The following is a 61,332-nucleotide window of genomic DNA, read 5'->3' on the forward strand; positions in this document are numbered from 1 at the left end:
TTTATATTATTTTCATGTTATTCATGGGATCTATCCCTGCCCTCCCGATTTTCTAAAATTGTCTCAAGAAAATGCCAGGGGTACTATAGAAAGTGAAACACACACGCACACATGCACACATGCACACGCACACACACACACACACTCACACACAGAGAAAATTATAAAGAAAGAAAAGAACACCTTTGAACTGGACCGAATAGGGACATTGCTTATAGTGATAATTCTGAGCTCTAACTCAGAGCACTCATTTTACAACCATGATTATGAAACAGAGCAAAGGTCAAAAAAAGTCCCTCCTGCCTCACACCCAGACCCCACTCACTGCTGGCCCATTGGGCACAGTGCGATCACCAGAGCTGCCTTTGCTGTTACAGTATTTCAGTGAATCCGTGGGGTCCCAGCCTGATTTCCCAACCCTGGGACTTCACTCCCCAGGGAAAGAAGCTGCTAGAAAGAGATGGCATACTAAGACCTTTGAAAGCAAGAGATCTCTTTGCACTTTTGCAATTAAGCTCACTGCTCAGGAGTGCATTTATTATAAAAATTGAGCCTTGAGGTGGATTTATCCTAGAAAAAAAGGTCAGGGGGGTAAAGGCAGGTGTGTGGGCACTAGGCAAAAGCATGCCGTTTGCCAATTAGGATAGAAAGCTGAAAACCTGGCCAGGCGACATTGTCATTTCACTTCAGCCCCCGTGCTTCTCTGTGTGTCTTGGGTCATCATGGGTTAGTGCCTTGGTCTACCCACCAGGAAGAATGGATATCAATTTCTCTTCTTGGAGTTACAATACCGTTTCTTAGTTCTCCTACTAGGGGCTGTGGCCCTTTTCTGAATTTCTAGAGCCCGACAGATTGGATGAAGTGAAGCCTGTTTCTTATGATAAAACAATTGATACAACCAAGCACCGGGGACTTCTCAGAAACTCCAGAACCAGGGTAGGATCATGGCTATTTTGACCTATTCTGTGCCTGATGTCGTGCTAAGTGCATCACGGGACATAGAGTAACTCTCCCGATCCTCTCGACAGGCCTGAGAGAGAGAAATTGTAATTAATTCCATTTCACAGCGGACAAAACTGAGGCTTGCCGAGGCAAGATAATGCATGCACTCTGAGCCGTCTGACTTGACGGGAGTTTCAAAGAGCATGGCACGGTGAACCTGTCCAACATTTTAGTGCAGGTCATGAAACATATTAAAATATGAAAGCCGGCTAGTTTCAATAACAAAAGACAGAATCCACTTGACAAATATTGAAGAGAAATTGTAATAACCAAAGCACGGTTCACAGAATCCATTTTTAGAGAATAGGTTATTATCTCTTTTTATTATTTTTATTGTTTTTTTATTTTTTTACGATTTTATTTATTTATTTGAGATTGAGAAAGAGAGAGCACGAGCAGGGGGAGGGGCAGAGGGAGAGGGAGAAGCAGGCTCCCTGCTGAGCAGGGAGCCCCATGTGGGGCTCGATCCCAGAACCCTGGGATCACGACCTGAGCTGAAGGCAGACCCTTAATCAACTGAGCCACCCAGGCCCCCCTGTTTTCTCTTTTTAGCCAATTTAAGAATTATTGTTGTAAAAAAAAATCACTGGAACCTAAAGCTCTCGAGTTAAGTTTGATTTTATTCAAGTTGTGTTAACTTTTCCAGGACAGGCCTTCCTTCTAAATGAAGGCTCTTCGCCAGGAATGCTGAGCCCCCTGTAAGGCTGCACGCCTGGCGGCTGGGAATATGGGGCCCTGGGGTAGGCTTAGCCCAAACCGAATACCACAAGCACATGGCCAGATAGTGTTGGGCGCCCCTTCGCCCCTCCCCAGGCTTGTGGAGACCTGGCTGGGCCTTGGTCTATCTTCCCCAATTGTACCTTACCTGGAGAGACATTTCTACTACTCTTCTCAGCACATGCTCTGCGGTCCCAAACCAAGCCACTTGCCATCCCCTTGTCACGCTGCCTATCCACTTTGAGGTTTCCAGACTTGGCTGTATTACTCCTCCCTCCCTCTGCCCCGCCGGCCTCTTGACCAGGACACAGTCCTTCAAGACCCAGCTGAGATCCCATGTCCTCCTCGAGCCTTCCCCAGACCCCAGTGCCCAGGCTCTCTGCCATCTTCTTCGAACTGCTAAAGTAATCTATCTATATCAGCTCCACGTGCACAGGGATTTTGTCTGCTTCATTCATGGTTGTAGCCCCTGTGCCTAGAACAGTGCCTGGCATGTAGTAGGTATTCAAGAAAGACTCGTTAAGTGATTATATTAAAATGTTTATTTCATGGTATCGTAGCCACGTGTTTCCTTGTCTGTTTCCATTAGGGGTTCTCTCTGGCTCCTCTTTACGTTCCTAACACTGAGCACAGAACCTAACACGCAGTGAATGTCCATTGGAGAGAGAAATGAGGGAAGGAAGGAAGGAAGGAAAGAAGGAATGCCATGTGGCATTTGTTCCTTTGGTTATCCATTGGCATGACTGTATTTGGGCTGGATCCAGCCTCTCGCTACCTGGGGACAGTCCTGCAGTACTAAACTGCACGGGGCCTTCCTGACTTGCATCTGTTGTTTGCCTCGCCCCTGGGCTTACAGGGAGGATCTGGAACAGCAGGGCTTCGGAAATCCCATACTACTGTTATGTTGTCCGTGCTAGGGAACTAGAGAGCCAGGGGCTGGGGTTGCATCCCTCCCCAAATCTGTGTAAAAACAGGCCTGAGTCCACATCAGGTGCTCCTACCATCCTGTGAGCACACGCTGCCCATTTGATCATAAGCCCCTGACACAGGGTAAATACTTGAAGGGTATCTGATTGTGATGGTGACAATGCTGAACACCGATTGTCACACAAGATGACTCAGGCCACTCCAGGGGAGAGGAACAGGCATGTTATTGGGGCACCTGAGGACGCTGCCATCAGAGCTGTACCAACGGCACACCCACGTGACCTATTAGGGCTGACTAGACCAGACATACTTCTGTGCCTGGGCCTGATGTTCCCAGCTCCTAAGACAGAGTGCTCATTGAAAGCGGTCAGAACCCTAGAGTGAACGTGACCCTCTTTGACCTGCTCTGAAAGCAGGTGAGTTTGTTCTTTCCCTTCCTCTCTCCCTCCATCTCTGTCTCTGTCTCTCTGTGTCCTCTTTCTCCCTCTCCCTCTCCCTCTCTCTCTCAGGGCGATGGAAAGCCCTTAGGGGGAGCGGGGTCTTGGTCTATTGCTGCTCACCATTCGTCATTTCTGAAGCGTTTTACTATGGGCCAGGCACTCTTTACTTGCGTGTGGATTCTCTCATGCAGTGCTTTCGGCAGCTTTGTGAAGCAAGGGCTATGATGACCATTTCTCAGATGGGAAGACTGAGGCCCCTGGCGAGCCACATAAAGCCCCTGTAGCTGAAAGCAGAGGCCCGGCCTCTCAGAGAGAGCCGGGGAGCCGCGCAGGATAGCGCGATGCCTGGAAAATGACCAGGGAGAGCTGAGGAAGCGGACTGCTTCCGCCTGGGAACCACCGGCCTGTGTGGGGACCGGCCCAACGTCAGCCGTGAGGAGAGGCACTTGGTATCGTGCTTTATTAAGAGCATGACTCTGCCTCTTTCCAGCTGCAAGACCGTGGGCAAGGTCCTAAGCGCTCGGCGCCTCAGCTTGCTCAGCTGTGAAATGGGGTCAAGAGCAGCACCGTAGTGCGGACGGCATCAGTGAGTCAGAACCGGCGAGGTGCACGGGCTAGAGCTTGGCACAACCTGTGAGCTCACGCGGGAAGGCCCCCTCGTCCGTGCAGAGGCCGGCTTTTTCCAGGGAAGCTTTGTAGGGGGCGCTCTCGGCGTGTTGGCGGTACTGTAGTCTTTGCTGTCGACGGGGGAGCGGCCGAGGGAAACGTGCCCACCTGCCACTGGCGGAACTGGGGGCGAGTACCTGGCCGAGCGGAGGGCTGGGCACGCCCTGCGGGGACAACACGGCTGTCGTGGGCCCCGTGGCGATTGAAAGCGGCTGGCGGTGCCAGGCTGGGTGAGAGAGGCGACTGAGAAAGCCCCCCGCGCGGCCGCCGCCGCGCCCCGGGCCGGGCTCCGGGCACCTGCGCGGCGGCCTGCAGAGGGCGNGGGCCGGCTCCCGGTGCGGTGCCCTATGCGCAGGCTGCTCCCCGCCCATATCCGGCCAGCCCACCTCTCCCAAGAAGCCCCCTCAGTCCGCCAAGGCCGCACGCTTCCGCCCGAGAACCCCCAACTGCTCGCTCTCACTTGCGTAATTTGAACTTGACTGTGTGCTTGCTGGTTCCCTAAGAGCCGGCACAACAACAGCAAAGCAGGTGTCCACCCCCCCATCACACACAGCCCCTGGCACCCTGGGAGCGAGTGCCCAGCAAACACTTGACTTGCCTTTATGAGGTCTCGCTGTAGTGACTCCCGAAGGAGAGCCCCCGGGGTGGCAGAAGAGGCGCCGGGCAGGATGCCTGCATGGCCTCAGTTGTCGCCTTGAGCCTCCACTCACCTGGTGGGACTGGTAGGCCAGGCCTTGGTGCGGAGGGTAGCCGTCTGCGGGAGCGCCGGCTAGGTGGAACACTGCAGTAGGAGCCCTGCACTGGCACCCAGGGCACAGGTATGAACAAGCTGCTGGCCCTCGGGGGAGGCAGCGTGGAAAAATGGAAACGAGAGATTTCGAGTTGGGAAATCCCCCCCACACACCCACTAGCTGTGTGACCTTGAGCATACCATGTCACTTGTCTCAGCCTGTTTCCTCGCCTGCGTCTCTGAGGGGGTCTGGAGGGGGGGTGGTGGGATGGGGTGGGGTGCTCAAAGAATACTGGAGCCAGGTCTGTAATGTTTGTGTTTTCACGAGGAGAATGTATTTATCTACTAAGTAATTTAAATTACATTTGATTATCAGTTTTTTATTTATTTTTGTAAGAGTCTGCGTTTTTAAAGTAATCGCTATACCCAACATGGGGCTCCAACCTACAACCCCGAGATCAAGACTTCGTGCTCCACCCACTGAGCCAGCCGGGCGCCCCTAAATGACATTTTATAGTTGAAAAGTAAAATGGCAGGGGTAGCATTTTGTAACAACCAAATGATCAAATATTTATGAAAGCTCTTCGTTCATTCAGGGAGGCTCCACAAAGGTTTAGCGGTTTTTCCATCGCTCAAATACACAGTAGCCACTCGCTAACTGCTTCTGGATGAGAAAGAAAGTGTGTGCTGGGTGATGACGGGAATAGGAGCAAGTCAGGTGACAGGATCCACATACCAGTGTGAAAGTTAAGGATGCGAATGGCTGGCGTGTGCCAAGTGACTTGTGCGGACACCTGAGCTGTCCAGATGGCAAACGCTGGGTGGCCTCAGAGCTGGGAGTAATGACCCATCCCTGGGAGTGGGTGCAGGCTCCCCGGTGGGGGCCAGGCTCAAGACGGGCTTTGAGGATTGGACTGGATTTCAGTAAAGAGGCATGGGGAAGGGCATCTATAAAGAGGGAATGGCATGAGTAAAGGTGCAGAGGCAGGAAGTGTGAAAGGTCAGGCACGGCAAGTGCCAGAGGCCCGGGACCTCCGCCTCAGTTCACTATCATGTCCCAGGGACTAGCACGGTCCTTGGTACATGGTAGGCCCTCAGAAAGTGTTTGTGGAAGGAACCAACAAATGAGCGAATGAATTTGACCAAGTTGAACCAAAGTTTCCCATCCATTGAGAGAGTCGGGACAAGCAGACAAAAAGAAACCAGAAGGACACAGGGGCTTTCCAGAACATTTTCTCCCCCGCCAGATTGGAAGCTCCAAGAATCAGGGACAGAGCCATGCCTGGCTTGTTCCTGCCTGTATCCTCAGCACCAAGAACAGGACCCAGCACACAGAAAGAGCTCTGTAAGAACTCAGTGAAGTGAGTGGGTGGATGTGGCGGTTTGCGGGAAGACATAGACCGTGGAGTCTGAAAGCCCTGAGTCTGAGGGTTGGCCCTACTGGTTATTGCTTCGGTGACCTCCAACAAGTTGCCTAACATCTCGGAGGCTCAGTTTCCCTTCTGATGATAACTCCCACTTCACAGGGTTGTCCTGAAGATTCAGTGACAGAACGTGTATCAAGGGCCTGCTGCCACCTGCAGGGATGGTTCAGAGCCCTCGCGATCACACCCCGTCGGCTGGAACAGATGCGGGAGTCCGAGTGGGCAGCGGGGGAGATGGAGAGAAAGGGATAAGGGGGAAAGGAGGCTCGAGGGCCCTGGTTATTTCTGAAAGGAGACCGCAGGGTCCATGCCTGCAAACTAAAGGGGGAGGTAGGGACGAGCTCAGAAAGAGGCAGACACCTGCCAAGTGGGCTTTACCACCGAAGAGCAGGGCGCTATCTGGAGCCCCCAGGCGACAAGCAGAAGAACCCAGAAGACTCACAAGGGGTTCTGCTGTTCCTGGTCAAGGAAAGCCGCCGTGGCTGATTCCCAGACCCTGCCAGGTTTTCGAGTATTTTCACAGGAATTTTAGAGACTCGCATGTATTTTCTTCTCTTCTCCCAAAATGTCACAAAAGCACAGTCCACAAGGGGGCAGATGCTGTCTGGCGGAGTCCAATCACCCTAGAAACCCGGGGATATCAAAAGACCAGCTTTCCCCATAGATGCTCCAGCAACGGAGTGAGCGATGGCAGGGTCACTGGTGACAGTCCCTCCCCCGCCTCATTAACAGAGGTGTGCGAGTCGTGATGTGGCCACGAGGTAAGCGCTGGGAAGCCGCGGGGCCCTGACTGACGCCAGGGGCATAGGTGATTGCTCAGACTCGGCATGGCTCCCTGCCTCTGGTCTAGCCTTGCTGTTTGTGTCTCCCTCGCAGGGCCGGGGAGAAGCAAAGGGCCTGATGGCCGGCAGGCCTGACGGGGTGAGCAGAACTCCTGCAAAGAGATCTGGCCCATGCCCACTCCACACAGGACCCGGGATTGGGTGTCGGGAGATGGAAATCCAGAAGAAAGCAGAAGAATCTAATGGAAATGAGGAGGCAAGCCCACACTGATTCAGGGAGTGGCTCTGGGAATAGAGAGGCCTGGGTTCAGATCCCAGCTCTACCACTTCTTAGCTGTATGTCCTAGGATAAGCTTCTTAACCTCAGTTTTCCCGTCCAGAAAATGGGGAGAGTAATCACGGCGCCCACCTCATAGGGTGGTTGTGGGGTTTCAGTGAGATAACGTATCAATGAGATAGTGCCTGGGCAAACGACCCTCAATAAACGGCAGCTGGCATCCTTGTTACTGCTTGTATTGAATACAGAAAAACCTGGAAGACACAGTGGCAAGGTATGCGGAGGCGGGTTTTACCCTGAGTTGTTGAAGGTGAAGAGGCAGGAGTTGTGAGCACAGAATGGGGAGGGCGTAAGGGTATAGGGAAAGGGAGGAAGTCTTCAAGGTTGGCAGGTGGCCTCACTGGGGCTGAGGGGCCGCAGGCCCTGGCGGGCCAGGCGAGACAGGCTGCTTGGCTCCCCATCACCAAATTAGGAAGCCGGGGAAGTGATGTGAGGAAAAGAGTGTCTCAGGTGATTGGTAGAGACGTCTCTTGGTTTCCAGCCTCAGCATTTTAGAAGAGGAAGGCGAATCCAAGAGAGCAAGTGCACTTCTCTAGAGAAACGGAACCAATAGGAGGTAGACATAGATCAGTGATAGAAAGGTAGATGATAGATGATAGATAGATAGATAGATAGATAGATAGATAGATAGATAGATGATGGATGATAGATGATAGATGGCTAGATGAGAGATATAGATGATAGATGATAGATAGATAGATGATAGATAGATGATAGATGATATATTTCTTTTCAAGATTTTATTAGAGAGAGAATGTGCACATGCGAGAGAGGGAAAGAGAGAGCAAGAGTGAGCAAACAGGGGCAGAGGGAGAGGGAGAAGCAGACTCCCCACTGAGCAGAGAGCTTGATGCGGGGCTCGATTCCAGGACCCCAGGATCATGATCTGAGCTGAAGACAGATGCTTAACCAACTGAGCCACCCAGGCACCCCTAGAGAGATAATTATTAGAAGAATTAGCTCATGTGATTACAAAGGCCAGGAAATTCCCAAGAACTGCCATCTGCCCCTGGAAACTCAGGAAAACTGTTGGTGTAACCCTGTCTGAGTCCAAAGGCCTGAGAACCATGTGGCCAATGGCATGAGTCCTGGTCCAAGTTCAAAAGCCCAAGACCAGAAGCATCAATGTCTGAGAGGGAAAAAAAAAAAAGCAAAGTTGCCTTTCCTCCATCTTTTTGTTCTATTTGGGCCCTCAATAGATTGGCTAATGCCCACCTGCATTGGTGAGGGCAATCTTTACTCAGTCTCCCAATTCTAATGCTAGTCTCTTCCAGAGACACCCTTGCAGACACACCCAGAAATCATCTTTTACCAGCTAGCTGGGCCTCCCTTAACCTAGTTGACATGTAAAACTAACCAGTACAGCAAGCCGAGGAAGAGAAGAGCCCCAGTGTTCTCTCTGCAGGTGCAGACCCAGGGGGAATAAACTGAGAATACAGGATAAAGGAGTCAGACACGTATCTGGAATTCCACCACGGTGACCCAGTGGTACCTAGAAGTCAGCTTCTACCCACAAAGCCCTCAGCTATCAGCGGCAAACGCTCATCCCCAGGCAGTGCCCTCCCCCAGCCCCCACCCCAGGGCAGTAAGTTGGAAGGGGGTTCCTGGCATTTTGAACCCCAGGCCCTGGTCTAAGGCTTTCATTTCCATGCTGATTTTATAAGCTTAACTTTCCCTGTTAGCAGATCTTTTTAGGGCCTTGACTCAGGGCCAGCGGAGCTGGGCTTATTTCCTGTCTGCCCAAATGGTACATACCCAGAGAACCCTTGGTCCCACAGGTCCCTGGAGGGAGGCCTCAGCCCAAAGAGCCCCAAACAAGCAATAATAGAAGAGCCTTTTATATTTAGCTTTAGGATATCATAAGTGATTTTTTGGCAGCACATTTCCCTTCCTAAATAGGGCCGGATTAGGCGACGATTAAAATTAACTTTATGAGAGGCGGTAGAGCAGAGTGGTTAAGAGCCTATAAGCAAAGCGCCGATGGGCTGGTAACCACATGGACCGATTTCCAATGGGTCCCCACCACTTACTAGCTGTCTTTGCGAGGCTGAGTTTCTTTAACTGTAAAACGAAGACAGCCAGAAGCCCTTCCTCGTGGGATGTCCGTGAGGACTGCTCGAGAGAGAACGCGTGTACGGTGCTGAGCTCCATGCCTGACCACGGAAGCGTGCCCGAAACGGTAGCAGTCATGCTTATTATCACATGGTTACTATTTCCCAGCAGATGGGATGCGCTTCACAGAGAGGGAGCCTGAAGGTAGCCTGGGGGCAGGGGGTGCAGAGGGAAAAGTCAGAGCAGGATTCAAAACGGCCAGCACACGATCCAGAAAAACCACGCCACACCGGAAAACTGACTTGTCCACCTGCCCTCCCCGAAACCACCAGAACCTACTTTGCCAACCCTTGTTCTCAGGCTGGGGCTAGCTCCTTAGCAGGTTTCGGCTGGATCCAGCCGGAGTCATTGGCCCCTGCCCAGCTGGCCAGAGCTGATGGGGGACACACTTCTCTGGGCCAGGGCCAGGCCTGGCTGGGGACAGGGGCGTGTCTGCGAGGTGACGGGCTGTCACCCACGGAGTCACCTTTGTCCATGAAGGGCGGATGACGCAGTCAAAGTCCGTGGAAGGACAAACTCCCTTCTGCCTTGTCACCTGCCTCCGCATTCTTGCCGGGTTATCAGTCTCCTCATGTGATGTGCTTGGAAAAACGACAAGAAAACACCCACCTCTTTCTAGCCAGGACATAGTAAGGAGACCTCTGGGAAATAATCGCCGTGGCGAGGGCCCAAACAAAGTGTGTCCCAGGCCAGGAAGACCAATTGGTCAATTCCGTTGGTATGTCCTGGATCCTTCGTCATTGTCAACAACCCTGGCACTTCAAATCTTTTTTTTTTTTAAGTTTTATTTATTTAAGTAATCTCTACACCCAACATGGGGCTCGAACCCACAACCCCGAGATCAAGAGTCGCACACTCTTCTGACCGAGCCAGCCGGGTGCCCCTCATTTATTGTCTGCATAGGTCATAGGTGCCTCTGATAGCAAATTCACAAGGTGACCGCTTAGTCTCTCTCCCACTGCTGTAGCCAAACCACTCACAGGCAACCCATTACAACGTTCTGCTCTTGCCGTCCCCAGGTGATCAATGCATGGGCGAGCATAGATTATATCAGCACAGATGGTAGCATTTGTACTCATATTCATAGTCTCTGTCCCCAGCGGAGTGCCAAACACGCCTCCCTTTAAAGAAAGTTCAGTGGTTGAAGGTTTTGGCTCCGAAGTGTGTTGCCCTCGTCCCAGCCCCTGTGCGTGCGCTGTCTGCTTGCTATTTCCACAGGCAGAGCGGCACGTTACCTGTTGGGGCTTGCAGCTCTGGTCATACTTTCTCAGGGCTGAGATTTACAAGGAGGCCACTGGGGCCTGGCTCACTGTAAACAACTTGTTATCTACCCCCATGTACTCGTTTTCTTCCCCGTTCTGTTCGGTGGTTTTTGGTGGTGGTTTTTGCCTGAGGCTAGGGTTAGAAAGATTGTGATGCCATGGTCATCTCTGGGGAGTCCCTAGGCACACTCAGCTCAGAATTTGGGCTCGGGAAATAAGCTGCAGGAGTTTCCGAACCCCGGAGGTACGCCTCAGCCCCTGCCCGAGCTGACTTTTCCAGAAGCATCCGAGCATCCAGACAATGTCCTCATTTTCTTTCTCCCTCTCTCTGTCTCTGGTGTGACTAGGGGACAGGCTGGACCCCTGCGCTTCATCCATATAAAAGGGCCTATGGAAGAGAGTCGAAAAGGGGAAATAGGAAGGTTGCTCCTTGTCCTGCTCTGTTCTCACAAGGATGATAAGCCCAGGGAGGCAGCAGGACAGAAAAGTAAAGAGAACAGAGTCTGGGGTTACACTACCTGGGCTGGAGTCACTCTGCCATTTATCAGCTGTGTGACCTTAAGCAAGCTATTTAACCTCTCTGTGCCTCAGTTTCTTCAACTATCAAATGGGGATGATGACTGGACCTACTTTAAAGGGTTGTTATGAGAGTTAATGAGTTAACAGATTGCAAAGCATTTGAAACTGCCTGGCATATGGTCAATGCTATATAAGAGCTTTAGAAATAAAAATGAAAATGATCATGTTAGCAGTTCCTGCGTTAGATCCTTTTCCCCCTAGTCCCTGGCTGTAAGTTTCAGGGCCGCCACTCGTGGATCTGGGGCCCGCTGGTGCATGTTTTTCCTCTTGGGAAAAAGCTGAATGCTGTGGAGTGTGTGGCGCATCTCTGACCCAGAGGGAAGCCTGGAGAATAGCCTCTATCTAGACAAAAACTCCTGTATTAAAGGCAGGACTGTGCTAGCTAAAGTCCTATGATGCCGACCTCTGCCTGGGGCTGCCCTGGGGGCCACACCCCCACCTCTAAGGGGCTGAGAAGAGCTCTCCCGGGAGCTTCCCCAGCCAGTGCCTTCTGGGAGAGGTTGCTCTGGCTGCTGCACTGGGCGAAGCCCTCAGCCTCCCCAAAGGCGCTTGTGCTGCCATGGCAACGCGCAGCGGCCCTGCAGGGCTGCGGAGGGAGACACCAGCCCGGAATCCAGGTCCGGGTCTTGGTGGGCATCCGAGCTCATTCAGTCAGATTGGCAGGCGGGGCTCCAGACGGCGGAGGTGCCCTGCGCTCTTCAGAGGGCTGGGTTATCAGCCCAACTTCAACGCCTCCTCCCCAAGCCTCTTCTGTTCTGTTTTACCCTGACCCAAGCAGTGTGGCTTCCGAGTGACCTAGCCCCAGAAAGACTTCCCGAGTCAGCTTGGCCAGGGCATCCTGGAAAGTTCCATGGGAGAAGCCAGGGACTGTCATCTAGGAAGACTTCAAAACCTCAAGGATGGGTCCTGGACCTCCCTCAGTCACCCTTGGAGACTCACTCAGTTTTTGGCATCCCTCAGTAATGGGAACCCTAATGACCTTGACCACATACACTTACATTTCCTGTGCGCAAGCAGGGCCGGGCCCGACTGTGCCAGAAGAGCGGGGGTTCGAAGGGCAGGGCACCTGCTTCCCAGATGTCACCCAAACAGAGCTTAGTGCGGTTCTGTGGAAAGGTGGGGGAGGGGAGCGTATCCTTATCAACCGATACACATCCGGACTCGGTCAGCAAACCTTTGTTGAGTGCCTGCTATGAACCAGGCCCTGTGCCAAGTATTGAGGGAAGGGGAAGAGGATACAGAGATGAGTTAAGTGTGGTTCTTGTCCTTAAGGACTTTGTCCCCTGCCGGAGAAGCCAGCTACATGTATATATACAGCTAACTAACTAGCTATAACATGAGACCAAACTCATTCACTGATCTGACATTTGCTGAATACATATTCTGGGCAGGGCACAGCAGAGAACAAGAGAGAAAAAGTTTTACCCTTGATGAGCTTGTAGCCCAATGAGGGAGGCAAAGAAGTAAGAAGAAAATTATGATACAGTGTGACGAGGGTGTTGATACAGCTTTGGGAGCAAAGAGCATGAATGCCTGACCAGTGCTTGGGGAATCTGGGAAAGATTCCAGGAGGAAGTTTCATCTAAACCAAGACCCTCAGCTGCCACTTGGCATGGCCGCAATGTGAATGGCACCCCCTGGAGTTGTGCACCATTTGTGGCAGCCCAGGCTGAGGGACAGATAAGAGTTAGCCAAGAGTACCTGGCAGGTGTGGCAAATGGACAGTGGCTCATAATGGCTAGAGCGCAAGGACCAATTGGTGACTGTGGATGGAGGGAGTGTGGGAGTCGGAGACTTGTCATTTTTTTAAAAGACTTTTTGGAGAGCGTGTGTGTGCATGAGAGCAGGGGGAGGGGCGGGGGCAGAGGGAGAGAGAGAATCTCAAGCAGACTCGACGCTGAGTGCAGAGCCCAACATGGGGCTCAATCCCAGGACCCTGAGATCACGACCTGATCAACCGTCGGACATTCAACTAACCGAGCCACCCAAGTGCCCTGGAAACTTGTCATTTTGCAGCTATCATTGTAAGGCCTGGATCGGACAAGAATTGTCAATGGATGCTAAACTCAGTGGAGATTTTATTTTTATTTTTTTATTTAGGGGAGGGCAGAGGGAGAGGGAGAGAGAGAGAATCTTAAGTAGGTCAGGTTCTATACCCAGCGTGGAGCCCCATGTGGGCTTGATCTCAGGAATCTGAAATCAGGACCTGAGCGGAAATCAAGAGTCCCAGGCTTAACCGACCGAGCCTCCCAGGTGCCCCCCAGTGGAGATTTTAATGAGAAGCAGGATATTTGATGGTCTTAAAGTGTCTCCCCACAGACTGTTTATTATATGCAAGGGAGAAAAAAAAGTAGCTATAGGGTCGAGACCTCGGGCACCACCTTGAACTGGTGATCGAAATTCGCATCACCAATCAGAGACAGGTATCAGCTGCGCGCCCCCAGATTGCAGAGCCCCGATCTAACCATGAGGAGCCTTCTGCTGAGAAATGTTGGCAGGAAAGAAAAACGTGAATATTTATATTGGCAGGAGGGGGAAGTGATCTGTCCAAAAGCAGCAAGGTCATAAAGACCCAAATGCATGGGGTGTTCCCGATTAACGCAGGCTACATAGAAAGAACAACGCCATGCAACACCTGACGCTAGAGTAGCTCCTGTACTGGAAGGGAAGAAGTGTTCTAAAGGGCATCAGTGTGTCACCTGACAAAACTGCAGTGTGGACAGTCGATGAAAGTATTGATTGACTCTAGGGGTGCTTGGCTGGCTCAGCCGGTTGAGCGTCTGACTCTTGGTTCTGGTTCAGGTCGTGATCTCAGGGTTCTGAGATCGAGCCCCACGTTGGGGCTTCGTGCTCAGCGGGGAGTCTGCTTCTCCCTCACCTTCCCCCTCTCCCCTTCCCTCCGCGCGCTCACTCTCTCCCCCTCCTAAAAAAAAAGTATTGTAACACTGTTCCATGTAGGAAACTGAAAGCCATTCTCTGGCTGTGGGAGAGGATGTCTCTCTGCTTAGGAAATTCACTGAAGTGTAGGAGTAATGGATCATGATACATACAACCTCCCCTCACATGGCTCAGACAGAAGTGTGTATGTGCGAGTATAAAATGGTATTCAGGATGTATATATGTAATGTGCGCATGTGTGTGTGTATAGATAATGTATACACATGATGTGTGCATGCGGGCGGACAGAGAACCCAAATGATAAAATATTAACAATAGGCTTATACAAGTGCTCCTTGTGCTATTTTCATTCTTCCAGTGTTTTCTAAATTGGGAATTCTTTCCAAATAAAAATTTAAAAATGCTGTCAAATACAAAGGAACAGGGGTTGGGGGAGCGCTGAGAGGTAAAACCAGCAGCCGGACCTTTGTTTTTGCAGCTTTCCTGAGCTGTAATTCGCAGATAACACCATGTGAGTGTAAGACGTACAACGTGGTTTGTATATTGCAAAATGACAAGCATCAGGGTGCTCACTAACACGTCCATCCCGTCATATACCATTTCTTTTTTGTGCTCAGAGCATTTAAGATCGACCCTCCTAGCAACTTTCAAGTATATAATACAGTCTGATTAACTATAACCACCACGCTGTTAGGTCTCTAGAACTTGCTCATAAACACAAGTGTGTACCCTTTGACCGACATCTCCTCATTTAGCCGCCGCCAGATCTGGAAGAGACTTGCAAATTATGATTGGAATCTGGACTTTAATCCTGAGGACAATGAGGTCTACACAACCTGTATCTGTAGGAAAAAAAAAAAAAAGACCTTGCGCCACAATGTTGACTCATGTTTTGTTTTGTAATTTGTAGCTTTGGGTAGTTTGGGGATTTGGAACCCTCCTCACCTCCCGTGCACATTACAGGGCTGCGGGGCTGAGAGAGGTAAAAGGTGGATTCCCAAGGACTGCAGGGAGAGGGGTTGGCCTCAGAGGAAGAGCCAGCACAGAGGGAAGACGGGCCCCTTGCAGGCTAAGCGGGGAGAGGCATCGGGGTAATTATGTTTGGGGGGAAATGTGGGGCTGTCACCTCTTGGAGTCAGAGGTCTCAGAGGGGAGAGTGGGAGCTCCTTCTACAGCCCCACCCCCAATTCCCTCTCCCCGGTTTCTGCCCCCTCTGGAAGGAAGCCCAACCCCCTCCTGGGAGATGTAGCCCTCTCCCTCTGGGAAGTCTCGGATGGCTCCACTCCCGAGAGACCCCAGGAGGAAAGTTTCCGTCCGGTTCCCACCCTCCCTTCCCCAGGTAAAGGCCTTCCTCTGGGCACACTTTCTTCTAGGTGGTCCCTTCAAGACCCAGCCCAGCCCTTTCCGGGAAGCCACTTTTCTGGAATCCTGGGAATCGCCTCTAGCCTTGCAGACCTGCACATGACCCTACTCTGGGCCTTCGCCTGCCTTTCTCATCCGTGTCAACACTTAACTTTTCATGTCACATTCCTTCCTTTCTGCCCAGGAAAACTCGATGCCAGTAGGAAAAGTCAGAGAAGCTGGGTTCTGCTCCAGCTAGCTAATAGGTCAGCCATGTCCCCAGAAACTACCGAAATAAGGGGCATTTCAGGCACCTACAAGTTGGAGAGAAAGATGCGTTTGGGCATGTGGGCCTTGTCCCCACTGCCTCGGGCGCATCTTTCGGGACTGGTTTAGGGACAGGGCTGTGGGACTGGTGTGGGGGGTGCAGCTGGGACGCTGGGAGGATTGGAGGCAAGAAAGCACCTGAAGAGGCTGTCACCGTGCTTCGAGAAGTTGGTGAGCTGACCTGAGGTCTTGTCAGGCTGTACAGGGCCAGCTGGATGAGGCTCGAGTGTGCAGGACAGGACAGGCTTGACTTGGTGGCCAAGGGAAACGGGGCTGTGCGGTGAGGGAGCGCCCAGCTTTCCCGTTTGGCCGCGGAGCTGAGTGGCAGCGCGATTTCTTGAGAAAGGGATCATGGGGCAGGAGCGACTGTGGGTTCGAGGGGGAAAGAGGGGACGAGAAACATAGGGGATGTGAAACAGCAGTTGCCTGTGGGACATCCAAGTGACACCTGGATTGGAGGCTCTGGAGCACAGGAGCAGAGTCTGGTCTGGAAACACAGTTTTAATATTTCCACACACGCACACACATGGACATGGACACTAGAACTTCCAGCCTGGCACCCTTGGAGGGTCACTCAACCCAGGACGTGTTGAGAGGAGGTGGCTGTGCTCCCCGGAGCTGGGCATCCGGCATTGTTAGAAGGATGGCAGCGACCGTGGGCCCAGAGACATCTCGCTACGGGCACTCCAGTGCCATGCCTCTCTGTGGACTTCCTCGGAAGGCCTGCCCTCTCTCTCTCTCCCTCACCCCCGTGAATGGTGTTGTCCAAAGGCGTCTGCCGGAGGACAGTGTGTGGATGCTGGGGTGGGGGTGGGTGGAGTGCGGGGGCTTGGCAGGGAGCGGACCGCTTGTACCTCTGTCCCCTGGGATCCCTCCCGCTTCAGAGGGTCCTGAGCCCGTATCGTCTCCGTCCTCACCCCGGGATGGTGGCTTCCCATCCCGCGGCGTCCAGGGAGGGCCGGCCCAGCCTCTCAGCGGTACAGGATGTTCTCAGGCTTGATGCCAAGAGCAGCCGCTCCCAGTCAGCACTTGGGCCAGCAGCCGGGCAGGGGAGGCGCGGGGTGGGGTGGCGCACGCCGAGAGCTGAGGGGTAAAGGTGACTTTTCTCTTAGGTTGGAAGGAAGATATTGGCGTCCAAACTTCCTGGTTACTGAACAGCTAACTGGTAAAAGCTGTGTATGCGTGGAGGTGGGGACTGGGGAGTTTGCCCCCCCCCCAAGTGTTAGCAATCATAGAGGACACTTCTTGGACAAGATTCCAAAATGAGCGCTTCCACACCGGGCTCCACACTGTGATTCTGCTTCACCAGGAAGCAATCTTGACTGTCCGCCAGGCATGTCCTCATTGATGCATTCAGTCACTGAGGGCTGGTCCTTGCGCTGAGTGTGGGCTGGGGTGGGGCCGGGGACTGGGCGCTTGGAGACCTGCCAGCCGAGGTGCAAGTACAGCCCGCTCATTCATGCGGTGGCATCCAGAGCCCAGCATGGCCCAACCGTAACCGAGCAGCTGGACCTGCTAAGTTGCCTGGGGGTGACCTAGAGAGCAGAGACAAGGGCATGTGGCCTGGAAGGAAACAGGGTTCGTCTGTGACCTGTTCTTGGAGGATGGCCTAGAATGCTGGGCAGACTTTCCACCAGACATAATCAGATTCCAGAACAGACTTGGCCAGTCAGGAAGAGGCCCAACCGAAGACCAAAGTCACTGCCACCCTCTCCTACTGCAAAGGAAATGGGCCCGAAAAGTAGACTCCAAGAACGAACTTCGGACAGCCCTCGGGAGTAGCTTCCAGGGCTCTGGCTAACATCCTAGAGGCAGGAGGGAAGGGTTTGCCCCCCTTCCCTAACCTACAGTCTCCAGGGTCACCAGCCTTTCTGGAAAGCCTTGAATAAGAAATTATAGCCCAGGAGTAGGGCCAAGTGGACAGAGGGCTGTGCCTTCCAGGCTCACTGCGAGTGTCTCTGGCTCTCTTCCACCTGTCCTTTTTTTCTCAGGTAGAAAGAGGCCACCCAGCCGTGGAAAAGCCCCTGGTGTCCCTCTGTCCCCAGGGCCCTCATTCAAGGTGGCAACTAGGGTTAGCTCTGGAATCTAGGCACTCCCCATCCATGGCAGTGGGCTGGGAGGTCCTGACTGAATGGCAAAGCGGTGTGGGAGTAAGGATGTGGGTCATTCAGGACCTGGAAATACAGCCAAGCCCAGGTGTGTCCTGGAGCTGGCTCCTTCTGGCTCATGACGACATTGTCACAAACGTGAGCTGGCTGTTAAAGCTACACTGAAATTAATTCTATTAAAAATTCGGTAAGAAATAGCCCCACACTCATCACTTTCTAATCATTTTACTCTATTTCACGGTCATCTGTGCACTTACGTGCTCATCTCCCGCATCTGTGTGGTTGAAATACCGCAGTGGAGCTGGTGACTTGAGATCGGCCACGGGCTGAGTGCTTACGACTCAGAGATCAGTAAATACTCTTAATCAGGCTTTGCTTTATTTTTTGGTGTTGTTGTTGATTTGCTAGACCTAAGAAAGTGAGGGGGGGGAATGTTAGTAATGCAGATTAAACTCAACTGTGAGCCAAGTCGCTAGCTGCCACACTGTGAATAATACCAAATCATGGGGCAATCATCTCCCAGTGTCTGAAAACCATGATCCTAGTCAAGAGAGAAGTCACTCACAGCATTGAGGAATGAATGAAGTTCCGACGTTCGTCTTTGTTGTTTCACACATAAATGAAAAGGTCAACTAACAGTCATGTCAGAACTACATCTGTTTAGTGATGGCAACCACAAGTTGGTTACAGATACAAGAGTCTGGCAAAAACCCACGAAAGCATTCTGCGAGAATTGGTTAGCTACTGATTAACAAGTAATACTAAAATTATTACTTAATGCCAACAATATTATTAATGATAATGATGTGTGGCTAAGAAACAAGTTGAATACATTTATAAAATTAATTTATTAATAATGAATCTTTTATTAATAATGTTATATGCATTTTATTATATGTGATGTGTGTGGCATGCATACTTAATATCGGTAAAATTTAGAATTATCTTAGGTACCCATACATGTATTCACTTCCCCCCAGAGAGCTGACTGTTAAACATTTACCACACGCCACTGGTTAAGCCCAAGGTTCAGAACTCCTTTGGCACCAGAAACAAGTTTCAAAGGTCTGAGAGCTACTCCAACCCCAACCAAAACTTGGTAGACGGTGGACACGTGACTAAAACTCATGTGTGTGAGTTTTTTAAAGCCAACAAATAAAAACCTTTCTTGGATCTCACAAGGCTAAGTCTACGAAGGGAGGTAGGGACTTTGCCCTTCTCATTCACACTGATAACCTGGACACCCGCTCCGGCGCCTGGCTTGTAGAAGGCGCTCAGTCACGTCTTCTTGAAAACAATGAACGCTTCTAGGTGCCTGGCTGGCTCAGTCGGTAAAGCATGTGACTCTTGAACTCAGGGTTGTGAGTTCGAGCCCCCTGTTGGGTGGAGATTACTTAAAAAAAAATCTTTAAAAAAAATGAATGGTTCTTCTATACCAACTCACTTTGATCTAACTTCCTCACAGTATTACCAGGATGGCCCTGACTGGAAACCCCGGCCTGTAGTCCCTAGCCTAGAAACTCCCCCTCTCCACAGGTCCCTTGCTTCAGCCTCAGTCCAGCCCTGAAAGGACTCTGGCTCTCGTATGTCACATTGGCGCCTGACGGGAAGGTCCACGGCTTTGCTTCCTGGACCCTGGCTCTGCAGAAGTTAGCCTAAGCTAGCTTTGTGTCTCCACTCCCTGACAAACCACTTAGGTCTAGCCACCAGCTGTGCCTGTATGGACAGAATGGAAGGAAATTAGGGCAGGGAGGGAGACTACAGGCAATGAGGGAAGTCCAGAAAAGTACATCCCAGATGGGAAGCCATTTGGCTTGGGGAAAAAACAAACATAGCCCAGTCTCCTGACTAGAAACCTATGGAAATTTCTAGTTCAACCTACCACTTAGTGGCTGGGAGACCTTTGACAACCACTTTACTTCTCTGATCCTCAGTTGGCTGATGTAGAAAATTATCTCGGGGGGCTCCTCTAGATCGCCTTCACCAGCTTTGCCGGCTTTGGGGGCTGCTGCTGGTACGTACCCCTGCAATCTAGGGGGGATTCTGATGCACCAGAAGATGGCATCGCTCGACGCTGGGGAGAAGTGTGTTTTTCGCAAACGAATTTCTCTGTAGGAGGAAGCAAAAGTGTGCAGAAAACATTCCAGTTGGTGAGGCCAACTGAAAAAAATAGGGCTGCAGCATCCGAAAGGCTTGGATAAATGCATGGCTGACCATTTACTAAAGGACTCGAGGGCATTGGGGTCTTTGCAGCCCATGATGTCCTTATCCGAGTCAGAGGAGTCAGGCCTCACCCACAGTGCGGCATATTCACACTCCTGTGTTCTCGTGTCCTTCAAATGCTCTGGCTTAAGTCCCTGCAGCCGCATAGGCATGCCCACACCTTCTCCCCGCAGGAAACCACCGCAGCTAGGCAGGCAAGGTGATCAGCAAAATGAAGCCCAGCAGCTTCCGGGAGAGCAGACAGGAAGCTGCTCCTCGGCTCCGCCCCCCCTCGCCACTTCCTGTCCCCAAAGGCAGTGTGGGCTCAACTCCCTGTGAGTGCAAGTCCTAGGCTTCTCACTCTGCTCTGCCCCGTCTCCTGATGCTGTGGGAAGGGTACGGCTGGCGTTTTGCAATCCTGCCGCCGCACTGCTCATAGCAGTGGAAGCCTTCCCCAGTGGTGCTTTCCTCCTGCTTCTCTGCTGTTCAGGATGTCTCCAGCTGCCTACTGATTTGAGCCCAAATTCATGGCCTGACCTTCAAGAAGTTACCATGAGTCGACACGTGCTCTGTGCCAGGCATATCGAATCCAAGCGTGGTCATAGCCCCTGAACCCAGTAGCTAGTCTAGGTTAGGCTGTCTGCTGTCTGTCACATGAATGAGTGAAGAAGTCTTCAGAACAACCCTGAAAGGCACCTGCCTTTAATTCCCTGTTCTACCAAGCAGGAGACTGAGGCATAGGGGAGTTAAGTTTAAGTTGCCCGAGGTCATGGTTAATAAGAGGAAGAGTCAGGATTCAAGCCCAGGTCTGCCTGACTCTGAATCCTGGAGATGCTTTGTATATATAGTTCTTCAAGTCTCTCCCTCCCTCAGCCTCCCTCCCCCGGGAGGGTTCTGGCCTGGCAGACCCAGCCCTGTGATATTTTGGGTTCCAGTTACACCTGTGGAGCAACTGCCGCCCTTCAGGCGGGGGGGCAGCTATAGCAGGTGCCCCATCTACGGGTACACTGCCCTTCATGGCTTGTCACATCCGAAGGATTGGCCGGATAATAAGGCGCTGCCCCTGGGAACTTCGCCCACCTTCCCGGGATAAGTAGACCATTGGCCAGTCCCAACCCCTGGTACATCAGGGGAAGAGGCACTTCCTAGAAGTTCTGGTGGTAGAAGGATTTCCTTTCACGCAGCTGCTGTGCAGCCGGGAACCAGGTAGGGGAGCAGGGAGGATGGCTCCGCCTTCCATTAGGAGGGATGCCCCCAGATCCCCCACTCTGCTGCTATGGACCCTACTGACCCCTTGTGGGCAGAGTGTAAGTGCACTGTGACCAGACAGCCTTCGAGGGCTCAGCCTCACAGCCACCTGCCTCTCCAGAAGCTGGGCTCCCTCATCTTCCTGTTCTTTGGAAGCTGTTTTACCAGGCTTCCCAGGTTCGATCTGTCTCTGACAGTGCTGTGCGGTAGGTCTCTGGACCTTGCTGCGCTTGCTTTCTTTCCCTGGAAAACGGGGATTAAAAAAAAAAAAGACCCCTGCCATATTTTAAGACACGAGAAAAAGTTTCAACTGGGGAGAAATGTATGGGTAAATTCAAGATGCCAAGGCCCCAAGTGGACATTCAAGAAATTCTTGGAGCCTGATCAGAATGATTAGAGATCATTTGACGATATTAATCAACCTTTTTCATGTCACAGCACACAGAAAATATTTGGCTAGCGCCCTGGGAGAGAAAGGAAGAGGTTTCTGTGGAGCAGAGCTGCCCCAGGCTCGGCCCAGCTAGCCCAAAGGCCAAGGGCGTGGACAACGCTGCGTTCCTGGAGTCCTTCTGTAGCCCCTGAGCTGTCAGCGGCCACTGTAGACAAAAGCCTTGCTGACATTCTCTTTCCCCTCTTTCCTGTGGGTCAGCCAGCAGAGGGCTGGGGTGGGAGGCCCTGCTCTCTGAGACCCCCCCGGGTGGGAGTGGTCACCAGGCTATGGGCAAGGGTCTTCTCTGCCTGGCTGTGGCCAGTGTGGCCGGCTCGCTTGTGCTCCTTTCCTAATCCAGGAAGGTGAGGCGGCCACAGCCAGCCACAGACCTCGGGGCAAGCGAAATCGTGAGAGGGGGCATCTGCCTTCTGTCTCCTCCCAAGCTTCTTGCTCTCTTTTCTCCTCCTGCTACCCCCTCACATCTCATTGAGGCATCCATCCCCAAAGCCCTTAATACGGGGCAACCAACTGCCAAACCCCGTGCCCGGTACTGGGATTACAGGATGGAACAGTTGGCTTCAAGGAACTCGAGTCCGGTAGAAAGAAAGACCTGGAAGGAGAGGCAGTGAAGAAGGTGCCCTAGGTCTTACGGATGTCTGTAAAGAGGAGGGAAAACGCGCAGGCTGGAGACAGCCTCGGAGAGCCTTGGAGAGCCTGGGAAGTTTGCAAGGACACTTGCAGCATAGATGGGGGCTGGGGGAGGGAAGAGGAGCTGGGGAGTCATGAGGCAGCTTTCCAGAGAGAAGGACACGCACAAAGGAGGCATTGAGACATGGGAGAATGAAGCATGTTCAAAGCACTTCAAGCAGTCCAGTTACGCGAGAATATAAAGCACTAGACGGGGTTGGGGGGTGAGGAAGCCAGGCAGGCGGTAGCCAGATCAGAGAGGCACCAATTACAGGCGTCTTTACTTCATCCTAAAGGCAACAGGGGGCCACTGAGGCATTTGGAACAGGGGAGCACCATGATCCAAGTGACTTTGAAGGAACACTGCTCCGGCAGCAGAGGGAAGGGCGGTGTCAAGGCGGAGAGGCTGCTGAGGAAGCTTGTTGCAGTCATTGGGGTTATATGGGTCCAAAGATCAAACTAAGACATTGTCAGTGAGGGCAGGAAAGAGGGATTTGAGAACCTTCGAATGAGCAGAATCAACAGAAGGTGACTGTTGTGGAGAAGTAGGTGACATGGGAGGGGGGTCGTGCCTAGAACAGTGCCGGTTTTCCGGCTTGAGTCACTGGGTACATGGTGGTCCCATTCACTGAGACTGGAACACAGGGAGGACGCAGGCTGCGGAAGGGGTGGAGACGAGCGCCATCGTGGATAGGCTGGCATTGAGGTACTTGTGCGACGTCAAGGGGGAACTGTCTCATAGCCACTTGGATTCAAAAGTGTTATCACTCAGCAGCAGAAGTCTGGGCTGGAGGTAGGAATTTGGACACCTTCGACCTATGGGAGTGGTTGAAGCCATGGTCAAGAATGACTTCCAGAGGGGCGCCTGGGTGGCACAGCGGTTAAGCGTCTGCCTTCGGCTCAGGGCGTGATCCCGGCGTTATGGGAGAGCCCCACATCAGGCTCCTCCGCTATGAGCCTGCTTCTTCCTCTCCCACTCCCCCTGCTTGTGTTCCATCTCTCGCTGGCTGTCTCTATCTCTGTCAAATAAATAAATAAAATCTTTAAAAAAAAAAAAAGAATGACTTCCAGAAGAAGGAAAGGGCTAAGGGTGGGGCTCTGGACATCACAGCATTGAAGGAATGTAAAGAAAGTGGGAGAGAGCCACGTGTCCTGGAAATGAAGAGAGGAGAGATTGACCATCAGAGCCAGATGCCCCAGAGAAGTCAAATGAGACAGGGCCGAAACCAGACGGCAGCGGGGCAGTTCCAGAAGCTTAGACTGTGAAGGGTTAGAAAGAACAGAAGCTTGAAGGGGGCTCTGTGTCAAAGGAGGTTTTTGTCGAAGACAGCTGTTCAAATTTCCATGCTGAGGGGAAGAGATGGAGGGGGTGGGTAGGTTGAAGCTTTGGGAAAGAGAAAGAAAATGAGTGATGGAGCAAGGCCCAAGGGGAGGTGAAGGGGACTGGACCCCAGCACACCAGAGAGGTGGGTCTCAGCCTTGGGCAGGAGGAGGGGGGTGGGGGCAGGAGAAGAGAGTGTGACAGGTTGGGTTTGCTGAAAAGCCAATTCTTTTTATTTTAAGATTTTATTTATTCAAGAGAGAGAACGGGCAGGGAGAGTGGCAGAGGGAGAGGGAGAAGCAGACTCCCCACTGAGCAGGGAGCCCAATGCAGGGCTCGATCCCAGAACCCCGAGATCATGACCTGAGCCGAAGGCAGACGCTTAACCGACTGAGCCCCACAGGTACCCCGAGAAGCCAATTCTGAGATCAAGATCAGCAGGTTTACTAGGGAGGGCTCTTGGGAGGACCTCCACCACCCATGGAAGGGAAGGAATGGGAGCAGGAGGGGAGGAAGGAGATGTTGGGTTGCAACGTGGGTTCCACAAAGCCTCGGGCAGCCCCATGGGAAGCTCTGAAGCTAGGAGTGGGGACGAGGGGGTTGGGCCTTTATACTCAGTCCTTCATGGGGTGCAGGCTGCCCTGGAAAGGGGGCCTGCCGTCGGGCGGAGCTGCTTTCTTCAGCTGAAGTGATCCCCAAAGGGGGCTGAGGGCCACGGGCCACAGGCACCGCTGAGTCCTTCAGTCCTGAAGGGGGTCCCGGAAGCACATCCAGTGCCCACGGCAGAGAGGAAGGGGGCGCTGTTGCATTTGAGTTGAATCTGTGGGCCAGCCAGTGGCACTGAAGAGGAACTGATTAGGGACATGGGGCAGGATTGCCAAGTGGTGTTGCGGTCTTAGTTAAAACTAGAGGACGAATCATTTAGACACACCCAAACAGTGTTCAGATTTCAAGGTCCCTCATCTTTGGCCACTTGGATCTGTCCTCTCTCCCTTGGATTAGTTTGTACCAGGAAACGTGTATATCATTTAGAGAACATTTTACGGCACTGTGTTCCTAAATTCCCCAACTTTTTACCTCAATGACTTCCTTTTTAAAAAAGGCTTATTTATTTTTTGTCGTAACCTACACCCAACATGGGGCTCGAACTGACCGCCCCCGAGATCAAGAGTCACATGCTCTTCTGGCCGAGCCAGCCTACCTCAACTGCTTCCTAAACGCGACTCAGATCCAAGGATTTTGGTAGATAACCATTGTTTCTGTTATGACAGTCGTTACTTATGATAACGCCAACAATCTAACTCATAGGCAAATAAAACTATGTGGATATTGCGTGTTATAAAAACCCTCAGAAAACTATTTCTGAGCAGACAACGAATAAACACTTGTCTCTGAGCAGATGAATGAAAATTACAGGCGTCAGGACTAAACCTAATTAGTAGGCAAATACAATATGTAGAAAATGACAAAGGAAAACTAATTATAAAGCTACAAAGGAACACGCATGGCGGTGTGGCCCGCCACAGAACGGGAGGTGCCTCGGGTACTACAGGGACAAAAGAGAAGTCCGCTGCCTAATTACAGGGGCTTTCTAAACCCATACAGGAATGACATAGATGACCTTTAAAAACAGTGCCGTGCTGTTCTGAGAAGAAAGGGTTCCCGCGTGTGGGGGGGGCAGAATGAGAGCCCCCTGGGCTTACAGCGCGGGCCAGGCCGTCCACTGCGCCTCACTCAAGAAGACAGCTTGCCAGCCCGGAGCAACTCTGAGCAATGTGGTTCCTGGGACAAAATGAAGTGATTCAAGAACAAAGTCAGCCTTGGTCACCGGGCCTCACCCTGAGCCCCCACACAGGTTTGCCGCTGAGCATACATTTTACCGAAGGCTTTGTTGCTCGGGTGATGGGTGACTCTGACTGCAGGAACCTTAGGACACAGAGAGTGGCAGAAGGGGAGGGGAGCTATTTAGGAGGGATCACCTTGGTGTGCCCTAAAAACCATTCTAGATCGAAGGGCAGTCAGTCCTGCTGCCAGCTCAGCCTTAGGGGGTGAGATGGGGCTGCCTACAGCTTCTAGGGGCAGATCCGTCCTAGCAGATACCATCTTCTAGATCCTGCCACCAGCCTGCCAGACAACTGGGCGTAAATTCTGGAGCCAACTCTTGTTCCACATCCCATACTGCCTAACCTCAGAAACACACACACACACACACACACACACACACACACACACACACACACCAGGTGATCTTCTCCTCCAATGCTAATGCCTACCTTATCACGTTCCAGACATTCTACTAGGGGCTTTGCCTTGTCTTTTTCCCTCAAAAACCCTGTAGGGTAGGCACTGCTGTTATCCCCGCTTTATGGAGAAGGACACTGCTGCAGAGAGGTAAAGTGACTTGCCCAAGGTCACAGGCAGGCGTGTGACAGAGCCCCTGAAGGTGAGGTTGTGCCCTTCCCATGGACTATTATGCCTCCCACCGTTTGAGTACCAGACCTGTGATTCCCAAGCATTCTTTCTTTTTCTTTAAGATTTTATTTATTTATTTATTTATTTATTTATTTATTTGAGAGAGAGAGAGAGCGCGCAGAGGGAGAAACAGGGAGCCCCTGAGGCGGGGCTCGATCCCAGGCGGCTGGGCTCATGACCTGAGCCGAAGGCAGACCTTCACCGACTGAACCAGCCAGGCGCCCCTGCCCATTCTCTCTTCACGGGTCCCTCTGGTGAAATCAGTGAATCCCCTTCACAGAAAAATGCCCATCTCTCGCGCGCACACCAAACATGTTTAATGCCAAGGAGAGCGGGCCGCACCCCATGGAACGCGGCCGAAGCGCTGCCGCCGCAGGCTAGCCCGCTCGCAGCAAGCAGCCCGGCCCAGACCAGCTCGGCTGAGCGCGCCCTAGCTTCCTCTGGGACACTGCCGACCCGGCTTGGGGGCTACCCGCGACTGGGGTCCGGAACGCTCGGCCTCTGTAGCCCCGCATTCGTGCCCTCCTGTCCCCCGCGCCCCGTGCCCGGGCCAGCCCCCGCCGCACCGGGCTGAGGTCTCTGGTGGGCTCGCCCAGCCCCGGCCCGGAGACCAGAAGAAAGCTCTAGGCGGTTCCGCGGACAGACCGGGGCCCTGGGCTCCGACTGCGGCAGCGGAGACGGAGGGAAATCGAGCTCCCGGGCAGAGCCGGTGAAAACGGGGAGGGGGGGGTCAAGGGCGCCCCAGGCCCTGCCACGGGTCAGAACTGGAAATGCAGTCGAGGGAGGATGCAAGGGGACGCAGAGGGAAGCTCGCCCTGAGGGCCTCTAGGGTGGCTGCTGCGGCTTGGCTCCCCCTCCCAGAAGCGCGGTAGAGGCGAGCCGAGAGAGCTCAAAGAGCTGGCTCTGTGGCTGAGCCCAGGACGGGGGCGGGGGGGGACCCCATCTGCAGCTCATTCATTGCAGAAACAGGGAGCCCGGCCCCCGTGCTAAGCGCTTGACAGACACGAACCCTCTTGGCGCTTCTAACGCCAGATGAGACGGGCGCTACCACTGTCTCCGCCCGACAGATGGGGACCCTGAAGCCCAAGGGGGAGGAGGCGACTTGCCTGAAGTTACACAGCGAGTCAGAGGCAGAGCGGATTCAAACTCGGGCGGTCGCGCCCACAGCACCGTCGCTCGGCTCTGCAGAGAGCGCGGTCCGGGACCCGGCTGGTGACTGGCCAGGGAGCCGGGAGCGGCGCCGCCGCGGGCTCTGCCCTCGAGGGGCTGACGCTAGACGGGCGACAGGTGATCACGGCCGTTACCATGCAGTCCGCCGTCGGGGTGGGGCGGCTGTGGCCGCGCTCCGGAGTGGCCGGGGCTCCAGGCTCCCCAGCAGCAGCCCGCAGGTTGCAGGGATCCCTTTCTCGGCCCGGGATCGAAGGAGCCAACGCAAGGAGGAGAACCCTCCCTGGTTGTGGGCCCACCCGTGCAGCTCCCACGTCGAAGCCTGGAATCCAAACAGCTGTGAGCGAGGCTCCCGTCAGGCAAGTGTCCTCACTCCTGTCTGGGGTATCCGAACAGGGGGTCCCTACAGGCCTGTCTCATCGCCCGCTCTCGCAGAGGCAGCGAGCTCCCGAGGGCTAGACGTAGGCTTGCATCTTTCTCCATCATACCGCAGGGCCTAGCACGCCGGCGCAGCAGCCAGCGCTCAGCGTCTGCTCGGCCCGTGCACTCACTCCGCTGACGTTCGCTGAGCATCCGCGATGTTACCGGGAACGCTGCTAGGCTATGGCATACAACAGCGACCCCAAAAATAACCCCTCTCTTCGCTGAGCTTACATCACGGTGGGAGTGCCAGACAATAAACAAAACGAGCGACAAAAATATATGGAGCCTGGGGGGGGGGAATGGAAGCAAGAAAGGAGGGTAGGAAGTACGGGCAGGTGAGGAAATTTTCAGGAGAATGGACAGCAGAGACTTTTCTGAGAAAAAGACATTGACGTCAAGGCCCGAAGCAGGTGAGGGAGCAGGCCACACAGATACCCGAGGGAAGAGCATTCCAGGCAGTGGAAGGGCAAACGCGAAGGCCTCAGGAGGGAACGTGCCTGTGAGAATGAGGGAACGAACCTGTGAGAAGCGGGGAGGAGACCGCAGGGGCTGGAGGCAGTNGGGGGGGGGGGGGGGGGGGGGGGATCGCAGTAGGAGCTGGGGATCAGAAGGAATGAACAAGCCGTGGAGATTGTGCGTGGTGCCTACGAGCAGGGGAACCAAACTGGATCCCCGGCTTGGAAGCCGTCCAAATCGGCCGGGACTCACCAGGGGAGGGTGGGGAGGCCCCGCAGGAAAGTCTATTAATAACTCACTCTCTCCAGGGCTCCATTCCAAAGGCATGACCGGGTTCCCTCCTGCACCTCCAACCCCCAGCTACCCGGGAGGACAGGCAGGGGCTTCCTGGAAGTTCATCCTCGCTCTCAGTCTGAGGCCGGGGCTGAGCTGGAAGGGGCAAGCTGAGATTAAGAACGGACCTTTTGGGGTGCCTGGCTGGCTCAGTTGGTCGAGCGGGAGACTCTTCACCAAAAAGAGAGAGAGAGAGAGACTTGACCTTTAGAGTTGACTCGGTCTATCCTTCCACCTCCAGAGAGCACTCCATTCACCTGTCTTTTCAGGGTCTGTGACCGAGGCCACAATGGGCTGGGGCCACCTGTTCCCCTGGTCTTTCTGAGAGGAAAAACCCCGTTCAGTGAGGGTTTTTGGACAGCAAGTTCTCTTTCGGAGGCCTACCTTCCCACCTCCCTCCCTCTCTCTGGCTCTACCTTCAGAGGCAAAAGGAGTCAGTGGCCTTGGCCTCCTTGTGGGGTGTCTGTGTCTGACTCCCAAAGTCAAACCCTCTATTGTCTAGATGATTTGCAGTTCTCTAGAGATTTTGGACATGAGCTTTACATTTTCCCGTATTAGAAATATCTTCACCAGGGGCGCTTGGGTGGCACAGCGGTTAAGCGTCTGCCTTCGGCTCAGGGCGTGATCCCGGCGTTATGGGATCGAGCCCCACATCAGGCTCCTCCACTATGAGCCTGCTTCTTCCTCTCCCACTCCCCCTGCTTGTGTTCCCTCTCTCGCTGGCTGTCTCTATCTCTTTCGAATAAATAAAAAATAAAAAATAAATAAAAAATAAATCTTTAAAAAATATCTTCACCAGCTCTGTGGTTTGCTATTACACTCTCTTAATGGTGTTTTGTTTTGTTTTGTTTTGTTTTGTTGATGAACGGAAGCTCTGAATTTTAATGTAGCCAAATGCGTACTTCTTTTATGGTTAGTGCTTTTTGTGTTTTGATTGAAAGGTCTTTCATTTCCCAAAGATAATGAAAATATTTTACTATATTATTTTCTAGACTATTTTTAGAAGTTTTGTTTGTTTTGTTTAAAGATTTTATTCATTTGACAGAGAGAGAGAGCATGAGCGCACAAGCAGGGGGAGCAGCAGGCAGAGAGAGGGAGAAGCAGGCTCCCCGCTGAGCTGGGATCAGGACCTGAGCTGAAGGCAGACACTTAACCAACTGAGCCACCCAGGAGTCCCTAGAAAATTTTTTTTTTAAATTCTACACCCAATGTGGGACTTGATCCCATGACCCTGAGATCAAGAGTTGCATGCTCTACCAACTGAGCCAGCCAGGCTCCCCATTTTCTAGAAGTTTTTTTTTTTTTTTACCTTGCTCATTTAGATCTATGATTTATCTGGAATTGATATTTACAGATGATATGAGGTAGTGGTCATGTTTTCTTTTTGCCATATGGCCAGGTAATTGTCCTGGCAAAGTTTACTGGAAAAAAATCCTTTTCCCACGGAGAAGCAGCGGCACCTCTGTTACATAGCTGTTGTATCTGTGTGGGTCTGTTTCTGGATTCCCTGTTCTGTTCTATTGGTCCATATGCCTATCACTGGGCCAATATCATATTGTTTTAATTACTTTCGTTATATAATATCTAGTAGAAGTATCTTTCTACCTAGCTCTTCGAGAGTGCCTTGGCTATTCTCAGACCTTTTCCATAGAATTTAAATTACCTTGTCAAGTCACCCCCCCAACACACACACACACATACAAATGTTGGCATTTTTGAATGGGGTCTCATTGAATCTATAAATCACTCTGCTGAGAATTGACACCTTAAAGCTATCGAGTCTTCCAACCCATGAATATCACTCCATTTATTTAGGTTTTAATTTTTCTCAATACTCTTTTATATTTTTCTACGTAAAGGCCTTGCCCATGTTTTCCTAGATTTATCTGTAGGTATTTCTTATGCTATTATAATGACTTAATATTTATTTAAGTTTCCAAATGCTTGTTGCTTAGAGAAATACAATTAATTTTCCATATTGACCACATGTCCAGCAACTTATGTAAATTCATTTAACAATTCAAATGTTTATCCTTCAATTCTTTTGGATATTCCTTGTACACGGTTGTGTTTTCTACAAACAATGACAGCATTATTTCTTCTTTTCTAGTTCTTTAATCTTTTTGTTTCTTTTTCTTCTTTTATTGCACTGGCTAGGATTTCCAATACAATGGTAATGGAGGGAATCCTTGTCTCATTTCCAATTCCAGGAGGCAAGCTTTTAAGTATGACACTTGTTGTACAATTTTTTGTAGATACCTTTGATCATTATTAAGAAATTTTTCTTCTATTCCTAGTCCCTTACTCCCATGTATATCTTTACAATTAATCCCTATTATTTAAGATAACTCGAGTACCTGTTCCTAATATCCAAAAAAACCTAAATAAAACAATGATCATTTTGTCACTTCCTTTAAAATATTTAGACCTCTCAATCTTCTTATTTTATTCAGGAAGGTAGAACTTCCAGAATAATACTGAGTAACAGCAATGATGGCAGGCATCCTCATCTCATTCCTGACATCAATGAAAACGCCTCTAGACTGTCATCTAAATTCTACTTGTTAACATCTTATTTAGAACTTTAGAACATCTATATTCAGGATTTTTTTATATGTATATTTTTAGGTGAGATTGATCCATACATTTCTTTTTCCTGCTATCACTGTCACGTTTGGTATCAGTTATTCTATTTTCATATAAAGAATTGGGGAAAATGATCTTTTTCTATTCTCTAGAACAGTTTAATAACTGTCTGTTCATTGAACTCTGTTCACTGCTAGAACTCAATGACACATTCTCGTTACCCAGAGATCACTGCTGTTAGTATCTCAATGCATATCCTTCCAGATCTTCCCCCTCCCCGTGTATACGTGTGTATACATGAACAGATATATAATAAACCAAGTAAGATCACTCCATATACTGTATTGCAAACTGCTTTTTTCAGCCAATAATCTTCACCATTTTAATAAACTTTCATCTCATCGAATACCACATATGTATATTATATTTTCCCAATTGGCCCCAAAATGACCCTTGCAGCTGGTTTATCCAAGGCATAAACCAATCAAGAACAAGGCATTAATTGCATCTGATTATTGTGAAAAGGCAAGTTTTTCTAACAATTATATCTGCCTTAAAACGGACATGGCTGCTTTGTAAGACTGGAGACTCTCAAGCAAAGGCTGGGCCAATATGTGTCTGGGGGGCTGCCCGGGGAATTCCTGCATGTGGGAGGTTAGAGCACACGATTTTTAAGGTGTTTTTCCAAAGCTGAGTGATGAAGATACTAGGACTGATTTTCTACAAACAGTATTATTGTATCATTTTGCACTGGCTCCTATCCCCTCCTGTCCACTCAGGTAGATTACTCCAGTAATTCCCTCTCCTGCATGATCAATTTTTACTTCTCTCTTGGCTTTTCCCTCATCAGCATTCAAATATGCTGTTATTTCTTCTATCTTGAAAATACCTACGGTCAATCTTACTTCCCACTTCACATACCACTTTTCCTTTTACAGCAAAACTCCAAAAAAAAAAAAAAAAGTCATCTGTATTCACTGCCTCCAATCCCTCTCCTCCCATTCTCTCTTGAATTCACTCCTGTCAGGCTTTTGCTCACACCACTCTCCTGAACTGCTCTTCTCAAGGCCACCAGTGACCTCCACTAAATGCAATACTCATTCCCAAGCCCTCACCTTATTTACACGTGCTGGCCATTTGCCTATTTGCTCTCAGAGCACCCCCCCCCTTTCCGCTCTTGTTGTGTACAATAGACAACTACATTTCCCAGGTGCCCTTTCCCTCTGACTTCCGGTCGGGTTTGGCCAATGGGAATCACTGGCTGAAGACTGGCGCGCAGGCAGAGGGGAGGAGCCAGGGTACTCCCCTCCCATTCCCTCTGTGCGGAGTGTCATCTCTAACAGTGACTGCACCTCTTCCGAGGCTCCCCCTGGATAGGCCCTCCTCCCTCCACGGACCCAGCTCCTGCTGGGCCAGCCTTCCTGCTTCTGCTGGTTACTTACTGGAGTAACACCACCTCCTACTTTTACCTCCTGTGGAGGGGAAGCAGGTAGAAGCCCTAGAGGTGAAGCAGCTTCCTGCTGTTGCGCAATTTCTGGGTAAATTCACCATCCCCACCTTCGCTTCTCAGCGCTTCCTGAGAGGAATAGCTCTCACCTGAGTAACCAACTCCTCACGTTAGGTTCTTTCCGTTTAAAATTCTGAATGTGGTGTCTGTTTTCTATCTGGCCCCTGGCTGACAGAAAACACCCACTTCTCTCAGCTTCCAGGATAGTTCCCTCTGTTCCCCTCCAACCTTACTAGCCATTTCTATTCAGTCTTCTTCGCCGATTCTCCTCATCTCTTGATCATTAAATGTTGGAAGCGCCCCAGGATTCAGTCCTTGCACCCATGCTCTTTGCCATTGACACTTATGTCTTTGGGACTCTCCCCCTGGCTCGTGGCTTTGGACAACATCTATCTACCAAAACCTCCCAAATTATCATCTCTATAGCTAGTCCTCCACCGTTGAGCTCCAGACTACATCGCCAACTGACTGCTTGACGTCTCCACTTTGATAGGCAGTAGGCATTTCAAACATAATACATCCAAACGGTGTGTTTGGCTTTCCCCCGAAAGCTGTTCCTCCGCATCTCGGTAAATGGCACTTCGATTCACCCCCTCTAGCCACAAATCAAGTTGTCCTTGATTTCCCTCTTCCGCTCACTTCCCACATCTGATCCATCAGCTCGTCCTGATAACAGAACCTTTTTTTTTATACATATATATATGTATATACATATACCGCCCAGCTCCTACTCACTCCTCTGACCTCACCTCTTGCAGCTTGCTCGTTCTCTCGCTCCGTACAATCTAGTCCCACTGGCCTTCTTTCTGTTCCTCTAACATGCTCAGCTTATCCCTCCACTGGGCCTTCATACTTCCTATTGCCCTCATCTGGGTTGCTTCCCCCTCCTGTCCTTACCTGGCTGACTCCTTCTCATCCTTCAGGTCTGACCGGCTCAACGGCCCCTCCTCAGAGTCCATCCCTGACCACTCGTCATTCTCTGCCACATCATGCTATTTTAACTGGTCCATTTCTGGCTCACCTGCTTGTCTGCCACCCCTGCCCCCGGACATGAGCTGCTTTGCTCTCCACTATGTCCCCAGCTCCTCATGCAAAATCTAGCCCATTATCGCTACTCAGCATATAGTAGTTGAGTAAGGTACCAGATGAGCCTTGAGCAGGAAGAGGGCCACCTCTTCCTCCGGGACCAGAAGGAGAGAAGATGGGGAATGGATGCAACTAAGGGTGCCCCTATGTCCTCGGTGCTTTGGGAAGAAAAATGTCTGCTGAGAGAGAGAGGGGGCTTGCCAGCAGAGAGGTTGTGGGCAAGCGACGAAGGCTCTAAATTGTTCTGCGGGGGGGAACCGGAGGGCTGCTGACTGAAATGCACAGAAGGACTGGTGAGCTGTGGCGGGACCCCATCTGATACTGAAACCAGATATTCACCATGTCAGACTCCACCCATTTACAAGCGATGGACACTCATCTATCTGGGTAAAAGGTCAGAGAAAGCAGACAGTATGTCTGCTTCTAAATTGGGAATTTGCAGGGCAGACATTGTACTATTAAAAGGAGGTGAGATTTATCTATTTATTTTTCCAATGAAGCACGGTTGCTGTAACAGAAATCAAGGCCAGGGTATTGATCAGAATGTTTGATAATTAGGAATCATTGGCAGTGGCTTAGACTATTTGGGCAGAAGACTGTTACTGTATAAATTTGGCTAATTTTTTTTTAAAAAAGAACTGCAGGCCTGGCCTCCACACACCAGGCTCTAACCGCTGTTACTAGGATGGGGTGGCATTGCCTCTCACCCACTTCCCACACCTGCTGTAATTCCAGACAGGCTCACCTAGAGACCGCTGAGCCAAGAGACAACAATGCATCCCCCGGACACTGCCACCAACACGTATTTTGAATTTTCTTTATGGCCTTCCCCAAAAGGTCCTGCAGCTATTGACCAAAGCTCCTGTCCGCTAGGGAAGGAGAGCCAGAATACCGCCACCAGACAAGCCAGGCTGTGGGCTCAGAGCATGGGGTCAGGAGACAAATGCAAGTTCAGCCTGCGTTCATATCAGAATAGGTCTCAGTGAGTTTGCAGATCCACTCAAAGATTATTTTCCTTGTTTAAAAGGAAGTAAGGTTTGGGGCGCCTGGCTGGCTCAGTCGGTAGAGCATGCAACTCTGGCTCTCGGGCTTGTGAGTTCGAGCCCCACATTGGGTGTAGAGATTACTTAAAAATAAATGAAAATTAAAACAATTTAAAAAAAAGAGGTAAGGTTTACAATAGTACCAGAAAAAACAACAACAACAACAAAGTACTTAGGTGTAAATTTAAACAAAATATTTGCCCGATTTATACAAGAAAAACTACAAAATACTGATCAAAGAAATCAAAGATCTAAATAAATGGAGAGAGAACTGTGTTCATGGGTTAGAAAATGCAATATTATTGGGGCGCCTGGGTGGCACAGCGGTTAAGCATCTGCCTTTGGCTCAGGGCGTGATCCCGGCGTTATGGGATCGAGCCCCACATCAGGCTCCTCTGCTATGAGCCTGCTTCTTCCTCTCCCACTCCCCCTGCTTGTGTTCCCTCTCTCACTGGCTGTCTCTATCTCTGTCGAATAAATAAAAATAAAATCTTTATGAAAACACACAGTGAGGNGCAATATTATTAAGATGTCAATTCTCCCCAGATTGATCTTTAGTTTTTACACAATTCCAATCAAAATTCCGGCAAGAATTTCAGAGACACCAAAGAGCTGATTCTAAGATGTCTATGGAAAGGCAAAGGAACTAGAATAACCAAGGCAATTTTCCAAATGAGCAAAGCTGGACAAATCATGCTTGCCTGATTTCGAGACTTGCTACAAAGCTGTAAGAGTCGAGTCCAGGTAGTGCCCCGTCAGTGCACAGACAACAGCCAGAAGAGAAAGGCCAAAAATACAGTCAACTGACTTTCAACAAAGGTACAAAGGCAACTGAATGGAGAAAGGAAAGTCTTTTCAGCAGATGGTGCTGGAACAATTGGACGTGTATATGCAAAAAAAAAAAAAAAGAACCTCTACACATGCATCACACCTTATACAAAAATTAATTCAAAACGGGGGAGCCTGGGTGGCTCAGTCGGCTGAGCGTCCGACTTTTGATTTTGGCTCAGGTCACGATCTCAGGGTCTTGAGATCAAGCCCCACGTCAGGCTCCCTGCTCAGTGGGGAGTCTGCTTGAGATCCTCTCCCTTTCCTCGCTCTCTCTCTAAAATAAAAATAAATCTTTAAAAAAATTCAAAATGGATCACAGACCTAAAAGTAAAATATAAAACTTACAGAAGAAAATTTGCATGATCCTGGGTCATGAAAGCTACTATACTATTAAGAGAATAAAAAGACAAGCCGCACCCTGGGAGATGTTGCAAATCACATGTCTGATAAAAGATTTATATCCAAACTAAACAAAGAGCTCTTAAAACCCAACAATAGGGGCGCCTGGGTAGCGCAGTCGTTAAGCATCTGCCTTCAGCTCAGGGCATGATCCTGGCATTCCAGGATCGAGTCCCACATCAGGCTCCTCCGCTGGGAGCCTGCTTCTTCCTCTCCCACTCCCCTGCTGTGTTCCCTCTCTCGCTGGCTGTCTATCTCTGTCACATAAATAAATAAAGAAGGCATACAGATGGAAAATTAGCTAATAAAAATATGTTCACAAACAAATCAAATAATCCAATTAAAAATGACTAGACCTTTCTCCAAAGATATTATACAAATAGACAAGAATCATATGAAAAGGTAATCAACATCACTAATTGTGGGGTGACTAGGTGGCTCAGTCGGTTAAGCATCTGCCTTTGGCTCAGGTCATGATCCTAGGGCACTGGGATCGAGTCCCACATCAGGCTCCCTGCTCAGGAGCAGGGAGTCTGCTTCTCCCTCTCCTTCAGCCCCTCCCTCCCACTCATTCTCTCTCTCTCTCAAATAAATAAAATCTTTTTTAAAAATTCAACATAGAATTACCATATGATCCAGAAATCCCACTTCTAGGTATTTACCCAATGAATTGAAAGCAGGGCTGCAAAGACATCGGCTGTCATTAGGGAGATGCAAATTGAAAGCACAAGATACCACTGAGAAACTGTCACAGACCAGAGGAGACTAAAGAGACACGGCAGCTAAGTGCAGTGTGTGATCGTGAATGGGGTCCTCAGACACAGGACATAGAACAACTGGTGAAGTCCAAATAAAGTGTGTAGTTTAAGATTATTGTAGCAACGTTAACTTCGTAGTTTTGACCACTGTACTACGGTTTTATATATATTAGTCTGCTTGGGCTGCTATAACCAAATACCATAGACCGAGTGGCATACACAATAGACATTTAGTTCTCACAGTTCTGGAGACTGGGAAGTCCGAGGTCCAGGTGCCAGCTGATTCAGTGCCTAGTGAGAGCTCTTGTCCTGGTTTGCAGATGGCCGCCTTCTTGCCATGTCTTCATGTGGGAGAGAGAGAGGCAGGTAGAAAGAGAGAGAGCTCTCCAGTCTCTTCTTTGAAGCGTACTGATCCCATCATAAGGGTCCCACCTCATGACATCATCTAAACCTAATTACTTCCCAAAGGCCCATCTCCAAATCCCATCACACTGGGGGTTAGGGCTTCAACACAGCAATTTTGGAGAGGACGCGATTCGGCCCACAGCATTATATAAGACGTTACTATTAGGGAACCCGAGTGGAGAGTATACAGGAACTCTCTGAACTCTCTGTGGAACTTTTCTGTGCATCTAAAATGATTCGAAGACTTTAAGATAAAAACTCAAGGTCACAGGCCCCTGGCTGGCTCAGTCAGTAGAGCGTGCGACCCTTGATCTCAGGATTGAGTTCAAGCCCCACTTGGGCATGGAGCCTACTTAAAAAAAACAAACAAACAAACAAACTCAAGGTCAGAAGGGTTGAAGGTGAGAGGACTTGAGATCCCCAACCACAGGATCAGGCTGGTTCGGAAAGAAGACGGGTAGTGACAGGATGGCAATACCGGGAGAAAACAGGAAGATCGAGGTTGTATGACGTGTAAGGTTTAGTTCACCATAAGTGATGTTTTTGGTTTTCTCGGAGGAATATCAGATACTAAAAGCTAAAGTGTAATGGACTGTGCTTTGTTAGAACGGAGTTTAAAAATGGAGTAGCCGGGGACGCCTAGGTGGCTCAGTGGGTGAAGCGTCTGCCTGCAGCTCAGGTCATGATCCCGGGGTCCTGGGATCGAGTCCTGCATCCCAGCTCCTTGCTCAGCAGGGAGCCTGCTTCTCCCTCTGCCTGCCGCCGCTCCCCCTGCTTGCGCTCTTTCTCTGACAAATAAGTAAATAAAATCTTTTTTAAAAATCTTAAAAAAAAACCCACAACAGAGTAGTCAGAGAGGTAAAGCAGCAGCAGAATAAAACATCAAGGAAATTAAAAAGGGAAGCTTTTTCCTTAAGAGAGGGAGGTGGTCCACAGTGATAAGGATCGCAAAATGGTGGAGACGAGCTAGTTTTTAAAAAGCTTTTCAATTTCTCTTACGCAGTAGAATTACACTTCCAAATGTAACCAATTATTCCAGTGGAAACATTTCACAACATTTTACTATTTTAGTACGGTTGACAATGTGCACAAACACACACAAAAGAAAACAAGAGTAAGACTCCCCAAAATTGCAATATGGCTCTTAATACTAACATGAAAACCCTGTATTTGCTGCTAAAATCCTACAAAGAAATAGAGAGACTAGAGAAACTAAGGCATATCATTTTAGTAAGTATTTCAATACGAAAGAAGTAAACATGAAGGAGCACATGTATATTTGGTGCTAATGACATCATGATTTGCAGTCTTAAAGATGAAGCAAAATGCGTAATTTGAACCAGATGTTAAAATGGTTTAGGGTTAGTATCTAAGGACACATATTTCAGAAAAATATGTGGAAAGGTGACGACAGATTTGCTACAGGGAGTTCTCTATGTAAGTGTCTTTATATCGCATTTTACTTGGGTTTCTCAAAATGAAATTGCTATCTGTTCTAAATAATAGATTTAAAAAAAAATCCCACAGGAGAAACAATTCAGCCTAGTTCAATAAGTCAGATTTCTGGCTTTAGCACTTCCTGGCTATGGGATCTTGGGAAACTCATGCTCTCGGAGCCACAGATACTCGTTTGAGAAATGAGAATGAGAACAGTTAGACCTATCTCATAGGATTGTTGTCTGGTTTAGATTAGGATAATACCCATAAAGTGCTTTCCATGGCACGTGACACATCGTAAAAGTGCCCATTAAAGAGTATTATCCTCATCGGTAAACATAAGTACTAATAAAATAACCACCCTTCAAATCTAAAAACAAACAAAACAGGTTTAGTGAAGTAAGAGCATGAGAGTAGAAATGTTAGGAGGCTGTGATCAAGGAACACAAGTCTGGATCTCCAGGATCTTGGATGTCAGAGGTGGTGGACATGGCAGCCGGGCCACGGTCCTGGGAGTTGGTGGCTAAAGTGACATGCAGGGGAAGGTCACTGTCTGGAGGTGAGGTCAAGGCCCTGTGAGATTATGGGTGGCTACCCACATGCTGTGGAGGTATCTTTCAGAACGACGACAGGAAATGAGGTGGAGAGGAAGACTCGGCTGCAAAGACCTCACTGGATGCAGGAGAATAACTTGGAAAGATGGTAACACAGCCCCACCCGGCTCTCCCAGGACCCCTGCTGCCCCTCTTTCTCCCAGTTCTTGCTAGCTCACATCTACCCCCCTACTCCAACCTACTTTGCCTTCCAAATAAGGAAGGCTGGAAAAAGGCAAAGAGAAATGCCCTATTATTTCCCAACAGTACCTCACATACCCATCTTGAGCGACTGCTAAGTGCAACCCACCGTAGAGAGTACGAGGAGCTTAAAATCCTCGTCCGGCCCCGACAGCTTGTAATACAGGCGAACAGATAAAAACACATACGTAACACTCCATACTGCTATCACTGAAACAGCGTGACATTAAATATTTACCTTTTTTTTTATTTTTAAAGATTTCATTTATGTGAGAGAGAGAGCGTGCACGAGAGAGAAAGGGAGAGAGCAAGAGCTGGGGGAGAGGCAGAGGGAGAGGCAGACTCCCCGCTGAGCAGGGAGCCCGACGCGGGGCTCGACCCTCAGGATCATGACTGAGCCGAAGGCAGCCGCTTACCCAACTGAGCCACCCCGGCGCCCCTCAATATTTAAATAGACAACACTCCTCTACAAATAGCAAATGTGAACCACAAGCTAGCCAACAGATACTTCTGTCTTGTCTCAGTATCATTTCTTACTCCGTATCTCCCTCCCACACCCACATGCGGACGCAGTACTCTTCTTAGCTGCCCGACGGGACGGTAGCTACCTTGGGTTGCTCACTGAGACCCCATTTTCATTTAGATCTGGGCTACCCTACCTGCCCCCCTCACTCTAATCTGGCTGTTCCTTCTTTAAGTACAAAGTCCGATCAGGAATAATTCACCTGTAGCTTCACCATTTGAAGGAAAGGAAGACTATACTTTCACGGACCATTTCTGTAGTTTGTCACCAGGGAAGTTTCTCTGAACGTGAAGCTTTTAAAGGAAGCCGTATGTAGGTTCTGGCTTTTCACGGATTTTTTTCTGACAGTAGACAGTTTCAAACCATAGCCAATCCCTGCCTAAGAATAGAGTCACTTAAAAGAATCGGAGCTGCTGGAACTTTAAATATAATCTATGCCACTTTTTCTATGACACATCATGATACTTTTTCAAAAATCTATAAACATTTTATTAACTTTGAAGAAGGAATAAGAACAGCTACTTTAGAAACGAGAGACACTCGAGCACTGAAGTGTTCACAGAGTTTCCACACAGCTGAAGAAGTTTACATCAAATGGACAAAAAATAGTACAGAAGACCTATATACGGAAAGATTTAGAAAACCCATCTCTAGAAAGCAGGGCAGATGGACTCAAAGACCTCACCGAAAGTAGGAGGAATCAATGGGAAGCAATGGAAAGCCTTCTGCTGGGGCAAAAATGTGGCCACAGTCCATGGAGTCAAGAGACCGTTCTTTTTCCTCCTCATGTAAATGCTTGCCTCAGGTCTGGGTTGAAAGAAGGGTTCTGATCACTTGAACTGGTTGTCAATCAAGGTCCCCTTCATCTTTGCTTTCTTGGCTTCCAGTTCAGCCTGGAAAAGAAGAAAAGTATATGCCCTAATACGTGCCATGAAATTCTTCCTTTCCTTCCTTCTTCTAACTGTCCAAACACTATCCTTTCATGTTCATTTAGTACAGAAACTAGAATAGTGGTTGGCAAATTGTTATGAATCTCTAGCAACTGATTTCCAAACTTTCTGATATTATGATGCACACAGAAAACGACAGTGTCTGCATGGTTAAAAGGCTGCAGTCAGAGGTGATCAGTGCAGGGCTCCTATAGCCCCAGGCCCTTCAAAGCGCCAGGGGAATCAATACTGTGGTGTATCAGTATCCTATTCCTAGCAGAACAGGAAGAGAAACACTGTTCTAGAACGGTGTTACTTCAGGTTGTGCGGTCCATGAACCGTGTGTTGTTGGTTCATGAAAGATACGTATGAAAATCAAGAGTTAGCATTTCGAAACTTACATAGTAATTTGGCAGAGTGATAACAAAATAATTTAATAAAAGCACTTGAGGCAAATGCATTCTTATGGCATTTTATAAATTACAAATCTGTTCTTGACAAACTGGAGATTTAAAAAAAGAAGCAAGCCCTGGTCCCTCCCCTCAGCAAATGGGATAGGCACGGCTCTACACCACGACGGCGATGGTAATGTCGCTCCCAAGACCCACCACCTTTGTCACCAAAGAATCCTCTACGGTCACGCGAATGGACCCGCACACCCTCTGATGAGGCACCAAGGCCGTGCTGGACGATTTTAAAGAAACAGCGTAAGTACATTATTATCAAGAAGACACAGCTTGCGGGCGCCGTCAAACAGAAGTGTGCCCGCGCTACGATGAGCCGAGGTTAACACAGAAAGTGGGGGCGGCCCCGGGGCTTTAGGAAGCAACCACGCCCCCATCTGGGAACCTGACCTTGACCTCCTGACCCAGGACCCCGGGTAGCAGGCTCAAGTACCATTCCGGTCAGGGCTGGCTGACAAGTACTCTAACTTCAGGCCTGGAGCCCTGGAGCCCGGGGGGAGGGGGGGGGTCACTAGAGCACGGTATGCGGACCGTTACAGCCCAGGGGTAGACACCTGGCCACCAACTACGCCAGGAAGCCTCGCACAGACTTCCTGCAGGATTTCCCTGACTGCTGGAGGGTGTTTCAGACCGAGAAACCCTTGCCGCCCGGGGCCGCTCACCAGCTCCTGCAGCCGCCTCTTGCTCATGCCTTTGCGCTCCAGCTGCTTTTCAATCACTTTGGCGTTCTGTGCATACGAGTCGGCGACTTCTCTCTGAGGGAAGAAAAGCAGCCCCCGTAACCCAGTAGTACCAGTGAGTCAGAGAGACTTCAAGTAGCAATTCATACAATGCAGGTCTCAAAATCATTCCTGAAATGGGACTCTGTTCCCTTTGAACTCATCAGCTTCTCAGTAATCCAGGAGAGCTCAGGTCTCGGCTGACCGTTTGAAAAATAACAGATAACATCTCTCTGTAAACCCCATTATACTGAAGTACCATAAAGGTACTTGCCACTACTGCCCAGGACAGCCTCGTGAACCACTCGAGCCAGACTCGACAGGACCCGAAACTGCGGAGTCCGATAGGTTTTAAGCTGAAGAGGGATGAGAATCACCCCCTGAAAGCATCTCAAAACACAGTATGAAAATGCCACCGATCTCGTCCAACTCCCTGGTTCTCATTTTACAGATGTCCTTGGGATCCAGGGAAACAGGAACCGGCCCAGTGTCTAGTTTCTTACTAGCAGAGCAAGGCCTAGGAGCAAAGGTTCGAATTATTCCGCTGCTCGAATGGGCTGGTTCTAGAGTCCCCGCTCCTTCTGGGCCCACCCCCAAGCCAGTTCCCTCGAGAGCAGAAGCACTCACAGCCTCGATCTCCTCTTCCTCTTCATCAATGGTAGACACGGTGACGGAGCTGAACTTGCCCATGTCTTTCGTCCGTTTGGTCATCATCACCTGGGGTCACAGGAGGAATCAGTCTCGTGCACTGCAAGAGGCTCTGTGAGCCGCGCGCGCATGTGTGTCCACATGCGTGTGTGCGTGTGTGCGCGCGTGGGCCCATTCCCGACTGCAGAGGGAGGCGGCTGCGGGGGCGGGGAGGACACACCTCTTTGGGACAGGCTGGCCTATCTGAAAGTGCCAGTGGGTTTTTTTCTATCTGGAGTCTATTTTTCTAACATTTGCCATCCAGGCTTTTAAAAGTATATTCAAAAATGAGCCTGCTTCCTTTCGTTTTAACTGTCCACACTGAAAAAAGACGACATTTCAAAGGAAATCGATGTGAATCAAAACTATGCCATTTCTAACTTAGCTCCTGGGACAGCTGTAGGAAAGAAAAAAGAACACATGATAGGTGTTACGTGTAACATCTGCTTACACATAAAAATGGCATCCTCTTAACAAAGAATGCATCCAGAAGGGGCGCGTCCTCATTAGAAGCCGCTTTAAAGATGGAGGGCGAGCCACAGATTCGGAGCTACATTAACCAGTCAGTCCCCTTCAATCATTACCTTCTTAGGAGGCTCTTGTTTCTGGGTATAGATATTCGTTTTGCCGAAACCCTGGCCGAACTTGACTACCGCTCCATCCACGATGAAGGTCACGGGGGCGTTCTTGGGCTGGGACTGATAGAAGAGCGGCAGTCCACACCTGCAAACAGCAGAGTCGACCTCTGGGAAGCTCAGCATCCAAATCCCCAAAACACCAATTCACGAAGTGCGCTCAGACGCGGGAACAGTTTTGTTTGTGGCATAAACTAGGGATTCACTCCTTCCAGTGTCTCCCAAAACTACTTCGTAAGAATCACTGAGGAATTGCTTTAACAAGTAAGAATTTGTTATAATTGCTGCTCAGATTCCCAGGTCCTACCTTCCGAAGATCCTGATTCAGCACATCTGGGAGCTGAGGCCTGGGAATCTGTCACTTTCCTCAGCATCCCAAGTGATTATCGCTGGACAAGTCTGGGAAATGCTGGCTCCTGCTACTGTTTGCTTTCCAGTAAAAGCTGCTGCCATTCTGGGGCGCCTGGCTGGCTTGGTTGGGAGAGCATGCGATTCTGGATCATGGGATTGTAAGTTCAAGCCCCACAATGGGTGGAAAGATTACTTAAAAAAATAAACAAAAATTTTAAAATAATGAAAGTTTCTAACAATACATATATTAAAAAAAAAAAACACTGGGGTACCCGGGTGGTGCCTCCAACTCTGGGTTTCAGCTCAGGTCATGACCTCAGGGCCGTGGGACTGGGCCCCGCGTCGGGCTCTGCACTCAGCGAGGAGTCTGCTTGGGTTCCCTTCTCTTCCTCTCTCTCTAATAAACAGGTATATCTTTAGGGGGAAAAAAACTGCTGCCATACTTTCAAGAAGTCTGGCTACCCAGCGTGGGGGTTTTGTCTAGTTTTGCTTGGGTTTTTGTAGTGTCAAGAGGGAGTGTAAAGGTTCTACTGCAGCGGCTGGCAAAGCACTCTGGAGTAATCGTCATGCTAATCGTTGGTCAGTTTTAATCCACTTTTTCAGCTACATGAAGTAGACTCATAAGACATGATAAAATGGGGGGCACTTGGCTGGCTCAGTCGGTGGAGCGTAGACCCCTGACCTTGGTGTTGTTTGAGCCCCATGTTGGGTGCAGGCATTAATTAAAAATCAAATCTTAAAAAAAAAAGAGAGAGACATAAAAGAAAGTTAACGACTCCAGTGTGGCTGGGAACTAAAATGCCTTCTTAGCTATTTCCATGCCTTGATTCTCCTCGCCTGAGTCTTCTGAGAGCCGAGATGTAACTGTCGTGCCATCAACAAGATGAAACTCACTGTAGTTTAGTACTCTCACTACTAACGGCCTAAAGCTGGAAATGGATATATAGCTTTAAAGAAGTGTCTAAAGTTCTTGGGTCTGTGGGCCTACAAGAGGCTTTATAAATGAGTCTGGATTACATTACGCTATGTTCCATTTACTGTATGACCCAGCAATTCCACTCCAAGACAAAACACATGTCCCCACCAAGATTTATACTAGAATGGTCAGAATAGCTTTATTCAGAACAGTCGAAACCGTTAGCAACTCAAATGCCCTTCGAGGGGTGAGGAGGGAAACTGGTGCCACGAATACGACTCAGCCATAAAGAGGAACAAACTATCGATAAACCTAACAACGTGGCTGAAACCCAGAAGCATTATGCAGAGTGAAAGCAAACTAAAAGCTACCTACTGTACGTAGCAGAACACACGTCGTAGAATTCAAATCACTGTTTTAGAAAAGGCAAAACTGTAGCTACAGCAGGCAGATCAGTGGCTGCGGGGGGCGGGGGGTAATTTGGGGGCTGACCGCAAAGGGCACAGGGGGGCCAGGGGATGTCCTGCATCGGGGCAGCGCTGCTGTTACAGGGGCCTCTCACACTGTACGCTTGGTGGGCAAATTTGGGGGGGCGCCTGGCTGGCTCGGTCAGTAGAGCACGTGACAGCTGGTCTTGGGGTCGTGAGCTCAAGCCCTACAAGTGGGTGTAGAGAGTCCGTAAGAAAAAAGAAGGGCAAATTTTATCATATATAAATTACATCTCTATTTTAAAAATGATACTATGTTAAAAAAAAAACACAACATTTCTGTGACCGGCTGGTCAGAGATGTGACTTGGACTAGTCTGTCCGAGGAGCATATTGGTGTTTGTGTAGTTGAAGTTTGAAGGCAGTTGGGATTTTAAGGATAAAGACATACCAGAGAACTGTATCCACATAATTCTTTTCCGAATACATTATTGCCTCTACTTTCTTATGCTTGGACAAACGCACGCTGTTAAATACTTACTTTGCACACTTCTTCCTGTACTGTCGTTCAATGCCTTCAGGCCTGTGCAGAAAATGGAATAAAAAAAAAAAAGATATGAACAAATCTCATAACCTACCCACCTCACTACCTCATTTCTTCGAATGCTAAAAGGGCCTTTCGAAAAGTTTTCATTTCCTAGGTGAACCGGTTAGTTAAACCTGTATTAATTTTAAAACATTCCTGCCTCCCCCACCCATTTCCTGCGCCCTAATGCGGGTATCTCCCTGACACGGGCGGGGAGGGGCGGGGAGGAGCGGGAGCTACAGTCACAGCGGCGGGCAGGGTCACGGTGATAACAATAACAACAGCAGTAATAATACTAGCAAGCTCGCAGACCCTGCGCTCAGGCATTCGTGGATGAAGTCCTTTGAGCCTTACAGCAACCCTGAGAGGTAGTTCCTACTACCATTCGCATTTTACAGACAAGGCTCCTAAGCACAGGCCACATGATTTGCCCCAGGTCAGAGGCAGGAGGCAGAACAGGCTGAATTCAAGCCCAGGCCACCACGCCCAAGAGCCCACAAAACCACCACCCACCCAGATGCTTAACAAAAACCTGGAACTCATCCTTGATTCTTCTCTTTCCCTTACCACACCTAGCCCATTAGCAAATCCTCTGGATTTTATCTCCAAAAAAAGATCTTGAACCCGCCTGCTTTGCTCTACCTTCCGGCCACCATCCTAGCCCAGGCCACCAGCAGCTCTTCCTTGGGCGACTGTCATCGCTTCCGGACTGGTCTCTTCACGTCCTCTCCCCTCGTTTGTTTCCATTTTTTTAATAGGCAATATGCACACGTGGTATATACAGGAGTACAGAGAAAAGTAAAATACCCTCCCCGCCCACCCTTCACCCACCCAGCTCTCCTCCCCAGGGGCAAATATTGTTTCTGGTTTCTTCTGTTCCTCCCAGAGACAGCTGATGATCAAAGCAAAGAATCCTTATTGATACATAAAGAAAACATTTTATTTTCCTTTTTAGACAAACGCAGCATACCTAACACTGTTCTCTACTTCTTTGTTTGCTTAAAAATGTGTCTTGGTTAGAAAATACGTATGTGACCCTTCCTTACCAATTGACAAAGACGTGCCTCATTCTTCATAAGGCCTGCATTGTATTCTTTTGTGTGGATAAACCGAAATGTCTTTTACCTGCTGGATAAATTCCCAGAAGTATATCCACTTTAAATTCTGATAAAGACTGCCAAATTACTCTCTAGGAAGTTGAACCAGTTTATGTTCCCACCACCAATGTGACAGTTCCTGTTTCTCTCCAATTTCACCAACACAATATGTTATTAAATTGCACAAGTGCCAATCTGGCACGTGAAAACTGTGCTCTCATAATTTGCATTTCTTTTTTTAAAGAGTGAAGTTAGGCATCTTTTCATATATTTTATAGGCATTTGTGGTTTCTTTTTTTGGCTGAACTGTCAGTTCATATCTTTTGCTGAGTTGTCTTTTTCTTTTCTATTAAAGAGACTTGCAAATGTTGATGGGCCTTGTAAATATTTCTTCCCCAGTACACTATCTGTCTTTGACTCCCCCCAATGTGGGAATTTCAGATTTCTGTGCAGTCAAATCAACAGAATGTGTGTACGCACGCGCACGCACACATGTGCGTGCGTGCGTGTGGTATTCAGTTAGGTCTTCCCCATTCTAAATTCATACCTAACATACAAACTTTAACTGCTATTCTAGAGTCTGCTTCCACGACTGTTTCATTCCAAATCATTCTTTAAACAGTGGCAAGAGTGGCTTCCTAAGACACCTAGAATAAAATCCAGCCTCCTTACCGTGACCTCCCAGGCACCAACTGAGCACATAACTGGGCCCCGTCTCATCTCACAGATGCCAGCCCTCCCTCCCTACGAACTAACCACACCAGCCTTCTGTTCTTTGAACAAACAAGTGCTTTCCCACCTCGGACCTTTCACACACACTCCTCTCTCCCTGGAATGCTCCTCTCACTGCTTTCCCATTCTCATTTTTGGGGTCTCAGCCACCTTTTCAAAGAGGTTTCATGAGCTTCTCTGTATGAGCCCTTTGTTTCATTCACAGAACTTCCCATAATCATACTGACTTTATTTTTCTGTCATCCCACTAGACTGTAAGGTCCATGAGATCAGAGATTAACAGAGACCATGCCTGTCTGACCCTCTATCCCCAGAGGAGAGCAAAGTACTAGAAACAAAATAGACATGCAATAAACCCTGGCTGAAAGAACTCTTTTAAGAATTCGGTTTAGTGAGGAAAATTATAATCATGGAGGTTAAGTTCTTAAATGAAGAAATGTATACCATGTAATGGGAACGCAGAGGTGGGAGCACCAAGTCTGTCTGAGGCAGTCATGGAAGGCTTCAGGAGGAGGTGACTGAAAGCCAACAGTCCCGATAGAAAGTTGTATGTCAAGCAGTGGGAATACCGTGTGCAAAGCCAAAACAGCACAGCATATTCAGGGAATTACAAATAGTCTAATGTTAGTAGGACTTTAAAAAATCAAGAGTACTACTGGTCTGACAGACAAAAAAAGATTTGTAAGATTATACTATGAATGACCGTATGGCAACAAATTAGATAATCGAGAAGAAATGGGCGAACTCCTAGAACAAGAGAATAACACAAACTACCAAAACTCACTGGAAAAGAAACAGAAAATCTGAATAGACTATTCCACGTAAAGAGATTTAATTAGTAATCAAAAACCTTCGCACAGAGAAAGGCCCAGGACAAGTGGCTTCACTGGTGAACTCTACTAAGAGTTCAAAGAAGAATTAATACCAATGCTTCACAAACGTTTCAAAAGAGGAGGAAACATTTCCTAGCTCATAGTATGAAGCCAGTATTACCCTGATACCAAAACCAAACAAAGGTACAACAACAACAAACTGGAGATCAATATTGCTTAAGGATACACAGGCAAAAACAAAAAATACTAGCAAAGTGAATCCAGCAGCATATAAAAAAGATTATACAACATGACCAAGTGGAATCTATCCTAAGAATGCGAGACTGGTGCAACATATAAAAAAATTATTAAAAGCAAGACAACACAGTAACAGAACAAAAGAGAAAAAAACACATGATCATCTCAACAGACACTGAAGAAAAGCACTTGACAAAATTCAAAACTCTTTTAATATACTAGAAATAGAAGGGAACTTTCTCCACCTGATAAAGGGCATCTATGAAAAACCCACAGTTACTAAGTTACCTAACAGTTACATAAACTAATATCATAATGGTGAAAGACTGAAAGCTTTTCTCCTAAGATCAGGAACAAGACAAGGATGCTTACTCTTAACACTTCTATTCAACATCGTATGAGAAGTTCTAGCCAGGGCAACTAGGCAAGAAAAAGAAAAAAGGCATCCAGATTGGAAGGGAAAAAGGAAAACCATCTCTACTTGTAGATGACACGATCTTACATATAGAAACCCTAAAGAATGCACAAACATATACATAATTAGAGCTAATAAACAAGTTTAGCCAAGGTTGCAGGTTACATGATCAATATATAAATATTAATGGTAGTCCTATATACTAAAAACGAACAATAAAAAATAAAGTTAAGAAAACAATTCCAGTTACAATAGCATCAAAAAGAATAAAGTACTTAGGAAAAATTTAACCAAATAAGTGCAAGAGTTGTGCACTGAAAACTACAAAACATTGCTGAAAGAAATTAAAGAACACCTAAGTAAATGGAGTAAATCCCGTATTCGTGGACTGAAGACTTAACATTATTAAGATGGTAATACTCCCTAGGGGCACCTGGGTACAATGGTTAAGCGTCTGCCTTCGGCTCAGGGCGTGATCCCGGTGTTATGGGATCGAGCCCCACATCAGGCTCCTCTGCTATGCCTGCTTCTTCCTCTCCCACTCCCCCTGCTTGTGTTCCCTCTCTCACTGGCTGTCTCTCTCTCTCTGTCAAATGAATAAATAAAATCTTAAAAAAAATTTTTTTAAAAAAAGATGGTAATACTCCCTAAATGAATCTACAGCTTCAACACAATCCCTATCAAAATCAGAGCTGGCTTTTTGCAGAAATTGACAAGCTGATCCTAAAATTCACAAGGAATTGAAAGGAATCTAGAATAGCCAAAACAATCTTGAAAAAGAACAAAGTTGGAGGATTCATATTTGCTGATTTCAAAACCACAAAGGCCACAGTAATCAAGACAGGGTGGTACTGGCATAAAGACAGACCAATGGAATGGAACTGAGAGTCCACAATAAACCCATACACATATGGCTAATTGATTTTTGACAAGGGTACCAAGACCATTCAAAGGAGAAAGAACAGACTTTCAATAAATGGTACCAGGATAACTGGATAGCCACATGTACAAGGATGAATTTATTAGATTCTTACCTGACGCCATCTAAAAAAATTAACTCAAAAAAATTTAACTCAAAATGGATGAAAGGCTTATACCTAAGAACTAACACTATTAAACTCTTAGAAGAAAATGTAGGCATAAACCTTCAAGACCTTGAATTAGGCAATGGTTTCTTAGATAAGACTCCTAAAGCACAAGCAAAGAAAACAAATGGGACTTGATTAAATTAAAAGCTTTTGCGCTTCTAAGAATATCGTCAAGAGAGTGAAAAGGCAATCCACAGAATGGGAGAAAATACCTGCACATCATATATCTGATAGAGGGTTAGTACCCATACTATATAAATTCCTATGACTCAACAATTAAAAAGACAAATACACCAATTAAAAAGACAAATACACCAATTAAAAAATGGGCAAAGAATGTGAATAGACATTTTTCCAAAGAAGATACACAAATGGCCAAAAGGTACATGAGAGGGTGCTCAACGTCATTAGCCAGCAGAGAAACGCAAATCAAAACCACACTAGGATAGCTATAATCTAAGAGACAGACAATAACAAACACTGGTGAGAATGTGGAGAAAGTGGAACTCTCATACATTCCTGATGAGAACGCAACCGCTTTTGAAGATACTATACCAGTTCCTCCAAAGGTTAAACATAGAATTACCATATGACCCAGCAATTCGTTAAGTATACACCCATGAGAACCAAAAACATGTTCACACAAAATCTTCTACACACATTCACACGTTTACAGCAACATTACCCATAATAGTTAAAAAAAAAAAAAGGAAACAGCCCAAACACCCAGCAACTGACGAACAGATAAACAACATATGGTATACCCATACAATGGAACATCATTCGGCCACAGAAAAGAATAAAGTAATGAGTCATTCTACATTATGGATGAACCTTGAAAACATGCTAAATGAAAGATACGAGACACAAAAGCTACAATATTTATGGTTCCTTTTTAGAGAAGTGTCTAGAATAGGCAAATCCATAGGGCCAGAAAGTAGATTAATGGTTGCCAGGGGCTGTGGGAGAAGGAAACGGGGAATGGCTACTAATAGGTACAAGGTTTGTTGTGGGTGTGGGAGGGTGATGAAAATGCTCTGGACTTGGTGATGATAGTTGCACAACCTTGTGAATATACTAAAACCACTGAATTGTACACTGTAAAATGGTGAGTTTTATGATACATGACTTACCCCTCAATTCAAAATACTAAATGTCCGAGGGTGGAGGTGAGGCGTTAGGACTTTTTAAAAAACTCCCCCAGATGGTGCTAACACAGCCGGGGTTGAGAGTCACTTCACAGAGGTGCACATGAACAAGAGTAGAACTGCACAGGAATAAATGAGGTGCGTCTTTACTATACTCGATAATGCCGAAGTGCCTTCCAAAGTCATTATAACTATTTACGGTCCTTCTGATACTGCAGAGACTCCTAGATGCTCTTTGACAACACATGGGTATTAGTTAAGGGATAAGGAAACTGGGGCCCAAAAAGGTTAAGTGAGTTGTTTGAAGTCACAAAGTGGTCCTGCTCCACCATCGTTAACACCCCGCCTCTCCGCATACAAGTGCTGCTTACGTCCAATGTGCACCACGGGACTAGGGCCCTAGCAACAGTTCTGGTTCCGTGTCACTCCTGGTTTCTACCGGGACTCTAAATTCACCCTCAGCCTGAAAGGAGACAACCACCGTACAACTGACTTCTAGAATCCTGGAGTCAGCCAATCTCATAAGCCTGAACTTTGAAGACATAGGATTTCAAATAAAGGGGACTGTATATTTCTCAACGAGTTAATCTTCAAATACCAATGCCAAAGGGGATTTTGTCGAGTTTATAACAATTTATCTATTCTAACTATGTGCCAAGAGTCAGGCAAGACGTACTAAGGGTTTTGGAAGTATAAGGCAGGATTCTTGCTCTCAATAAGTTCATGTAAGTGAGGCAAGATATTTTTTTTTAAGGATTGTATTTATTTATTTGACAGAAAGAGAGACAGCCAGCGAGAGAGGGAACACAGGCAAGGGCAGTGGGAGAGGAAGAAGCAGGCTCCCAACGGAGGAGCCTGATGTGGGGCTCGATCCCAGGACTCTGGGATCACGCCCTGAGCCGAAGGCAGACGCTTAATGACTGAGCCCCCCAGGCGCCCCGAGACAAGATATTTAACTGGTATAAGGAAGTAATGAATACGAGCTAGATATCTGCACTAATTGACCTTGGTTTTCTTTCCTACCCTTAATCTCTAGGATTATGTGAAGGAGGGAAGGCCAAGAACAAAACATTCTCCCTGGTTGTGGCAGTCTCTCAGATGGCCCCCAATAATTCTTGCACCCTGGTATTGACACCTGTATAGTCCCCTCCCAAAACGAATAGGGCTGACCCGTAATACCAAGAGGGCACTGTAGAAATAATGGTGCGTAACTACTGAGTCTTGGTCATAAAAGATGTTGTGGTTTCCACCTTGCTCTCTCTTGAATTACTCATGCTGTGGGAGGCCAGCTGCCCCAACACAAGGATATTCGAGCAGCCCTATGGAAGATCCTTGTGGTGAGGAACTGCGGTTAGCACTCAGCTGCCAACCACGTGAGTGAGACACCTTGGAGGTGGAACCCCCAGCCCTAATCCAGACTTCAAATGACCACACCCATGATCGACCTCTTAACCACGGCCTCAGGAAGACATAGGAACCACCCAGCTAAACTGCTGTTGAATTCCTGACCCACAGAAACTATATGAGATGACAAATGTTGGTTTTTTTTAAATCAAGGGGCTCCTGGCTGGCTCAGTTGGTAGAGCATGAGACTCTTGATCTCAGGGTTATGAGTTCAAGCCCCACACTGGGCACAGAGCTTACTTAGGAAAAGAAAAGAAAAAAAAATCAAGGAGTACCAGGAGACAAGGATGAACAGGCAGGCCAAGGCGAGACCATAGAAAGACTTCAGGCTTCAATTTTACCCTGCTAACCATGATTTCTAAAATTGTACTGCACCATGACCCCTAAATGAAACTGGAGAGGGGAAGGGGAGGAGTCTTAATGGGTTGGGCTCAACTCTTCCTCAGTCATAGCAGCTTCCTGCTTATTTATACTTCTGGACAAGCATTTCATTTGAAGAAAGGATTCATTGTCTAAAAATGTTTGAAAAGCACTGCTGTAGGTAATGAAGAGTCACTGAAAGATCTGAAGCAGGAGACTGATGTCATGTGCATTTGAGACCACTCAGGCAGTAGACAGCAGACTGGAGGAGAACAAAATGAGAGGCAAAAAGACCAGATTTAAGGGGCTACTTCAACAGCTCAAGCAAGCGATGGTAGGTACTGGAAAGATGGCATTGCAGCAGGGCTAAACAAGAGGAGGCAACCAAGAGGGATTGGAAAGTAGAGTCAACAGGACATGGTGAGCGACTGGATGTGTGCAGGGGTGGTGGGGGTTGGGGATGGATGAGACAAAGGGAGGACTGGCTTGCAGATTCCGGCTTGGGCTACGGCATGAACGGGGGTGTCATCGGAGGAGGAGGGGAAGGAAGGAACTGTGTTTGGCTGATAGAGACCTGCCTGCAATGGCTTCAACACAATGGTTTGTTCTTCTGTAAAAGATATCCAAAGAGGGGCACCTGGGTGGTTCAGTCGGTTAAGCGTCCAACTCTTCATTTCGGCTCAGGTCATGATCTCAGGGTCGTGAGATCAAGCCCCACATCGGGCTGCATGCTGGGCATGGAGCCTGCTTGGGACTCCCTCTCTTGCTCTCCCTCTGCCCCTGCCCCCCACTCTCTCTCCCTCTCTCAAAAAAAAAAAAGTGGTTCATGGCAGTGACCGGGACCCAAGGACAGTGGTGGTGAAAGCTCTGCAAGTCCTGTGGCCTCTCCTTCCTGGTCCCAGGATGGCTGCTGGTGCTCCAATTACCATGTCCATTTCCCCAAAAAGCAGGGAGGAATAAGAATAGAAGAGTAAAAAGGCCTTTCCTTGGAAGCCCCGCCCAACAACTTCTACTTCTATCCCTTTTACTTGGCAAAGTGAAGTCACATTCAGGATCGCAGGGGTTGTTTGGTGGGGCGGAGGCCCTGGAATATATACCGTAACTTTGCAGGCGCCCTTATGTAGGCAGGTATAAAAGAAGAGTGTCATAGGGGTGCCGGGTCAGTCCATCTGCAGTGTTTCCTTATTAGAGAAACGGTGAGTTTGGCCTTCGTTATGTCGGATCGGAGATAGAATCAGGTGAAGAGGCAGAGCGGGCAGTTCGGTAAACAGTTCTGCGTACAGGAGAGAAGTGTAGGCAGATCTAGACTTCGTGAGTCATCAGCGTGTAAGTGCAATGGACGCCATGAAAGGTCATGAGAACGTCCAAGGAGAGTACAGAGAGGGGATAAGACCAAGGTCAGAGCCCTGGGGAATACCAACATTTAAAGGGCAGGAGGCAGAAGAATCCAGAAGACTGAGAATGCCAAAGAAGCAGGAGAATCTCAAGAGCAGCTTCACAGAAATCAAGGAAGGAGAGCATCAGGGGAGGCGGGGTCAACAGAGAGACAGACAGAAAAGCACTAGATTTGCAATGGTGGGACTGGCGGATGGGAAAGGAGGCCTGGGGAACAACAGTGTCAAAAGAGAGGAACTTTAGAATGGAAGACTCAGAGGTGGACCGTGATAGGCTCCAGGGCATATGTACTCTTTTTTTTTTTTCTTAAAGTAGACCCCACACGTGGAGCCCAACATAGGGTTCGAACTCACAGCCCTGAGACCAAGACCTGAGCCGAGATCAAGAGCTGGATGCTCAACCGGCGGAGCCCCCGACATGACCCTGGGCTCCAGGGCATATGGTGGGCAGACTGCATGTGTTCAGCAACCAATGCTCTCACACACAGCTGGCTAAGGAGGGAGAGCAAGCCGAGATGTCCCCTTGGCCAGCAGGGGAGCACGCTAGAGTGGGCCACTGGACGGACTGCTCATGATTAGAGCAGGAACTATATCAACTGGGGGAAAGGTTACCCTGCCTTGTTGGTAAACTCAGAACTCTCTGGTCCAACAGAGTCATTTGTCCAGAGGCCATGAGCCTGGGCAATACCTGGCCCTAAGGCTAGGTCCCAAAGCTGGCTCACTTCCAGGATGAGGCTGATTTGATTCTGGGGTTTCTACTTCAGCCTAAGGCCACTCCGTTTTCTGGCCTAGAGGTGAGGGCGTCTGCCTTTTAGTGCCATGGGGGCCTGTGGCCTGGCTGTGTTGTTAAATCAGTTTCTGTATTGCTGAATAACATACGTCTGTTCAATATATAGTGCTACTATTATACATTATTATATGTAATTATGATATATATAACGAATACATCATAAATATCTTAGTGATCTTAAAGACACTCAGTTGGCAATTTTCTTTTTTTAAAAAAGATTTTATTTATTTATTTGAGAGAGAGAGAGAGCAAGCGAGCTCAAGCAGGGGGAGCAGCAGAGGGAAAGGGAGAAGCAGACTCCCCACTGAGCAGGGATCCCGATGCGAGGCTCGATCCCAGGACCCCAGGATCATGACCTGAACTGAAGGCAGACGCTTAACTGACTGAGCCACACAGGCGCCACTCAGTTGGCAATTTTCAAAATCAGAAAACTACATAAGGGTTAATGGAGGGAGAAAAAGCACAAGACAACGGATTAGCTTTAGATAGGGCATCCTGTCAACCTTCCTATTTACCATAATGGAGTGTTTTCCCCATGTTTCCCGAAGGGCATTCCCTTGTAGATTTCATCAATTTTATAATCCGGTTGTATTAGTGGCCTCAAGTTTTGTCTTGTATAAAACCAATTTCCTCTTCAGCTGCACAATTCTAGAAGCCCAGTTGTCATAATGGTGCTCGAGGCCTGATTTGCTACTGAATGTCACCTAGTGGTACTTCTTTTCATTACTGTGGGCTGACAACAGTTTGGTTTCTTAAATTCACACAGCAAGATGTCAGCCTGTCGCTTTTCCCAGCTCAACAATAGAATACAAGCTCCATACAGGCAGGGTTCTTTGCTTGTTTACTGGTTGTACCGGGTTGGATGGTATCCCTTAAAAAGTCACGTCCTTCCAGGAACCTCAGAATGTGACCTTATTTGGAAAGAGGGTCGTGGCAGATATAATTAGTTACAATGAAGTCATGTAAACGACTAGAATGTGCCCTTAATCCAATGTGACCGGCGTCCCTATAAAAAGAAGAGAAGAAAAACAGAGACAGACACACAGGGAGAAGGCCATGTGATGATACAGAGACAGAAGTGCGGCATCTACAAGCCAAGAAATGCCCAGGATTGCCGGCAGCCACCAGAAGCTGGGGGGGGTGGTGGCGAGGAAGGATCTTCCCCTGAAACCTTGAGAGAGACCATGAATGAAGCCAACAGCTTCATTTCAGACTTGTAGCCTCCAGAAATGTGAGACAATCTCTGTGGTTTTAAGCCCCCTAGTTGGCGGTACTTTGTTACAGGAGCCCCAGCAAATAAATACACTGGCATATCGCCGGCTTCTAGGGCAGGACCCTGCACAGAGCAGGAGCTCAGGAAATGAAATGTGTGTGAAGGAACGTCTGGACTTTTTAACTGCCTGCAGTTGAGCGCTCTGGGGCCTCAGGCACCTGTTGTGACCACCCTGCCAGACGCACGCACTCTCTGATACTCTCTTCTCCCATTTGCTACATCGCCAGGTTCCACTTACTTTGTCTGCTTTTTAAATGTCAATGTTCCCCAGGATTATATCTTCGGTCCTGTCTCTTCTTGCTCCACACTCCGTGTCATGTTAGCCCTTCCCAGCTTTCAACTCCTTATCTCAACCAAGGACTCCCAAATCTCAAACAGATCTAACCATGTCACTCCCCTGCTTAAAAGAGAGAGAGAGACGGCTCCTGCTGCCAGGTAAGGTCCAAACCTGTCTACTTCACGAACCACTTCCCGTAAAGTCACCTGGGCTACAATCACCAAAGGCCATTTGAAGTCCCCAAGCACACCACAAGTGCTCCTTTCCAGGCTTCCATACTCCCCCCACCCGGGATGCTTCTCAGCCCCCCCGTCTCCTTGGTGAAATCCTAGTTCAAGGCCAAACACAAACACCATCATCTTTTGGTGCCTTTCCTGACCACCACTCAGGAGAATGACCCGCTCCCATCCATTTTCCCATAGCTTTTGGCTCACCACACCGGCATTTTATCCTCTCACAGTAGGTAGCCAGTTCTCCCACTGAGCCGTGGGCTCTTTCATGGTAAGGGCTGTACTTTATTCACCTCCACAGAGCCAGTCCCCAGCTTGGTGCCTGGCACATGGCACACTCCAAGACATCACAGGTTAAATGAACTCATTCTCGTTGCAAAAAAACCAAATTACAGCTATCAAATTGGCAAGAGAATCACGTCTCAGCAGCATTTCAACAAAGAACAGCAAAGGTCTTGCTGCATTAGCAGAAATTAGAAAGCTAACATAAACGTCAAAGTACTGGGCCCATAAGGGTGACCTGCTCAGCACTAGATGGGGTCCTTATATTCCTCAGAACCAGACTAAAACACAACAAGGAAAGCCTAGACAGACAGCATCAACCTCTTACCTCCGAAGATACATGGTCTCCTCGTCTTCCGTGTTACAAAACTTGTGGGCGTGTTTGGCAGCATCGATCACGCGGGACCGATCCCGGGGCCTCATGGGCAATTTCTCTAACTGACAGTCTGAAGAAATGGAATAAGATTCGGTCACTAGAGCCCCTGAAAAATAGCCTGGGGCAATCACAAGTGTTCAGTGGGGGCCCTTAGCACTGTAATGTTTTACTATAATTACTATGCTTGTGGAAGCCTATTATTGAATTCCCCAACGGAAAATGACTTGGCGTCTGAGGATCTGGAGCTCTGTTACCATCTTGGTGATCTTTGGCAGGTTACTTCCTTTTGGGTTTTTTTTTTCCTTATTTGAAGGATAAGTAGATGTCAATATCTCAAAAGTCCCTCCCAGCATGGCGAGTTTGCTATGAATGTTTCTGTGATCATGGTACACTTGGTTTGTGTTCTAACACATGAGAATCAGACGAGACAATCAAGCCTCCCGAAATGCCTATGAGGAAGGCATTGGGAAAAGTGGTTAAGTGCTCAGAAAAAGAGAGAGAGAGAGAGAGAGGGTCGCTGCTATGCTACACCTGGTAAGCAATGACCCAACCAGCTCCAGGAGTGTCAATCTGAAAACAATGAAAACATACAGGAAACAAACGAGGTGCAGTTAAAAACCAGATGGAAATTGATATCATGCAAATGAAGTACCTAACGGGTCACAGGGAAGTCAAGTGATCACAGCGATTCGAGATTAATGGAGGAAGGGGCGGGGGAGTTAAAGAGAGCACCAGGCAGTTTGTGTGTTCATTAATCTCCACAATGACCTGCTGGAGCAGACATTTTGTATTCCTAGTTTAGAAATGAGGGAACTGAGGCTTACAAAGGGCAAGAGACTTGCCACGCATTTACTAAAAGGGAGAACAAGAACTCAGATTCAACTCTAGGTGATCAAAAGAGAACTCATTTATACAACAAAGATTCGAGGGCTCTCTACGTACCAGGCGCAGTTCAAACACTGCCGGGGATTCAGCAAAGGACAAAGCAGAGTCCCTGCCCTGATGAAGTTTACACTCTAATGGAAGAGGCAGAAAATTTAAAAGAATTATATAATACGACCTTGAATAATGACAAGTACTAATCAAAAAAAAATTAGCAGGATATTAAGAGGATGGACAGTGATCTCAGATAGTGATAAGTGCTACCAAGAAAAATCAGGCAGGGGGCGCCTGGGTGGCACAGTGGTTAAGCGTCTGCCTTCGGCTCAGGGCGTGATCCCGGCCGTTATGGGATCGAGCCCCACATCAGGCTCCTCCACTATGAGCCTGCTTCTTCCTCTTCCACTCCCCCTGCTTGTGTTCCCTCTCTCGCTGGCTGTCTCTATCTCTGTCGAGTAAATAAATAAAATCTTTAAAAAAAAAATCAGGCAGGGTAAGAGGACAAAGAGTAACAAGGGTGTCATTTTAGATAGGTAAGAGTTTTCTAAGGAAGGGATATTTCAGTAGAGACCTGAATGAAATAAGGAAGCACCAAGGAAAGAGGGTTCCAGGCAGGGAAAACCGCAATCCCAAAGGCCCTGGGGCAGGACATTTTGACATGATGAAGAAAAATCAAGAAGGCTACTGTAGCTGGAGTGCAGCTAGCCAGGGGAAGAGTGTTAGGAGATGAAGTCCAAGAGGTGGCTGAGGATCTGATCCTGTAGGGTCTAGGTACGGACTTTGGTTTTACTCTCAGTTTTACAGGAAAACACCAGTTTGGAACAGGACTCTGGTTGCTGTGCAGAAAGCAGAGCACTGGAGACAAAGAGTGGAGAGTAAGAGGCTGTGACAATTCCAGGTGAGGGATGATGGTGGCTTGGACTAGTATTGCAGAAATGGAAGTGGTAAGAAGTAGTAGGGATTCTGGACAGATTTTCGAGGAAGTACTGGCAGAATGGGTCGATGGATTGGATAGGTGTAAGGTAGGGGAAAAAGAAGTGATGACTGATTCTGAGATTCTGGGTCAACTGTGCGGACTGCACTAGGGTGGAACAGTGGAGAGCAGGAAGTAGGGGATCATGAAGTCGATTTGAACATGATCATTTTGAGAGACCCCTCAGACATCCAAGTGGAGACAGGGAACAGGCAGCTGGAGTTGGAGGGGAAGCGTAGGTTAAAGATGAATATGTGGGAGGCATCAGCATGTAAATGGTAGTTAAAGCTTGGGAATGGTTGTGGTCACTTAGGAAGTGAGTACAAATTGAGAACAGGTGGGAGGACTGAGCGCTAGGGCCTTGAAGTGCCTAAAAATCGGAGTCAGAAAAGGAGCCAGACACTGGGGAGGGGCAAAATCAAGGTAGGAGAACAATCAGGAGACTGTGGAGTCTTGGAAGCAAACGAAAAAAAAGTGTTTTAAGAAGGATGGAATCATCATCTCTGTCAAATGACACTGAGGTGAGGACTAAAATGAGCATTGATAATTGACCACTGGGACTACTAGCAGGTTCAGTTATTGACCTTGACAAATATGGTTTAGATGGTGAGGTGGGAAGAGAAGTCGGCCTCAAGTGAGGATGCAGCGACAGGCAATATAAGCAACTCTTTTTGGAAGTTTTGCTATAAAAGAAGCAAAGAAATGGGGTTACAGCTGAAAAAGAACGTAGGATCAAGGGAACGTTTTATTCTCGTTTAAGAGATATGACAGCAGGGGCGCCTGGGTGGCAAAGCGGTTAAGCGTCTGCCTTCAGCTCAGGGCATGATCCCGGTGTTCTTGGATCGAGCCCCACATCAGGCTCCTCCGCCAGGAGCCTGCTTCTTCCTCTCCTACTCCTCCTGCTTGTGTTCCCTCTCTCGCTGGCTGTCTCTATCTCTGTCGAATAAATAAATAAAATCTTTTTTTAAAAAAGAGAGAGAGATGACAGCATTCTAGTATGCAGCAGAAAGGTGACAAAGTTTCTAGAGGCGGAGTGGGAGGAAAGGGAATAAACAGTTTATTTTTTCCGAAGGAGGAATTTAGTTTTGAGGGCAGCTTAGATACACTCACAAGGTTACACAGAAAAGCTGCCCTGCAGTGGGGCAGGGAAGCATCAGCATGGAGCAGAAAAGCCCACCAATCTTCAGAGATGCGCCCCCCAGATCACAGCCAGAGACAATCCGCCCTCGAGACCCCGAAGTTTCGCTTCTTGCAGCCGCCCTCCGGTTCCCGACTACTCACCCAGCACCAGCACCATCTGGCCACACAAACAGTAGTAGACGTGCAGAGGCTTCTCGCCGTCGTCATACTCCTCCCGATCCCGGGTGTCGGAGCACACTACCGACCGCGACACTACTTTAGGCATCCTTCGCAGAAGCAGCCCAAAAACTCTGCGCCAAAAACAAGGGTCGCGCAGAAATGACGTCACAGACGGGCGTCCAGCCTGTTCCCAGCCGCAACGCTGGTCACGTGTCAGTAGCAGTCCTGTGGACTTCCGGGCCGTTCCATTGGGCCCGGATGCGCGGGGGTGTCCTGGGCCTCCAGAACCTCCTTTGCTTTGGGACGGCTTTACTTGGGACAGTCCTGATACTATTTCAATTATTCATGTATATTTCGGTACACGTATGTATATGCAGATACATAAAACCAGATATAACAAAGAACTATATTTATGCATTATAGGCATGATACAGGTTTTAGGTGTGCCTCTAAATAGGTTTTGATTTTAATGGCTGTACTCAGGGTGAGTACCTGATGAGGTAGAGGTATCTTTTTTTAACTTGAGGTATAATTCATATGACATAAAATTCACCCTTATGAAGTGTATAATGCGGTGGTTCTAGTTATAGTCACAAAGTTGTGCAACCATCACCACTATCTAATTCCAGAACATTATCATCGTCCCCAAAAGAAATCCCATGTAATTAGCAGTCACTCCCCACTTTTTCCCAGCGCCTGGCAACCACGAATCTACTTTCTGTCTCTGTGGATTTGCCTCTTCTGGACATTCATATGAATGAAATCATATAG

At 48.7% G+C, this 61,332-nt stretch overlaps 1 protein-coding gene and 1 long non-coding RNA gene across 2 annotated transcripts; both read right to left on the reverse strand.

Moving 5' to 3' along the window:
• Positions 1 to 16,101: 16,101 nt before the first annotated feature.
• LOC117797505 lies at positions 16,102 to 20,376 on the reverse strand. Its single transcript, XR_004622518.1, has 3 exons — positions 19,535 to 20,376; positions 17,910 to 18,062; positions 16,102 to 17,079 (listed from the first exon to the last, which is right to left on the reverse strand). It is a non-coding gene; the product is annotated as an uncharacterized LOC117797505 (long non-coding RNA).
• Positions 20,377 to 40,222: 19,846 nt separating this feature from the next.
• On the reverse strand, positions 40,223 to 60,728 carry CXHXorf56 (chromosome X CXorf56 homolog). The gene is made up of 7 exons (XM_002922555.4): positions 60,544 to 60,728; positions 57,363 to 57,480; positions 45,430 to 45,471; positions 43,144 to 43,282; positions 42,500 to 42,589; positions 41,816 to 41,908; positions 40,223 to 40,653 (listed from the first exon to the last, which is right to left on the reverse strand). The coding sequence occupies exons 1-7, from the start codon at positions 60,665 to 60,667 to the stop codon at positions 40,591 to 40,593; spliced, it is 669 nt and encodes a 222-aa protein (XP_002922601.1). The 5' UTR covers positions 60,668 to 60,728; the 3' UTR covers positions 40,223 to 40,590.
• Positions 60,729 to 61,332: the final 604 nt, after the last annotated feature.

Source organism: Ailuropoda melanoleuca, chromosome X (genome assembly GCF_002007445.2).
Source record: "Ailuropoda melanoleuca isolate Jingjing chromosome X, ASM200744v2, whole genome shotgun sequence".
In the NCBI taxonomy this organism is placed as follows: Eukaryota; Metazoa; Chordata; class Mammalia; order Carnivora; family Ursidae; genus Ailuropoda; species Ailuropoda melanoleuca.

Excerpts from the sequence above, each read along its gene's own strand:
- CXHXorf56 (XM_002922555.4), bottom strand. The coding sequence starts at position 60,667 with ATGCCTAAAGTAGTGTCGCGGTCGGTAGTGTGCTCCGACACCCGGGAT. Across the intron at positions 43,283-45,429 it reads TACAGGAAGAAGTGTGCAAA|GTGTGGACTGCCGCTCTTCT; the intron begins GTAAGTATTTAA and ends TGCTGTTTGCAG. Across the intron at positions 40,654-41,815 it reads AGAGGCGGCTGCAGGAGCTG|GCTGAACTGGAAGCCAAGAA; the intron begins GTGAGCGGCCCC and ends CTTCTTTTCCAG.